This window comes from Centruroides sculpturatus, unplaced genomic scaffold (assembly GCF_000671375.1).
Source record: "Centruroides sculpturatus isolate CEXI.00-Female unplaced genomic scaffold, Cexi_2.0 scaffold1323, whole genome shotgun sequence".
Lineage (NCBI taxonomy): Eukaryota > Metazoa > Arthropoda > Arachnida > Scorpiones > Buthidae > Centruroides > Centruroides sculpturatus.
Window position 1 is genome coordinate 147,112 of NW_019385493.1, and position 72,089 is coordinate 219,200.

At 31.3% G+C, this 72,089-nt stretch overlaps 4 protein-coding genes across 6 annotated transcripts in view; 2 read left to right on the forward strand and 2 right to left on the reverse strand.

Annotated features, from left to right (window-relative positions):
* Positions 1-3,927: 3,927 nt before the first annotated feature.
* LOC111639494 (protein SSUH2 homolog) lies at positions 3,928-34,962 on the forward strand. Its single transcript, XM_023385384.1, has 12 exons — positions 3,928-4,084; positions 8,011-8,297; positions 10,942-11,019; positions 11,095-11,161; positions 18,503-18,632; positions 21,851-21,911; positions 25,952-26,139; positions 27,912-27,991; positions 30,449-30,541; positions 32,587-32,689; positions 34,057-34,158; positions 34,243-34,962. The coding sequence occupies exons 2-12, from the start codon at positions 8,012-8,014 to the stop codon at positions 34,387-34,389; spliced, it is 1,335 nt and encodes a 444-aa protein (XP_023241152.1). The 5' UTR covers positions 3,928-4,084; position 8,011; the 3' UTR covers positions 34,390-34,962.
* A 12,589-nt stretch (positions 34,963-47,551) lies between these two features.
* LOC111639497 lies at positions 47,552-48,763 on the reverse strand. The gene is made up of 2 exons (XM_023385388.1): positions 48,621-48,763; positions 47,552-48,478 (listed from the first exon to the last, which is right to left on the reverse strand). The coding sequence occupies exons 1-2, from the start codon at positions 48,730-48,732 to the stop codon at positions 47,688-47,690; spliced, it is 903 nt and encodes a 300-aa protein (XP_023241156.1). The 5' UTR covers positions 48,733-48,763; the 3' UTR covers positions 47,552-47,687.
* Positions 48,764-55,761: 6,998 nt separating this feature from the next.
* LOC111639498 lies at positions 55,762-56,906 on the reverse strand. The gene is made up of 2 exons (XM_023385389.1): positions 56,764-56,906; positions 55,762-56,620 (listed from the first exon to the last, which is right to left on the reverse strand). The coding sequence occupies exons 1-2, from the start codon at positions 56,873-56,875 to the stop codon at positions 55,830-55,832; spliced, it is 903 nt and encodes a 300-aa protein (XP_023241157.1). The 5' UTR covers positions 56,876-56,906; the 3' UTR covers positions 55,762-55,829.
* A 6,617-nt stretch (positions 56,907-63,523) lies between these two features.
* Positions 63,524-72,089, forward strand: part of LOC111639499 (tripartite motif-containing protein 3-like) — a 13,488-nt gene continuing 4,922 nt past the window's right edge. Inside the window, exon 1 of one of the 3 annotated variants that reach the window (XM_023385391.1) lies at positions 63,524-63,617. The gene's annotated coding sequence lies outside the window, so the exon portion shown is untranslated. Of the gene's footprint in view, positions 63,618-68,655; positions 68,750-72,089 lie in introns of those variants that run through there. The other 2 variants (XM_023385392.1, XM_023385390.1) reach the window with 2 other exon arrangements.

Sequence of the window (72,089 nt, forward strand, 5' to 3'; positions counted from 1 at the left end):
ACAGGGCAAATGCCAAGTCGTTGTTGCTAATAAGGTCTTGCATAAATGTTTGCGAGACGTGAACGCCTCTCACGCCTCGCAAACATTTAAGAGCCGCGGACTAAGAAATTAACATATTGAGTTGTCTGTAATATTTACCATTTATTTCAAAATAATTATTAACATAAGCAAATCTAATTAATTTAATAAACCATTTTTCTAATTGTAACTTCACTAAATTTAATTTTATTAGTGCCCAGTCTATACTCGGATATATACTTATTGCGTCTTTACTTTATACTTTGGTTATCTACAATAACTAACTGTTTAGCTTTATCCGCTTTAATTATTGACAACTGAGATTCCTCTCAAATAATAATTTTTTTTTTTATTTCCGTCTCTACACCCAAATTCTTGTTTTAAATTTTGAATTATATAACGGTAATATACAAACAGTAGATAAGCCAATTCGTATTGGCAATTTAAAAATATTTACATAGATAGAAATGTTAAAACAATTCATATTAGACTATATCAATGTGAAGTGTATGTACTGTACATCTTTATCAAGCTCTTATCTCGATATAATCATCTTCGAGAAGGTAGCGATTACCTTGACAATAGATCTGGTTTATCGAGTTAATAGAATAATCTGAAACGCATGAATTACAGTAGATCCCCCTATAAAACCGTTCCCTATAGTTATGATTCCTATAAAAATTGTGGCAGTATCCGTAAACAACTGTAAAAATAACTCCTAAAATACGTAAAACGTCATCGGGCAGCCGAACTACTTTCCCGCTGTCCGTAGCGCCACGCTATGGACGTTTAGGCGGATAAATTGAGTTTAGTATCGTCTGTTCATATAATTATATATAAATTAGGTACTGTACATATAATTATATATTAATTATATATAAATTAGGTACTGTATATATAATTATATATTAACTTAATTTATTGTAACTTTATTATAATTAAATATATATTTTTCGCCGTCTAGCGTCACGCTACGGCGAGTTAGGCGACCTATCGTCTGTTTAGTACTGTAATTTTATACATTTCTTGTGAAAGAAACATTTCTTATTTAACGGCCATAAAAATTATTTATATTAAGGATGTCTCCAAAGGTCAACGAAGTTTTCGCAGAAAAATAATATCAGAAATCGCGGCCGCNAACACGTCATTCAATTGAAAATTCTCAATAATCATTTCACGTACGATCCCATACAGGATATGGTAGATTTATTCTTTCAATATTTTGCACAGTCTGGATACTTTCTTCTTACTGAGGACACTGAGTCATCTTCTGGAAACATAAAATGTGTGAATCAGGAAATTAAGAGCAAATTAATTAACGCATTCATTTCTGCACGACTTAAGTTACAGAAAACTTTGTTTGAACCTCACAAGATTCAGTCATTTCTAGAAAGTTTGAGGGCACTCAAAGGAAATGATAAGAAGATGTATGTACGTTTTGCATTAAGTACATCTGCTTTGTATAATCTGCAGTCTCTTCCAGCCAATCATTTCATCTTAAAAAGTGATATTTATCACATTATTAAATCTGATGTAATAAACTTTCCTGATGTTAGGGCCGAATTGGCTGTTTGTATCGGGCGTGCACCTCGATTAGATATTCTTGCTATCACAAAAGAAAATATAGGATATATAATTGAAGTAAAACGCCACGAAAAGGATAATGCGGATGGTGCTCTTTTGCAGATATTATCACGTAATTACGTCACCGTTTTTAAGAAAGTGCCTTTGAAGCAAAAGATTCTCATTGGTTTGCATTTGTCAAATGATCTAGTGTGTACTGTCAGTTACCTAGTAGATGTTTCCGAGAAAGATACTGTAAATTCAGTTTTCAAGAATAGGATCACTGTAGATAGTAAACTAGTAGAAGAAACGTATTGACCACTTGTTTTTAGACTAGTTAAAAAAATTTGTTTTGAATTATACTAAATAAAATGTACTGGATAAATTTTCATACAAATTTGTATGTTTAAGGCATCCAAAGCCAGGTCCAGAAATAAAAAATGTTGCATCTTTAGAGTTTTTTATTTTATAAATACACTCAAAATTTTCATCACCTATTATTAATCCAGAAATAATATTTTAAACTAGCTGTTACCCACGACTTTGCCCGTGCAGATTTTGCAGCAAACACCATTTATATTCAGTATTTCAACAACCATAGTAATTGTTATATAACACCTACCGCTGAGAATCAAACTGTTAATTTGATCAATTTTCTGGAATGTTTACAATCGTTCTATAATTGAACCAATATGCAATAATAAATTCGAATTTAAAACGGTTTGAACATTTGGTTAAAAAATCGAAATATATAAAAATATTTATAACAATGTCTGAAAAAAAAACAAATCTTATTGCATATACTTTAGTTTCTTTTCTAGAGATAATTGCATTTGCAATAATTATAGATATCATAGACAAAGATGCTTATGATAATTATGCTTACTATATGATTAAAAAATTAAATAATTCTATAGCAATACAAATGAACGGGTTGAAACGCAATGTCCACAAAACCTTTGTATAGTTGTAAAGTATTTTTATTAGGAACTAATGTTTTCAATCTTAAACAGATCATCTTCAGGTCTGAATACGCACCCGAATTAGAATGTGAAATAGAACAGTATCTAAAGCTTGACAATATTTACGTGAAAAACAANAAATATATATTTGATGGGTTTCAGTTCTATTAAATTTTACACATTTGTACAGTACATATTTAATGTTAATTCTAGTCAATATTTAAACTGAATTACGTTCGTACAATAATTTTTATTGTGTAAATCTATTATACTCGGAGCAGTAGCACTGCATTGGCAACGGGACAAATGCCAAGTCGTTGTTGCTAATAAGGCCTTGCATAAATATTTGCAGACGTGAGGGGCGTTCACGCCTCGCAAACATGAGCCGTGGATTAAGAAACTAACGTATTGAATTGTCTATAATATTTACTATTTATTTCAAAATAATTATTAACATAAGCAAATCTAATAACGCCTCTCACGCCTCGCAAACATTTAAGAGCCGCGGACTAAGAAATTAACATATTGAGTTGTCTGTAATATTTACCATTTATTTCAAAATAATTATTAACATAAGCAAATCTAATTAATTTAATAAACCATTTTTCTAATTGTAACTTCACTAAATTTAATTTTATTAGTGCCCAGTCTATACTCGGATATATACTTATTGCGTCTTTACATTATACTTTGGTTATCTACAATAACTAACTGTCTAGCTTTATCCGCTTTAATTATTGACAACTGATTCCTTTCAAATAATAAATTTTCTACACCCAAATTCTTGTTTTAAATTTTGAATTATATAACGATAATATACAAACAGTAGATAAGCCAATTCGTATTGGCAATTTTAAAATATTTACATAGATAGAAACGTTAAAACAATTCTTATTATATCAATGTGAAGTGTATGTACGTCTTTATCAAGCTCTTATCTCGATATAATCATCTTCCATAAGGTAGCGATTACCTTGACAATAGATCTGGTTTATCGAGTTAATAGAATAATCTGAAACGCATGAATTATTTCACGTTTTATAATTCGATTTTATTAAAAGTCATCGAAGGTTGTACGTTCTCTGATTAGAGAGGTTGCGTTTGAGAGATGAAAACTTCGGCCGCAACCTCGATTAAAGGTGTTAATACGCGTATCCCCGACATTCCTCTCCCTCCGTTAAACTATACACGTAATTAATGTATCATCACCGATTTAAAAATCATTTAAATTAATGAAATTCAAGTAAAAAAATAATATTAAAAAATTAACTAAATATTATCATTTTTATTGAGTTTATTAAATAAAATATGTTCGTTTCTAATTAACCGCTAGATGGAGGATATTTTTTTTTTCTTTTTTCTAATTGGCCACTAGATGGAGGGAATCTTCATATTTGTTTTTCTAATTGACCGCTAGATGGAGGAAGAGCAGATTAGATGAAGTAGTCAGCTGTATCTTCAGTAGTGTTTAGACGACAGGAACGTTTAGTTCAATAATTATTTCGCAAATAGAAGCCATTTATACATTTATGGTGTTTCAGGTAACAGATATAGTTATAAATTCTTATTCTATTTAGTATATTTTGTGTACTAGCGAAGACATAAATAATTAATGGTAGCGATGGGCGTACACTATGCAGAGCATCTTCCTTATTACGTCTAGTCACGTGTCTATCGGGATTCTTTTCTCGGTTGCTTTTTATATTTATAACAATGTTTTTTTTTTAAATATCCTTTAATATTTACTTATATTACTATAAGTTTGTCTGTTACAGTGATAGAAGTTACTCTTAGATATTTTGTATAACATAGAAGCACAAATTACCTAAAGGTAACTTCTACTGGTTGTAGTTACTACAGGGAATAATATAAATTTTAGAAAGTAATTAATTACTACAGAATGAAGGAAGTTACTGTGCGTCTCATTGAAATGATTTTAAAGAATTTGGCTGCTCTTATATAAATTATCCATTAAATGACATTATGTCAAACAAAATAGTTTCTTCTTGATTGATACATTTAGTATTGCTGTAATGTAATTATTGAGTAATCAATATTTTGTGTAAATGATGATAGATATTTATCACTTATTTGGATATGCAATTCTATAACAAATACGGTAGTTGTATTGGGAAATAAATTTTTGTACATAATTTTTTGGAAATATAAATTTACTTTATAATAAAATTTAATTTGAATACTTGAATTTGAAAAAAAAAAAAATAGTTATGTAATAATTGCTATTTTAGTCCATTAATTGAAGATAGTTTTGCCGCATTATTTGCTAATTTCGCAGGTAAAATATTGCATTTTATCTGTGAAATTAGAAAAAATATTTGTATGCAATATTTTCTGCAATTCCAAATTTTCGCTTTGGAGTTGAATTGATTCGCTATTAGATTAGTTATTTTGGTAGAAGAGCCTGTTAGGTTAAAGTGCATTAAGCATTGATAAAAAGGTAAGTAAATAAAGGTAAGATTAAAAACAAGTGAATGAGTTGCTGATAAAATGTTCTTAAACAAATAATTTAAAACTGATCAGTAGAAACTTGTCATCAGATAATTTCCACGGATAAAATATATCTAACTTTTTTTTTTTAGGTTTCTAAATTTAATTATATTAATACTTTAATACTGTTTTCTAGAATTTTTTTTATCGGGCATGCAGTGCAAAGAATTAGAGTATTTATTTATATCAAGTATTTATTGATTTTTTTCTATTTAGTAAATATAGGAAAATCTCTTTTGGAATGCTTCATTGATCATGACTTTTATTATGAATTTTAAAACAAATAAATATACATATTGTAACATCTTAAAATGTGTGGTAAAATAACAAAACATCATGGTATGGAAGAAAAATACATGGGATATGCATGTATGAGGTTAACTCCTTTCAGGGAAAAACTTTTGAATTCAAATAATGTGAATTCCGGTAGTTAATTGGAGCCTCCTCTCCCTAAGTTTTTCATATCTTGTCTTTTGTCTCTCTAACCCCATTCTTGAGATTAACCCTTCTAACGCAATGTGGTTGATTGTACCCTTCAAAAACAGATCAAACTGCAGTCACTCAAGGTCACTCTAAGTATTTTATTTTAAAAATTAACCAAAAATTGAATATTTCTCATAGATACAAAAAAACATCGCATGTTTATCACTTGATGCAATTTTTGGCACAATAGTGTATAATCATTTGGACTGAAAATTACTCACAAAGAATGTTAAATTATGACAACTTTTTGATGTTATAAATTACTTTACTTTGACAAAAAATAAAGTTTTGTTTTTGGCACCAAACCAGCACAAAACAGAATATTGTTTTGTACATGACAATGTAAGATTTATGCATATTTATTTGTTTTTTGTGAACAATATCACTTTACATGAAACAGTCCATATGTATTAGTTTTCTGTCTCTCTTCGATAAACAGAATTTCTCTATTTTCCGCTTACTGCCTAAAATGAAACTATAGAACAATAAAAGGTAGAAGGGTTAAGAACAATACAAAAGGTTTAATATTTGCTTTTCTGTAGATTAAATTAAGTGTGGGCATTCTGTGGCCTTCTGTGACTTTTTCTACGGCTGCAAAATCCTTGACAAATTACAAATTATCTTGTAGTTAGCAATTGAACATAGAGTGCCATCTACAAGACCTTGTATATTGTTGCCAGAGAAGACTATTCCTATAATGAGAATGTATTATAACTGATTAGTAGGCATCAGGAATGAGAACGACACGTCGATTGGACATTATAGAACAAACTAAAGAAACTTAAAATGTGACGATAGTTTTCAGTTTTGATTGACAGATATGTTTTCATATCAAATATACTACCAAAGTAGCTAATCTGTGCTTGAAACACAAATGACAAATCAATTTAGTGTCACAAATAGAAACATTAAAAAATAAAATTTATTAATAATACCCAAATTAAACATACTGTATTTTTCGTCATAAGTAGAGATGTAGCCAATACCATATTTTCCCGAAAATAAAACTAGGTTGCAATAAACGTTAAATATGACCATCTGGCTGATAATCTTAACTGGGGCTTATTTTAGGAGTGGAGCTTATATTATGAGCATCCTGAAAAATTATGCTGAGGCTTATTTTCTGGTTAAGTCTTATTTTTGGAGAAATATAGTGTATTGGTATGTTTGTTTTACAAACCTATGATCACTTTTTTTGTGTGTATTCTCTGTTTTTCCATGGCAGTCACTTTAACATGGTAATGGACATATTGTGTTATAAAACTAACCCACAGTATACAGCCTCTGTGTACACAGTTTGCCACTAATGGTGACATGTATGGTTATTGATTTTTGTGAGCATCGATTTGATGTGACCACGAATTGCCTGCAAAGCAGTGGGGGGAAACCAAACAAACCAATTTCCTGGTTTTTTCCAACTTGAAAAGTTTTTCTATAATAATAATAAAATAAACTTCAAATTAATTTGTTTTCCTAAAATCATGGTTGGGGTTGGGCCTAGGCAAACTAAACACTTGGTTGCATAGAGCTCAAAATCAATTTATAAAATTTGTTTGATTTTAAATGGTTGGTGAATAAAGTGAATAAGCCAATAAAATTTTGGGCTTTCATTTATTACCAAACCTGTAGAGTATGGATAGAAGCAAATATTTATCAGATTGGTTGGAAAATTATTGTATTAGATTGTATTAGCAGAATTCAGTTTTGTATCATCTCTAATCATAAGTAACTTAAGAAAAAGGTCATAATATTAAGTGATTAATTTGACAATTATCTAAAGCATGTACAGTACATATTCTTTACAAATGTGGAATTTGGCTTGATCTGGATATAAAATAGAGTTATCTGGCTCTAGTACAGTGCTTGCTCATGCCTAGGTTTATTTCCAAAATATAAGTAACAGAAAAATGTGCATGATAAAATTTCAGAACAAAGTTTTTACATCAATAAGTCTTTAGCACAATTTCTGCACTTATAAACACAGAATTCATATCAAACTTAACAGCTATATTGATAGGACATATATATTCATTTTGAATTTTAAGAATTTGAATTATCCTGAATTATTCTTATAAAAAATTGCATTTTAAAAATTGATTAGTAGTTCTAATACTTTCAAGTTAAATAATTGTTAGTTGTCAGTATTTTGTCAAACTTTAGAATTAAAGATTGGAAGTATTAATGACTTTTGGTATTAATACTCTTTTTAATCATGATTAAATATTCTCAAAATTAAAAGTATAACTGTCTTTTGGTGTTATTGCACTTGAATTTCATTTCAGCATAAGTTCCTAAAAATTTAATTTCTCAAGTCATGATTTATTAGTTCATGTGGTTTTTTTTCTATGGGTAAATGATTTTTGATAAGTCAATAACTAAAAAATTCCAGAACTACAGTAGTAATCAGAAATCCAAGAATAATCTGAATATTTAAAAACATCTTGTTAATTAAATGAATAATTCTTTTTATTTACAGAATGTCAGAAAATCCAGGAAATCCTTACTCTGTAGGAGGGTTTTCTTATCCTCATTCACCTCAGACTAATAATCAATTTCAAAATTCTGGAAATGTGTATCCATTAAGCACTCCTAATCAACCGTATCCATCAAATAATCCTAATCAACCGTATCCATCAAGCACACCTAATCAACCGTATCCATCAAGCACGCCTAATCAACCGTATCCATCAAGCACGCCTAATCAACCATATCCATCAAGCAAGCCTAATCAACCGTATCCATCAGAAACAGTTAATAACTCTGGTAAGAGATTTTTGTTTCAAATATTTAAAAAATGGAATACAATTATGTATACAGAATGCTATTTGTATTAAATAATTGTAATATTGTAAATAAACTGCAAGTAAACAGCATGTCTGGTGAAAACTTCACAGGTTGCCAGATAAGTTTTATAAAAAATTAAAGCAGAATTTTCTGAAATGTAGCCCAAATTAATTTTAAAGTGGCCCAAAAGTAAGTTGCCCAAATTTACTGGCCTATAGCCCTACAAATATCCTTAATCTGCTACTTGTAGCCCAATCTTACAATCCCAAAACTAGCCGTATTTTATGAGATAGAGAAAGTGTAGTCCATGTGCAAGACAACACCTGAAAAATGTGTTAATGTAAAAGCAAAGCCATATTAACCAGATTAGAATTGTGTTGGTCTATTGTTTTCTTACAGTATGGAGTCACTTTGATCTAAATGAACAAGTTAATGTATGCGTATCACAGTTCGGACAGAATTTCACTTCAAATTTTGAAGTAGCCGTATTTTGAACTAATCGAATTCCTTAATGTGTAAATTTCTACATCCCCAGCTGGGACAAAAATATAGTTATGAACTAATGGAATTTCAAAGGATTTAAGTTTGAATTAACAAATTAAGTTTTCTGTATTAGTTTTACATATCACTTGGAATGTGCATAGAAGAAATGAGTATTGTTGACAATGCATAAAAATATTAGATTATAACTAAGTAGGACATATGAAGAGGATTTCCATCAGAATATTTATGGAAAATACTTGTTATAGTAAGTTTACCCAAATGTCTGCACGTAATGCTTAATTTAGTTATTTTGCTGATTGTCCCAAAGATCATAATTACCTTAAACCAAAACGAAATATTTTAGAATTTAATGAGACGTAATTACTGATGCTTCACCATTCTTTTAAATTAACAGATAATAAGCACAAATGATTGTTTTGACCCAAAGAAATGCTAATGATGAAAAATAAATTAATTCAAATCTATGTAACGAAATGCTTTATTAGAACTCAAATTTACACAAATATACTTTAGTTGGTTTTGAACATTTTATGGAAAAGCTTTATAACAGAAAAAAAAATTATCATACTTTAGCTATAAAGAAGGGATAAAATTATATATACAGTGGTGCCTTGCACTTCAAATTTAATTCATTCCAAGGGGCCATTTGAACTCCAATCAATTTTGTTTTTTCTATTAGAAATAATTGAAAGTGTGTTAATTCATTCCCCTACCCTAAACAATGCCTGTTCCAGCACATTTTTTCACTGTTTAATTACACAGTTCAAAGTTTGAAGTATTGTTCAAACTCCAAAGTGACTTTTCATTGAATTTAGTCATTTGAAGTATTACTGTACATATAATTTGTTTATTCTTCTATTTATAAGCATTTTATACAATTTAACTGTTATGATAAGTTAGTTCAAAATCTCAATGTGATATTAAATACTATTTATATAAGTCATACATATGTACTTAGTGATACAGTATTTAATGATAAATGGTTAATAAATTGCATAAATATTTATTCATTATAAATCACTTAAATGAAGTCAAAATCAGCATAGTTATTATCATTTTTGTAAATAGTTCTGTTAAACAATGAATCATAACAAAAATTTATTTATATTTAAAACAGAATTGTTTATATTTTTCAGACTTTCTTCTTTATACTAATGTAATTTTTTTAAAATTGTTTCAGGAGACAAATTTTATGTTTAAGCAAATGTGAATCTATATCAGGGGTCGCCAAAGTGATCGATATGGACCCCCAGTGGTCGATATGGACCCCCAGGGGTCGATGCAACATCATTGGGGGGTCGATGCGGCTAAGGGGTCACAACCTTTTTTTTAGAGACCACAACCCACAACGTTTTTTTTCGCTCGTACATATACACTTGTAATAAAACTTTACGGTGGGGGTCAATGTGAGGCTTTGGAAAGTGATTGGGGGTCGACGGTTAAAAAAGTTTGGCGACCCCTGATCTATATTTATAAGGTTTATTTAATAACAAGAATACCATATTTAATAGATAATACACAAATCATCATAGATTTAATTAACAGGTCACTCTGTTAATGACTGGAAAATGCACTAAACAATTGAGGGAGAGCAAGACAGTTTTTAACACTTCTGAACTAACATTTATTTCATAGGCGTCTGCTACAGTTTAGTGCCCTCTCAGTACAAAAACTAATAAGCATAAATTGATTTACACTTGACAACTTGGAGTTGTTTGCAGTTATCACTTGTGCTGTATACATAAAGATTTAACTCTCATCAGCACTTGATGCACCTTGACAAAGTCCAGCACAACTTCAGATGGGCCATATTCTTCTTTTCCTTCTTTCCCTCTCATATTCCCAGACATCAAGAGGCTTTTGCAGAAAACCAAATAAGAGAATTTTCCTATTTTTCTGTTTGTGGGTTAAATACACTTCTTATGACGACATGACAGATGGCTCAGTTTTTTGATAAAGCAGCAGGCAATTCAGATAATGCTGCCTACACTTGCATTGCTTTTAGTATAAATTTTTGAACATGTTTAAAATTGTCATGAATTCATTATAGACAATTTATATATTAATATGTAAAATAAGTAAAGCAGTTTTAGATTCATGTGATATTTAATTTTTGCAGAAAATTTTCAACCATCTGCACCACCTCTAGACAAAATAGAAAAGGTTCCTGGATATGAAGGAGTTACTTTTGTAACAAGTAAATTTTTAGATAGTAACTTAATTAAAAATAAATTATTATTAAACTTTAAATTTATGGGTTAATTTCTTTTAGCAACTTTACCGCCTCCAATTTATCCTGATCTTCCGACTGTTCCTCCAGAACGTCAAGAAATTCATAAGTAAGTAAACTAAAAATGAAGTAAAGTCAAATGTCTCTAGTGACACAAATGCAAAGTAACATACAAATTTAATTTTCATTTGAAATTGATGGAAAGAATAAGATGCTACAGTTATTATTTTGCGAATGATTTAAAATTCTTAATGAGTCACTTGGAACCAATTGTGATAAAAAACATTGAAAAAAACAAATGTTTTCGAACCCCTTCTGGGCTCTGCATGAGGTTCTTAACCATTTCGATGCTTTTTATCACACCATAATTGGTTCAGAATGCGTCATTATCATTAGTTTGGTGTGGTGAGTAGTTATTTCTTTAAAATTCTTATTTTTTACATATAAATACAACAAACAAAAAAACAAAATAAAAAAAATATTATATACAAACTACAATAAATATGCTAAAATATTTGTCAAAAAGCAATGTTTTTAGACATGAAATTATCACCCCCATTGTAACAAATTGAAATACTCATTCTTGGAATATTTTTCACTGAGGATAGCTACATAATAACTTAAACTGTTGTTCATTGATTTGTAATATTTGTTAAATGCAAGTCCAGAATGTTATGTAATATGTTAATAGCAATTGGCTTTTGTCCTATTAACTTTGGATTCATGTTTTTCTTGCTGATACATAAGAAATTCAAACTTTAATTTTCATGTTAATTTCTGAAACAAATTAGAATAATTTATGTAACATTTTTCCATATTTTAATGGTTGCTACATTTCTACTTTGTTACATTCATCATTTCTCCATATTTTTCATTATTTCTGGCATATCAAATTAGGTAGTAACTGATGGATAGTTATTAATTAGACAGATTTAAGAAGCTAAATTATTAATTAGTTTGAGATTAGACTAAGTATTCCTTCACATTTGACTTTTTTAACATTTTAATGACTTTTGTGCATCAGTTTATTCAAGCAAAGGTTTATATTTAATAAATTTAAGTTGTCATGCTTCCTGTATAACAATTTTATTTAGTTTTAAACTGTGTAACACAGTTTAGTTTTATTTGGTGCCCTGCTGATTTCAATATAATGATGAAAGGTTCCCTTTTGTGTTAAGTTGTGATTATGAACAAAACAATTCTCAGTTGGAACTTTTTACTACAGATGAATGAATAAATTTTCTTCTAGTTATGCAAAAGAATGTAAGTACATCAAATATACTTACTATTATGTATTAATTTAGCTATTGATGTATAATTTATTCAGAAAAACCAGATGTTAAAAGCTTACTATGGGACCCAGAGGTAGAGTAGGCTCATTTTTGCCTATAGAGAAGGTTTTCTTTAATGTGAGATCCACCAGTGAGGCAATTCACATCTTTTGCAGGATGGTTCAAATGTAAGATAGGAAAGATCGAGATCCTCCTTATGTTAGGGTCCTGACACCAGTTAGAATGTGATTCAAAACTTCTCTAATTTGATATAAAAGTTCATTGTGTGTCCAGGTATTATTTGAGGAGGGGCAAATTGTCTGACAATGGAGTTAGACCATTAAACAAACTAAGATATAACTAAACATATTTATTTAAACATCTATATGATATATTACAAACAGAATGATTGAAATGATAATAAATGAACTGATACAATTGATAAGAATATAATTCAATGGATACACACCATCCTGTTCGAGGTTTTCTTATTCTATCCTCTAACTTTCTACAATAATCGTTGCGAGAGGGGTTTACAAAGATTAATATTTTGTTACCTTATTGTTGACATATACTTGAACCTTTATCTTGAAATCAAGAGTGAAGTCGTCTCAGATCATTATTTCTCTATCCGGCGAGTGCACCAGAGTAAAAAGGAAACTTAATAGACTAAGGTTGACATAATTTAATGTGGCTAGTGACATGGTTAAACATGACAAAGCATTTGTTGGAGGTGAAGTCATTTTATATACAAAATTGATTGATCCAGTGGTGATATTCGAAATATTTAACAAAGGGTTTGCTAACAGAAAATTTTTCCTTAACAATTTTTTTCGCTCAAATGGTGCATTAGCAGCATTAGCGCAAAAACTGATCTTAAGATATTCATATAAATAAAAAAGATGAGTTTGCAAAATTAAGTCAGTTAAAATTTAACATTGTTTATGCCAGAACTATATATTTTTAATAAATAATAAAAAAGAGTGTTCAAAATGGTTTATTTTGTACATAATTTAATATTTTTCATTCAAAATATTTTATAAACATAAAAATTGGCTTTTTTTAATCAGAAAAAGTCATAGGGAAAGCAGTTAAACAAGAAAAACTTTTCTAAATCATTTATTTTATCGTTAGGTATTATTATAAAAATAGACAGATGTCATCGTCTCTCGAAATACAATATCTTTCTTACTTCGCTGTTGATAGCCCGACACGTGCTCCGCAGCCATCTTGTATTTTGTTGCGCGCGTGGGATTGTGGGATCTCTCTTATGACTGGATCTAGTTTCGAGAACTCTCTCGAGTCGATCGCGATTGAACCTCGTTTTAGTCGAGATTGAAACGGTCGATGGAGGTTGCACTAGGCTAGGGGTCCCCAAACTTTTTATCCCGTCGACCCCTTTATAGAATATTTGCCTTCTTATCGACCCCCAGATTAAGTATTTGACAAAAACATTAAATCTTTTTTGCATTTCTAATGTTAAGCGATAAGGAGACCCGCATAACAACCCAAATAAATAATTTGTAGTTCACATATTTTATAAAATCCACCCAATAACATTAACAGAAAAAGGAGATATTTATCACTGATTTATAATCTTAAAAAATAATAGCAAAATTATGGATAGATGGAAATTTGCCTATAGTTCTTAAACCGTACATGTCATAATATGTAAAATACACATTTATCTTTGAAAATATAACATTAGTTATATTGGATGAAAAAACCTTCTACTGTCATTTTGAGACTACTACTGAATGCCTTAAAAATATGTAGACATACCTTTTTATTAAAATAGTTGATATTAGTGATGGATGTCTCTGAAGAGAAGCAGCAAGATTATTGATGTTTGGTTCAAAATTGGTAAGTTTTAGTCGCAAATCACCACGGTTTTCCAAGTTCAATCTGTTCCTCTGTTTTGTCAAAATTGCGTTCGCGTGGCTAAAACCAGCTTCAACCACGTATGAAGTTGGAAATGCAAGTAAGAAAGGTTCGGCTTCTGCTCTGAGCTTGTGATATTTAGTGGCAATATTGTTATTGTCCAAAATTCACTGAGGTTTTTATTTTTAAACAACGCTTTAGCTTTGAGATCTACACATTTCACTCAATTCATCTTCTAAGCCAGTTTCACTACCTTCATTATCTATTTTCACATCAAATGGATTAGCAAACCATTTGGGAACATGCATATTCTCCAAGTCTTCGAAACGTGCTTTAAAGTCTTCTCTTGATTTATCAAGATGTTTATATATCTCCAAATTATGGTCGGAAATCTTTCCATTTTTCTTTTAGTACTCGCAAGTTTGAAAAATATTTAAAATCGGATCGTGCCAGTGAAGATTTAAATAGCTCCATCTTTACTTGAAAGGCCATTTTTTCTTGCAAACGCTTCTGCATTATATTAATGATTTTTGATATATTACGATATTTTCTCTGTGAAGGACAAAATATCTACATTTAGATATAAGATACGTAGAGTGACAACCCTACTAGAGTGTAAGAGTGCAACGTATGTCTGTGTATAATGAACTACCATCGTTCGTAACATGTTTGCAACACTAGTACAGTTGACAGATGCGCGAAAATAGAGTAACACATGCTTAAAGTGGTGTAGGCTAAGGCAAAACTCAAGTTATAACTAGGGTAGTCAATAATGTTGTTGATCATATCCATATTTCGAATTTTTATTGGAATATTCTATTTTTTTCCTAGACAATTTAATTGATCTTCTTTGGTATTAATTGACCCCCTTTCAACCCTCGTGTATTAATCGACCCCTGGAGAACTCTTATCGACCACTTTGGGGACCCCTACACTAGGCAAACAGGGTATAAGGCTCTAGTTTAGTAGTGTTACAGAGTATAATACGTATATTTTAATATATTTTTTAAAAGAAACAAAATCACTGAGAAATGTTAAGTGTGTTTAACAACGGGTTCGGAAAACTTTGAAAATGTTAACAACGGGTTCGGCCGAACCTGTGCGAACCCACTGAATATCACCACTGGATTGATCAATGAAAATGTCCACAATTCCCCGCCACATTCTGTTACTTTCACTTCCAAAGGAACGATGTCACTTTCCTAATGATTCACATGAAGTGGAAGATAAATTCTCTTATCTTTCTTTTACATCTTTTCAAAATGAAATAATATTTTAAATATTCTAGATGTATATAAATTCACTTTAATCCAAAAAAAATTGGTTGATTTTTCTCAACAAATTTTTTTGGATTAAAGTGAATTTATATACATCTAGAACAGTGTTTTTCAACCTGTGGGTCGCGACCCCATGGGGGTCACAAAGCCTTACTGGGGTTGCGGGTGAATGAAAAAGACAAATGTTTGTAGGCCCTACACTACAATAAAAAAAAAACTAGATTTTCAGTGAGAAGGCTGTGCCTGTTTATTTTACAGTACAATTTGTTTTTTGATCGATATTTAAAGAAAATTAAATACATAGTTTTTAAAATCACTGATATAATTTTAATATTTCCCTGGGGTTGCCAAAATTTTTTAACTTGTAAAGGGGTCGCGTATTTAAGAAGGTTGAAAAACACTGATCTAGAATATACAGCATCCATCTTACATAATTTTAAATATTAATTTAAAACATTAAAATCTTCCTTAATAAACTCCCAGTTCTCATGTCAATAAGTAGCAGTCTTAGATTTTTTTTCTAAGTAGTAAAAACAAATTCCTAGGTGTAGATTATAAGTTTTCTCTGATCCCAGGAGAAAACTTTAGCTCTCCCCTCTTGACAGTCCTGGTAAAACTAATAATTTAGTGATTTGTTGGCTTGTTTATATAATTCTTGTGTGTGTATTTAAATTTTAGTTCAGTAAATTTTCTCCAAAAATAGAGAAATTAGTGTAAGAACTAATTAGTGTTAGTGGCATTTGTTTTTATATGTATTATTTATTATTCTTGAAGTTTTCAATATTTTTGCATCAGAATTTTATTAATTTGTTTAAAATTTCTCTGAATCCAAATTTATTGTTTTGAAGTAATTGTATAGTTGTTAATCTAAACATATTGTTAAATTCAGTTCACATAGCTAGATGTTATATTAAGTAACTTCCATTAATTGCTCGTTAATGGTGTATATTTTGTGAAGTTTCTTATTATAATTCTCAAAGTACTAAAATCTTAAACTAAATGGACACAGTACAATGCATCAAAATGGAGTTTTTAAAAAATGAATCTCTGAATGGGCTTGTTTATTTACAGCCTTTAGATAAAACTTAGAACTGTCTATTGGATGAGATTTTTTTTCATTATTAATTTCTCATTTTTGTTTTTTTTTCCTTTATTTTAATGAATATATTTCAGTAGTTGATTGTTAACAAATTAACGTTTTTATAGATACCATGAACACAATTATTTTAAGGCTGTATGGCAGAACAACAGTTCGTAAAAAAAAATGTGACTTTTGCTTTGAACTTTTTCATATATAAATGTGTGATGATGATGGAAATGCAAAGATTTATTTGAAGAAAAGAATATAGTCAATTTATTCTTGTGAGAATCTTCTTCAAAAGTTTTTGTTCCCATTTTTAAGTTTTTAGATATTCCATAGCGCACACCATTAAATCAAAATGACAAGCAAGATATGGAATGTATTGCAATCCTAGTCCAAATATATGGATTACTGTCAACTATAAATTTAAAAACAAAAAAAAATATTTTGAAAAATATATTGTGCTTTTTTTCCTACATACATTACTATATTCATAACATACAAAAACCCATTAAATATGCATGCAAATACAGTCGACCCCCTATAACGTACGTTCCTATAACGACAATTCCTATAACGTAGCAAAAAAATTGTAGCAACTTTCGTATAACGTACCTCCTATAACGTCGTTTCGCGACAAGATTGATAGAGTCTGGACCAATAGTGGATGAGCAGCCGAACTACTTTCCTCCGATCCTGCGCCACGCTACGGAGCGGCTAAATTGAGTTTGCTATCGTCTGTTTAGTATTATATATAAATTATATATAAATTAGGTACTGTACATATAATTATATATTAATTATATATAAATTAGGTACTGTATATATAATTATATATTAACTTAATTTATTGTAACTTTATTATAATTATATATATGCTTTCTGCCGCCTGGCAACACACTACGGAGATTTTAGGCTAGTAAGTTGAGTTTATTATCGTCTGCACAGTATGTAAATTAGGTACCGTAAGTCTAATACAGCACTAATTTTATACATTTCTTGTGAAAGAAACACTTCTTATTCAACATCCATAAAAATTATTTATATTAATGATGTCTCCAAAGGTCAAGTTATTTTTCCGCCAAAAATTCGTTATCAGAAATTGCGGCCGTCGTTTCGCGTGCTGTTCCGCGATGAAAACCAGCTTTAAGCAACGGCGTAGTCGAACGGTGTAAGTAATCCTACAATTTTTTGTTTATAGCATAGTTTATACAGATTATTCCCAAAAAATTATACGTATTTTGGAAATGTTGAGTGGAATTAGTCTAGAATCGGTTAATTTTATAGAAGAAAACCTTTCGAACAGCCTTAGTCCGTAAAGTTCCCACCTATCGGGCTGCGATTGGCTCATTCCTACAACGTAATTTTCGGTTAGCGTGGAACGTATCTAAGCGTTATAGGGGGGTCTACTGTAACAGACAAATCTGAACCTTGCTTATTACTTTATACATTGTGAATTTGAAATTATGAATCTGCATAATACATACTTTTTTACAGAAAACATTTTAATTACATACACACAAAAAATGTGAATTAATTTATTTCACATGTATAATTTGTTTTTACATGTGTAGTTCTTTCCTAAGTTGCGTAATAAAATTTGTTTTGAATATTGAAAATATTGAAGCTATAAATTCATAAATTGAATGTTTCCATTAAAATTAATATATATACTTTAGGAAATAACATTCTCACAGTGGCATTAACCTTTTACTTGTAGGCTTCTGATCTGACTAAGCATGAAAATGTTCATTTCCATTTAGGAATGGCACTATTAAAAATTATTTGTAAAATTGGCAAGACAAAGTCTTAATAGAAAAAATATTGTAAAAACTTTTTATGTTAGCAGTTATACGGTTTTTGTTTAAATAATATAAAAATCTTTAAATAGAGGAATGATTGTTAAAACAATGTAATTTAATTTTGTTTTTTAATTGTAGAGGAGCAGGACTATCAGTCGAAGAAGTCAGAGAAGCAGCTATTGATTACGTTTCACAACATTGTTGTTATGGAAAAGATACAGTTGAAAATATGGCTATTACAAATATTTCAATGTCTAGTGCATTTCATGTGAGTAGTTTCTTCAACAATTCATCTTGTCTTTATTTATTAATTATATGTAGTTATGGTCTTGTAAAACTGAATATTTTATTATAAAAAGTGCAATTTTTCTCCTTTTTTAACCAGAAAACTTAAAATGATTGCTTTACTAGATTACTTTGGTACCACTCTTTTTAAAAAATGTATTTTGGATTATTTTAGCCTCATCAGTTAATTGCAAAATGGAACTTGTTAGCTTTTTTTAAATATTAAAAATATTGTAACAGTTTTATACAATAAGTTTGTATATTTAGGTAAAACTGCCATTTCCACCACAAAATACAAACATAACTGCATGAAAAATCTAACAGGGTTATTACAACAACCAGGAAAGAAAGGAAAACAAGTATCTAAACATTTAATATGAACTTAAATTTCTTTCAAATTGTTTAAATTAAAAAACCTATTATAGAATTTTTTAAAAAGCCTTTCCCTCATTCAAAAACTTTTTCTTTATTATCACTTTCAGGACAGGTTTTTAATGAGTTAAGTTAAAAATACACTTCTCTACAGGTTTACAAAAGTTTTTCAAATGTGTAATATACTGTGTTTATGCAAAACAAAAAATATCTAAATTTCTGACAGCTATAATCTCTTTCATAATTTAATACTTTAACATTTTCCTCATTTCTCTTACTATTATTGACTGTATAATGTTTGAAAAACACAACTTGACTTACATCAGATTTAATATATAATAGAATTGTTCTTTCAACCTAATTCCAAATTTTCTGTTTCACTAATATAATAACGAGGATAGGATTTTATGGTGCTTGAAAGTTTAAAAATGGGGTGAACAGTGCTAAATGATGCAAAAGTGATGCAAAGAAGTTTGAAATATTTTTTGGTTCTACGTTAGGCTTGCATAACCTGATGTCTATTCGAGATGGACAAATGTTTATTTTAGGTAATATAAAACTTTTTCAACTGATTTTGGTGTGTTAAAGTGTAAGAAGTGGTGCTAAAATCACATTATGCATATGTCTTGAGTATTTTTACAGGTTCATTTTTATACTATATTTATATAGCATTGTTGCTTGAATTGCAATCACTTATCAAAAGGAATGAATAACTCTGTTAATGGTAATTTGTGCTCCTATATTTGTGCTACTTTACTCATACTTAAGGTTTCTTCTGGTCACTCCTACGTACGAGTAAAGGAGCACAAATATAGTATAAATAAGACTCAATAGCACAATATTAGCAAGTATGGCACAGTCAGACAGAGCCATAGTCAAATGGGATGAAGCCAAGATTGTTAGGACGGGGCACTCACCTTCCATTACAATGGAAATGGAAAAAATAGAGATTTACAAAAGTAAGATGAGGGACAGATGCCTAGATGCAAAAGCATTACCAATGGCTTGGAAATATAAAATTGAAAAAAGAATGGGTTTTAATAATCCATAAACATTTTTATGATCTGGAGTTTTTTAAGAATTAGTAGTTCAGACTCAGTTAAAGTTGATATAATTTTTTTTGTTTTTTCATTGTTAAATTGCAATGCAATTTTAGATTACATTTTATCATATATTTATTTTTAATTTACGTTTTTCATGTTATTGTTAAGTTGCAACACGTTTTTGATATTATTGTTGACTATTTATTTATACACATAAGTTGTTAAAAGTTCAAATTCAAATGAATTTCGAACTATTGGTTCCATTGGAACGAACAACGTTAAAGCCTGAATAGGCTTTAACGTTGTTCGTTCCAATACAAATAGGCCTATACAAATAGGCCGAATATCGTTCGAATAAAGAAAATAACTCGGCAAATACAAATCAGGTGTGTTTGGTTTATTAATATAAATTTATTGGATCTGTTGGTAATTGATTGTAATTATTATTTTTCTAGATTTATCTGCTTTAATTACCTCAATAATTTTTTTTCTAAAAATTGCTCTAGAATATATAAATATTATGAGGATAAATTTTCGTATTAAAATTTTTGATGATATTCAAGTTAATTCTAACCTTTTTAATCATACACTTAATGTTTCTACAGCAACAAACTTGAAAAATGAGTTAAATTTTATTCAGACTTGTAATTAAATCTACTGACTTCCACTTGTTACGGTTACTATATTCTAAACCTTTATTAATGAAGTTTTAATTTCTTTTGAAATATATATGTTTGTTTTAATATATCTCATAATTCTTTTGTTGTTCTATTATATTATAGTTGAACCATCTTGAAGATATAAAAGAATTTAAAAATATGTTATGAGCAATGTTCCCTCTAAGCTGCGCGGCCGCGCACTGCTCAAATTGTTGCTACGCACGAGAATTTGTGTGCCGCTCAGGCGAGCATGCACACCGATTTGAATTGTTGTTTACTTACTTCTCACTCTGTCTGCAAAATGATTATTGCTGCATATATTTCGATTAAATACATTAAATTAGTGACAAAAGATAACATTTTGTATAAAAGTATGTTTTAAAATGAATTTTAATCTTTTTTAAATAATTTAAAAGACATTAAAATTCTATTAAAATAATTTTTATAGTAAAAAATAAGATTTTTATATATATATAATTAGAGGGTACATTGGTTCTGAGTAGTGTCTTGATGAAAGTGGTATGAACTTATTCGCTTTCATCTACTCCTTATCATATCCACATTTGGTCTAGAGTATTAATAGTTCATTGTGTTTTGGGAATGACATGCATGCCAAGTCATCTTGCATGTCAGCATATATGATTATTAGAAATTTAAAGTTTTTAAAGAGTTTGGAAAATCTTTTTAAAAAATTTTAATTCTGATAAATAATGACATTTGAAAATGCACATACAACAGACTTTTCCTTGTAGATCAAAACTGAAGTTGCTTTTCTTGTTAATGAACTTCTCTTAGAACTGCCACAACAACAATTATATATCAGTAAAACGAAAGTGGTGCATATAACAGTTTACTCAAAATATATATTTTACTAAACATAATTGTACTCACAAATAGCCTAAGAAATTAAATTGATATTAAAGTGTAAAAGATTTTGAGAGTTCAAATTTATTATTTTATGCAATGTGTTTAAAATTCTATGAAATATTGTGAAAATTCATTAAATTTTATTTTATAATACTTCAATCTATTGATTTAATATGTAATTGCTGTTTTAAAGTTTAAAAATTGTTTCAATAATATCATTATTTTATACTTACAGCTTTTTTTTTTCTTTTAATCTTTAGTATAAATTGGAAACATTTGCAGAAAAACGTGAAACAAAATGGGCATTTGATCCATATAATGGTAATTTCAAATATTTTTATAAAGGATTATATACATTATCTGATTGGACAAAAAATCCATGTAATCAAATGCTTTTAAAAATGAATTATATAAAGCATCAACTATAAATTAAGAATGTACGATTAAGAAAAACTATATCTACTCAGAGTCACACTTAAAAACTTCATAACGTCAGTTAAATTTACAAACTTACAACGTTGAAGATATTTACAATGTAGGTTTCACACCCCCCCCACACACACAATAAATTAGAGTTCAAATAGTCCATTAATCCTGAAGAGGTCCGTCGGAAAGACACCTTGCAATGCAATCCCTGAGACTTAGCTAGATGTAAGCTCCTTCCGGCATTTGTCGAAGAAACAGCAAGACGAATGCAACCTTGCCTTGAGCTTAACATTAACCAACTTTCTTAAATGAGTTCTGTTGACCAACTCCCTTCCAATGTGAAGTCCTAAGCTAAGCTTAAACTGAACTTAACTTTCCTGCCTAAACTTCAACCTTTTTATATGGATTGATGGCAGGATTGATTGACCAATCAGCTCTTTGTAGCTCTGTCAGAGGGCTGCAGGTGGTCCGATGATCAGCAGCCAATTAACAACTATGCATTCAAAACCAAAGATCACATCTCCATCCAACTTTCGCAGCATTGACCATTACTAGTTTGAAATAACAGAAAAGAGCAGGAATTGTGCTTCCAAACGATTCTAATCCCAACACTCAGTATTAAAAAAGACCTGTTTTTTTAGGTATGATGTTTCTGCATTGTCCTATGGGAAAGAAAATAATTCTCACACACTGATTATCACTTCATTAGAGTTGTGTGTGTGTTCTGTGTTGTTCATTTAGCACAATATGCCAACTAAGCATAGTTTACAATTTATGCTGCATAGTAGATTGAATTATTCTAATTACTCTTACTAGATAAAAACAGTTCCATCATCATCATGTGAAAAGATGCCAATAACACAGCTATTTTTTTACAGGATGCAGATTATTATTATTAGACATTTTGATTATTTGGTGCCAGCTTAACAAATTTTTATATGTATAATAATTTTAAGTCCTTATAACTAGAATTTTTAGTGCAGTTTTCTTAATGCATAGATTTTTTAAGTTCTATTATAACTTATAGATTTAACAAAAATTGTTTAAAAGATCATCTTAATAATTCATCATATTAATGTTACTGGAGGGTCGGCACCTTTGATGCCTAGTCAGGACTGACATGGAAGCCATGACAAATTGGTGATAAATTTAGTACATTTATACTACTTATGCACCCAGTTTTTATAAAAAAATTTTTATCTAAAAAAATAGTGAGATACATAAATGATATAATCAGCAATAATTTTTCCATTCTAATGTTTTTGGCCAAAAGATGGAGGCCTAGTCAATTGACTTTATTAAAATATTAGCCTAAATATAACCCAAAAATCCAGCAAATAAGTTTTTTTAATTCTTTTATGAATTTTAAATGTAGCTATTTTTAGTGAAGTCAGAAATATACATGAAACATAGAGAATAATAATAAACCATCAAATACCATGTTGGTACACCAAAAAGAAAAGGACCTGTTGTAATTTGACTCGTTGTGAATATCATCTTTGTACTCTAAAACCAATTTTAAATGAGCAGCATCTGACAAATAGGATATACATTTCAGGAAAAAACAAACTCTGTATGTAGCAAACATGTTAAATTATTCAAGTCAATTAGCATATTGAAAACGTGTCCTGCAGTGCCTATACTTAGACATCAACTTCTAAGGTTGAGACATGGATCTGTTATAATACATGCTATTTTCCAGGTGATCAGTTTTTGATATTTAAAAGCATTTGGAGAATGGCTTGATGATGTTTTTATATCTTATAATTACAATAAACCATCTTTGTTAGCAGGGGTGCACAACCTGCGGCCCGCGGGCCACATACGGCCCCCTATCAATGTTTATGCGGCCCGCGGACGGTACAGGCCAAATCCCTTCTTTCGAAGTTTCTAAGTGTAGAACTTTTTCCCTTTCACAAAGTCATTAGCACCCAACTGTTTTATGACTTTCCCTGAGGTGAGAAATGGGGATTGTTCTATAAATAAGTCTATTTTTAGCTAACACTTTCTGCTTTAGATATCGAATATTTTAAAATGATATTAGAACGTCATTTCCGATGTTATCGGGAAGTTTCTATTTTGGCGGGAAATCTTCAATTTTATGCTTCGGAAAACTTGCCTATTCGTCTAAATAGCGTCAAATAACAAAAATAAGTGAAAATAGTGCTGAAAAACCATGAAAATAAAGATTTTTTTAGCATTTGTTTACATTCTAGATTCTGATTGGTATAGTCGAATTTGAATCAATCTTTTCTGAAAAGACGCTTATTCGTCAACCTAATGTCATTCAAACTAGAAAAAAACTAACCAGAGTTCAAAAAGGAATGTACAAAAAGCTATAAAACCAATAATTTACAACAATATCTCTCCATAGACAAAGAATAGAAAAAAAATTTTTCACATCAAATTTATTATTATTAAGTTGGACCAAGAAAATTAATACTGTAGTTGGAATAGAGTCATTACGACTAAAAGGAAGCCATTTGCATTAAAATATTTTGGATTTAATAATTATTACAAACCGCGTCAAGCCATAAACTTGTCAACAAAGAGGGTTGTAAAATGATTCCGTGTAGCTAGAAAGCTGCGGTTTTTTTTGTTTGAAAGAAAACAGATATATTTAGGTTATTTAAGTAGTAAATTAATTGGAACTTTTTATTTACTTTTATTTTTACATTCTTTTTTTCGTAAATTTAAAATTAAATTATTATTTTTAATTTTTATTTTATTTGAAATTTAACAGTCGTAAACTGTGATATATTTAGGACAGGAAAAAAAAAAAAAACAGATTGATTCTAGTGCCAATTTGAAACGAGATATCGCAATTTTAATAATTATATTTAAAATATTCAGATTTTCCACTGCACTGTGTTAATCACTTTTGATTCATTTCTGAACACGGGGGTAAAACTGACGGGCCATAAATATAATTTAGGTAAGAATGGTAACCACATTTATGATGGATTAGTGTCCTGCACCTGGCATGTTGACGATCTGACTCACAAATTCTGAGAAATGGTGGAGACGCCCGGACAGGGGTCGAACGAATTAAGACCTGCCTGGCCACGTGTGCGTAATAGTCTTCTGTCCCCGCCTCTTTAGTCTTTGGTCAGAGTGGATACAGAACAAAGCACGTGGTAGTCTAGCTTGCCTTATCTCAAACATGATTTGTTGCGGGCCTCAGAATTTTCGGCACAATGAGACATTGTTTTGCAGAGTGAACAGTATGGCGCCGGGCATTAAACGCAAGGTCAATCGCGAGAATCATCAGTTTCAAGAAGTGGAAGTGTGGACTAACAAGTACTGTTTTGTGCAACAGAACAACAGCATTATTTGCCTTTTGTGCAATGGAACAATAGCAGTGCCAAAAGAATTCAACCTGAAGCGACATCATGAAAGCCAACACAAGGATTTCCTTCTGCAAGGTACGGAACGCAAACGGAAAATCGAATCGTTACGACGATCACTAATCAGCCAACAAAATGTGTTCAAGAAACAATCTGGAGAATTGGATGCGGCTGTTGAAGCCAGCCTAGAAATATCTGCTTTAATAGCCAAGAATGGGAAACCTTTCACAGATGGCGATATGATAAAAAAGTGTCTTATCTTCGCAAGTGAGATGTGTCCTGAGAAGACAGTGTTTTCAAACAATCAGTCTTAACCACATGACGATACAACAAAGAATCTCGCAAATTGCATCAGACATCGCATTAATCACTTGGAGGTCCGGCCTCCAGTCAATAAACTTAATCCTAATTTGGCCCTTCTTCAAAAAAGGTTGTGCATCCCTGTTGTTAGTTTTGCTAATTTATAATTATTGAACTAGAAATTTTGTAACTAAAAAATAATATTTTTTATTAACTAATTATACATTCCTAACTAAATACGAAATTGGTATTTTTTTTTATTAATAAAATTTGGCAAAATTTTTATAGGTGAAATATTAGATACACCTATGAATGGAATTGCACCTGGTCCTTGGGATATACCATTGGCACCAACAAGGGAATTTAGTGATTCAGTACAAACAATGGAAGTTCCTCATACAGCTTCTGCCATGTCTTGTCATGTTTGTGTGGGAGCATGCAGGGAAAGATGTCCTAAATGTCATGGTGGTTGTACGGTAATTTTTTTAATATTGAATTAAACTTTAAATCATTAAACTAGTATAAAATTTATTCTTATGTATTTATAACTTAAAATAATTGAAAAATTTTTTAAAATGTAATAACTTTTTCAATAACAGCAGCCAAGAACAATATGAATGTTTATTACCGGCCAATATACACGGTGGTGGTCCGTTTTAATCAGACCACTGGAATAACTCAAAATACACAGCCTACAAAAAATGTTAGTGTCATCTTATGGCCTAAGTTTATCAGGTTCGTCATAGATGGCCTGCATTTACGTAAATTATTGCACTAACTATATTTTCTTAAATGAGAACCTTTGTATTTTTATTGCATATTAAGCTTGTTTTTAATTTAGAATCATATAATAGTAACAAATAACATTATGAATATTTTACGTTATTGATTTTACAAATTTAAAAACTAAAAGGTTAAAAAACATACTATATTACTGGTCACAATATAAAATACATTTACATGTTCTTTTATATTGCAAAAAGTCATAATGCAAAATATGTTCCACTGGACTAGAATTCAATGCATTACAGTAGAAATACAATCTATGGAATATGGCTGATTAGTGAAAAGGAGTGTATAAGCATGTTGTAATATGCATTCTCCTATTGTGTATTTGCAGATTGACTAGTAATTGTATCATTTCATTAAATTATTTAAAGCATAAGCCAGATCAAAAATTTTATTCTTTCCTTTATCCAAGTAATTCTAGTCTAACAAGAGCTACATCTGGATTAGAAGTATATGACAAATTACTAAATTTATTTAACAGTAAATATACTTAATAAAATTACCAAGGACATTCATAAAGTAGTGATAAAGCAGTCATTGACCATATCGAAGGCTATAGACCTGAAAAGTTATAAAAATGGTGATGTCTTTGAACATCATTTGCCATAGGAGAAATCTGTGATGGTCACTCATGTTAATTAAATATTCTGCTAAAAATTTAATTAAAATAAAAAATTATTGAGTAAATTTAAGATGAACTTGAGCTGTGGCTTGAGTTTTAGTTCATTATTTGAAGGAAAGAATGATTCCACCAAATAATAATATAGTAATGATTTTTCACCCTAATAAGCTTTGTAGATATCCAAAGATGCATGCATAGTTTGAGAGCCACATAAAAGGTCAAAGGTTCATAACTTCTGATAAGTGCATTTTTAAACAGTTTTATCTAAAAGTTTGAGGTAGAATAATATGTAATAAAAAAAATGGAGATTTCCATTTAAGAAAATGAAGTTGATTTTATTTTCACTGATTATAGCATCTATGATGAAACTGATAGCTTCATCTTGTGACTCGATTTGAAGTGTAATATTTTTGGTTCAATTCCAGAGGATTGATTTAAATAACCACCTTGTTTAATTAATAAATATATGATACTTTTAGCTGACTTATTTTTCTTAAGGTTATCTTGCATTCTTTTCTTTTTAATACACTTAAATACCACAATTGCAGGAAAACTGATGGTTATATTTCAAATGTATTCTTTTTAATGTATTTTAAAGCTTAAAGTAACATCTTTTGAAACTTTGGTTTATTAAATTGATACATAAAAAATCAAATAAAATTTATTTTTTTTATATATACTGTGTATAATTTTCATGTTTTTCATTATTTCTTTGCTGAAAAGTTATAAAATTACTTTAAACTCATTAAAATAACAGTGGAAAACCTGATTTTTTTTCCATAAAAATTGAAATTTTGAATATTTTTTAAAATTTATAAAATTCTGTATATTAAGTAGGAATTATGTACTTGGTGTAATGGCGATGGTAAAAGATTTGATGAAACTTGTAATCATTGCAATGGAATTGGAAGACACAGGTTTGTTTACTTTTAATCTTTCCTTTAAGAAATCATTAAACAAACCTTCCTATTTCTTCATTCTATTTCAAAATTTAAAAATTTTAATGTTAGCAAAGCATCTCAGAAACCACCTTTCTATTAGAATTATTCTAAAGAGTTTAGAATATCATTCAAAAATAGTTCCCTGTACTACTATCTCTGTACATGAATTTATGCTTTGTATCCTTAACTTGTATTACATAGCATATCAATAAAATTATTTCAAAATAAACCAATAAATTAAGTTACAAAATAATTTACATGTATTGTATTAATAAATAATTAGGTAATTATACATTTATCTACTAATTATCTAAAGTATAGTGCATGTTTAGTATATTTTTTCCAAAAGTGTTGTGGCATATTTGAGTATACAGCTTAGGTGGAACAATTTGCACAAGGTTAAGAATGTTCTAGATGGAACTACATGTATTTACATTACATTAAATTCATTATTGCTACATTTGTCATTCTGTATGTTGGTAGCAATATGTGCGTTCAGGTTACATTTATTGGGATGTGGGTTGCATTTATATCAAAGTGCATTGATTTTAAAATATTTAATGTATGTCTATCCGAGAAAGTCTAAATTCGTGTTTAAAAAAGGCTGAAACGTTTGTAAGTGTTTCAGATACCATTTTAAGAAACTTATCATGATGTGGCAGTGCTTTATTATAGAGTACTGTGTGTGTTAATGTTACAGTGGCATCTTTGACTCTTAATATCTACACGATCAAGGGATAGTTTGGATGAAATTTAAAATTGTTAGTATCCATGATGACTACTATGGAATCTTAAATTTTGAATAAATTTGTTGAATTGTTTTGGACATACGTGATCAGAATTTTGTTGCCTAGATTTACAAGAGAATAGTGACACCAAGCTACCAAGCAATCTAGTTTACTAGCTCATTCAAGAGCTAACCATTTCCTATTTGCACTTCTGAAGGTTTTATTTTAAAATATTGAGTATAAAATAATACTTCATTTTTTAAAATTTTGGCATATTATTCAATTATCACACAGCATGACTTACTGCAAGCTATCACATGACTATCAGGTGCATATAGAATTATCACAAACCATTCTATTCTGAAATTGACTGAAAAATGCTTGAAATACAAAAAACTGGGGAATCGACCGGGTTGAAACATAAAGCTCAGCAAAGACATCTAAATGCAGGAAACTTTTGAATGTTTTGAATAGTGGAAGCAGATTTGACAGTAAGACTCAACATGTGAGTAAAGTACACATTACACAGAGTACAACAACATGATGTTTTGGATGAAATAATGTCACCATGATGATAAATCAAGAAAACAAGCATCACTGCACAAAAAGGCTTCAAGCTTTACTTTGTGCCTTAACATTTCTTCACTAATATTGCTCAAAGGTGCTCTAATGTTCAGCCAAATTGGTAGATGCAATGACTTTAGGTCAGTAAATACGTGGTACATTTATAGTTTCCAACATTATTGGAAATCTAAAAATCTTTGATAGTTTTATTCTAGATAATCTAGAAGTATCTTGATATCTGCAGCTATTTGTACATTATGTACAAAAACACATTAATGCATTCATTACTTATTAGCAAAAACAAAAAATCCCCCGTACTAAACAAAAGGGAAAAATACATTTGCCATTGCATGCAATGACTATGGTGAAGGACTTCTGGATCACCCATTATATCTGACAGTTATCAAATCATACTAGTTGACTACTTGACATACTAACATGGAATTACTGAAAACTCTGGACAAATTAAGATTTTGATGTTTCTTAAGTAAAATTATCTGCTACAATATTTGTATAGTATATAAATACAGTAGAGCATCGATTATCTGACTCAATTGGGAACTCGTTGGTCGGATAACTGAAAAAATCAGATAATTGAAAAGAAGGAAAAAATACATTATTAGTATAGTGTATTAGGATATTAGTATATCCCATGTAATTAGTATATTAGTATATCGCTATTAACCAACTTTGCGTTGAATTTTCATCGATGTTTAGCCTAACAAATTTTTTAAAAATAATAATCGTTGCTATTGTATCGTTAAAAATTATTTTAAAATTTTTTTATTGCTCACAAAACAAACAATCACTCATAATTAGAAAATTAAGTCTTGTTTAAATACTGGCTTCCCTTCAATGGTCGAACTGTTGATGCCAGCTAAAACACGCAAAAATTTAACAAAAATAATATTAAAGTAGCCAAGACATAGCCAAATATTGTAGTGCCACATCACTAGCAGACATTTGAAATTTGCCAACTAGAACAGTCTGTTAACCGGGGTCAGATAATCGATGCTCTACTGTAATACAATAAATTTTTAAAATTTTTAATTGTTAATGTTTTTCACACAATTAGCATAATTTCATGTTTTATTTCATATAAATATTTCAGAATTCTATTAAATTCATCTTTCCTCTGTAGGTGTAATAAATGTAATGGTACTGGACTAGTCAAATGTAGGACTTGTTCTGGAAAAGGAAGTTTAAAATGCTATGTAAAACTGACTGCTACTTGGTAAGATTTTTAAATTTAAAAGTATAGACAAGTAAAAAAATTGATGTTTTTATCCTTAAAAAAAAAATTTCTTTTTGTAAATTATCTTGATATAATTTTAAATGAATAGTATCAGTTTTTATAAGAAATCTCTTCAAATTTGAACTTAATTCTTATAGTTTATAACTTTAAAACAAATACACATTTTGACAAAATGATATATAATTTATAAGAAATAATGCTGTGTTTATTATGAATAATGATTTTCTGATTAGTTTATGGATGTAGTCTTTGAATTCAGTAATAGATATCTATTATTAGCTGTACCAAATAAATTCACACGCTAATCAATGCTGAATGTTGCATTGTTTAAAATACATAAATTTTAAATTTTGCCAAGTAAAAAGTTAAAACGTTTAAATGTCATGAAATAGGTAATGTTTGGCAGTTATTTCCATGTGCTTTCTCATGTGCTATAATTTTTTTTTAATGGCTTGGACTAGAATTACTGAACATAAATGATATATCTAGCAATAAAACAATCAAGTTAATTAAAAAACACTTTTCTATGATGTAAGATCTTTTATAAATTTTCAATGCTTAAAGTGTTCTAAGCCTTTTGTTATCAAATGTATAAATGGCAAAGATGCTGAATTAATTTCTATGGCCTGGAAATTTCTCATTACAATAATACACCAATACACAATAATACAGAAATGATTTTGTTGGATGTTCTTAGAAAAAGTTCATTTTATTTTATTAATTTATATTGTAATCTATGTTTACATTCTTAAATATTTGGGTGTTAATGTGATAAGAAATGTTTAGTTTTAAATATGATGATGATGATTGGAACTGGTGACAATTTGAAAAACAATTTGAAAAACATTCCAGAAAGTTTAAAATATTTGGCTTGCAACAGAAATTTTCTGTAGAATCCTGAAGCTGGCCACTAAATGGAACCAAAACAATCTACAGTGTGTTTTTTTTTTCTTTTTGCAGCTGGAAACATGTGTAAGGTTGTAAGTTACTGTTAATATTTCATGATGGTGTATAAATACAAGATTTAAAATTAGAGTATGCCAACTCAACATTATTTTGCATAGACAATAAACAGGTGAAATACCATTATTTGGTCTATACCAATTCCAGTTCATAGAAAAGTGTTTTTGGCAATAACGAAAAATAATTTTAAATTTTTAAAAATAGTTAAACTGTTTAATATTATTTTATATTTAAATAGAAATAATAAAATAAACAAAATGCATCAAAATATAAGAACAGATGCTGACTAAAGATTTTTATATTTTAATTTTTATTTTTTGCAGAATTTCTATGCAGAAGGTAGTTCTTCTGCATCGCTGGCATTTATGTATCCATCCTTTTAATTTGCTTTTTATAAATTTCAATTTTTTTTCTTTGTTCATTGCTAATGATGAGGAACACAGCTCTGAGGATATTCTCTTCATTCCATTTAACTATGGAGTCCTCTGCTTGTGCCATACTGGACAAAACTGTGTTGCAATGCTCCATTTTTTTTTTTTTTAAATTCATACTTGTGCTCCTTAAGTCTATGAATGAAGAAAAAATTGAAATTTATAAAAGCAAATTAAAGGATAGATGCACAAATGCCAGAGATGCAGATGGACTATCTTTTGCATGGAAATTCTGCATAAAATATAATTCTTAGTCAGCACCTACCCTTAAATAAAAAACAAAATGCATCAAAATTTAATTGTTTTGTTTAATTGTTAATTTGTCTAATATTTCGTTTTAAATTTAAACTTAAGAGTTCGGATGTACGTTTATTAAAATCTTCCATTTTTGAAAAGGCATTCAAATTCAATTACACCTGAAGATGGCCTATTGTATTAGGTTGAAAACATTTGTTTAATAAAAATTTCTCAGCAACAGAAGGTGGTATTGATAATTCATTAAGATTGTTTTTAATAAAAACAATTTAGTTAGATGTAGACAAATGCTAGTCCAAATGATTTGTTTATTTTCTTGAAAAATTCAGTTGACTTATTTAATAACGTTTTGTCTTGATTTTTAATTTTTTTTAGGAAAAATCATGTTGATGATTTTATCGTCGAGCAAACAAATTTGCCAGATGAGTTAATCCGAGATGTAACCGGCCACATTGCCTTTGAAGAACAACAGCTTAGGGTAAGTTCTTGTTTTTAATAAAATATATACAGGATTCCTATGCACCTGGAAAGTCAGGAATTTTTATTAGTGTTTAGAAAGTCAGGAAATTTGTCAAAAATTGTCAATCAGGAAGAGTTAGGGAATTTGCCAACTTGTCTGCCTTGTTTTTTTTGCTGACAATATGCTTGACTAAGTGTAGCCATTAATATATACTTTTGTACATGGATTATACAGGATTTGTTAATGAATAATAATAAATGGCTTTTTTTCTTTTGTTGAGGATTAATAACAGGATAAACTACTTTAGTAAAACATTTTATTTTTAGTTTCAATAATTTGGCAATTATAAAAAACATAAGTGTTAAATAGAAAAAATAACTAACTAAAAAGTTGGTGAAGCAATAACGTATGTACATACATAGTAAGTCAAATGCTGTTTTATTTTGTCAGTGTGCCATACTTGTAAGGGATGTGAGGGTTGGGGAATTTGTACAAAGTCGATCGGAGAAAGTCATGGAATTAAAAAGAAAAATTTGAGTAAGAACCCTGTATATAATTAGTTGCCTATAAATACAAAGTTATTTCAGTTAAGTATGAACTTCTATATCTCACTGACCGGAAGCAATACTTCTATTCACTATATGCAAAATTACGAGACGTAATAAAAATTGCCAGGACAAATAAGTTTAAATTTACAAAATGTATTTATTAATTTTTAATTTTGCCATTGTCAGAGGGATGACTTTAACATTTTACATATCGAGTAGTCTCAAATGAAAGGTCAACTCCACAGTGGAACTGTTAATTTCCTCACGTACTTGCAAAGGGACAAAGTTAGAAGACATTTTTTTATGTATCGTCTGTTTTTAAGAAATTTCTTAAATTTTGTAAATTTAAACTTCAGCACTCGTGTCTAAAGATATTGCACAATAATAGTGTTAAATATTCGAAGAGGAATCTCTACGAATACTGCACACTTCCCATGCTTAAAACATCAATACTGTGTGCTCAATGAACTGTTGAGGGAGAAGCCAGTTAAAGTAAGACCTCGAATAATTTTGGACATATGGTAGAATGCTATCTTTCTGAAAAACCATATTTGGAATGTCGTCATCTAGATATGGAATTAACCATTCACACAACACATCCAGATAAATGATTACAATCAATGCACCAACCAACAAATACAGCATTGCCTGTGGCAAAATCGTAGTGTCGAATAGGAGTTTTGAGAGTTCTTTTCATATTTCGTCAAAGCAACTACTTAAATCAACTTCAAGATGATAAAATATCAGTTGGAAAAAATAAATCTAGATACTGTAGTATATTATTTAAATTAATACTTTTCAAGTTCAAGCTCTTGTTTTAAATTATTGTATTTTTAGGTATGGCCCATCAATCATTTTCAACCTAGTATTAATGATGCATCTAATCAACTGGTACAAAAACATAACCAAGCATTTCAAATGGAACGAATTCTACAACAAGTACGAAAACATTACTCTGACTTTTTTCTTTTTTTGTAAATGTTTAAATCAAATACTAAAATCTAATGTTTTTTAATTTGACAGAGACACAAAGTAAGAATTGTTCCGGTGGCCGAAGTAAAATACAATTGGAAAGACAGAAGCGGACAGTTCTTCGTATACGGATTTGAGAATAAAGTCTACTTTCCAGATTATCCGCAGTCCTGTTGCTGGGGATGTAGTATTTTATAAACCTGCTATAATGTAAAGATAGGTATAAATTTTAATCAAAGTGTTCCTAATTTTTGCTTTGCCATATTTGTAATTTGAAGAATTGATTTTTTTGAAGATATTTTTTATAAATTTATATAATATACTGCTTTTAAATAGCACATTTTGATCATTTTTACCTTAAAATTGTACCATCCAATGGTCTTACTGACCCTTTTTCTATCACCATTGTAGATTTTAGTGTTGCGGCTTTTTAAAATTTTATAATTTATTAAACAATTAAAATTATAAAAATTATGCCATATTGAAATCAATCAATCCAATTAAGTGCATTCGAAAACTTTCTTAATTGCTGAAGAGTGTGTATATTTTTTCATTATAAATGCCAAATCAGAATTAGAAATATATTGTAAGCATTGTAGATTGAATATACACAGCAATTGTATATTGATGTAAAGTGATGTAAATACATTAAAACTTCAAAACAAATGCTTATTTTAATGCATTATTTGAAGTCTTTTTGAATGTTTAAAATTATAAACTGGATTTTTATTTTTACGAAACTGTAATATTGAAAATATTTTGTTAAATTGTGGCAGCAATAAAAAATTTTTGAAGATCATTGTTGTCGTTTATACAGGTCTTTTCCAACAATTCATTTTACATAGAAAGTCCTTCCGGAAGTTGGCCCATATTTAAATGTTAGAAGCGTGAAGAAACCCTGTACACTGGTAGTTTAGTCACTGATCGATGGGCTCCATGTCGTCCCATTGATCAGGTGCGAACCCACGACCAAACTAACAGTGTTCCGTGATTCAGAAACGGGTGGAGAGATCCCAAACACAAGCGTTGAGGTCAGCGAAAAATATATATTGTAAAAGTCGCTTTAGATCTATCTACGAATTAAGGATAAAGAACCCAATTAAAGAGGATATTAATGAATGTAATAACAATGTTTTGAATGTAATTACACGATTTTAATTCATTTCTAGTAATTAGAATTCTCCGAAGAAGGTTGTTAATTTATAAAAATTCTTTTAACACATTTCTTTCAGAAGTAAATAAAATTCGGGGGATTTTTAACTTCGAAAAATTCAATCATACGTAATATTTTTAACAGAAATATCCCCCAAATTAAAGGGAATTTTCCCTTTAACATTGATTCATACTGTAAATACGACGAATACATGGAGCGTGCTGAAAAAATAATTATATTTATTGTAAAAAAAAAACCTATTGTGATTTCCCATATTTTAGTATTAATACAAAATAAAATTGTGTTTAATGTATTCATATTATTAAATGAGGTACTTTGATATCGATTAACATTAACACGTATTGGTATACCTCAACGTTTCTATGGCAGAACTGTTATTTCTGCATGTGTATACACGTACACATATGTACAGTATCCTGCTTAATAATTATCATTTCTGATTCACACTCCTGCAAATTGCATTAGTAAGCGAAATAAAATTATCCCATCTGTTTAACTTACGGAACACTTTAGAAAAAGTTTCTAATATGTACAGTAAGGCGAGAGCAGCGCCAATTTCGCCCTACCGGCTGAATTTTTAAGTGAAATTTTTCCTGTAAATGCTGTTTCCATACTCTTAGAGTCTAGACATTATATCATTAATTAAAATTAAACTTTTAAAAATTATAAAGTTTTTATACGTCATTATTGAGTAAAAATGAATTTTATGTCATTATTATTATTGATTTAAATATCAATTAATTCAGTTCATTCAAACATGACTTAAGTTGAGACACCTGGCTGACCCGAATGAAGTTTAATTTAATATTTGAAATGGTTTAATTAAGTGTGAAAATTAATAAAAATTTTAAAATATAATAATTAAATTGATTAATTCAGTTAAATAATTATAAAATCTGCTAATTCTGTTTAATTACTCTAAGGGAACATTCATCTTTCTCATCCCCTCCTATCTATAAACCTAGATATACTCTCGAGTAGGCTGATATATAATTAACACAGGCCTCCTGCCCCTAATCTTTCTATATGTGGTCTCGATCTTCGTATATTAACTCCGTTCTCGATTAATAATTTGACCACTTTAACACGAAACCGTATCAAAGTTAGTTGTAATGTAGAGAAATCATGCATTAAATTATAATAATTTATTAACAAAACTTAATTTCATAATAATTTTATTCTATAATTAAATTAAATTAACATAGGAAAACCCTTAATAATCCTTATATAATTTTTTTTTAAATTAGAAAGAGAAATATCTATTTTTATAATATGTAATATTTGTTCGTGTCTATTGACGATTTACAAAAAAAAGGAAATGACCTCATCGTGTTTAATTAATGGGCCTACTGCTGTACAAGAGTTTTGTTCGGTGGTGTAATCATTTGCATGTTATTGGGGGAAAATCCTGTTTAGAGTTGTGAAATGTTCTACACTTAATTGCTTTCGAAACTAAAGAATTTCTCTTTAACACCGTACGAACCCGTGATTTTTTTACTGTTTTCTCCCCATTAAAATGATCATTTTTAAATTAAATTTCGTTAGCATACATCATAATCGAATTTGTTCCTTTTTCGTTATAGTCCACCAGTGGCCAAGTGGATAAAACCACCGAACACTGGTAGCAGGTTCGCACCTGACTGCTAGCTTTTTGGGGCCAAATTCCCATAGAAATCCCACTAGAGTCATTATCCCATTGATAGATCGTTTACATGTTACGTTTCCTCATCCCATTAATCCAACCAATTTTCTTATTGGGCTGCAATTTGAAAAAAAACTATAGACCTAATAAGTTCCCATTGTCTCTGTCCTTCCTTAATCTGGAGAACAGAGTTAGATGGATAAAATCTGAAATCAGATATAGAAACCTTAGGGGCAGGAGGCTCAGATTAACTATGTAAACTTTCGATACAAACTGGGAGTCGTGTTATTTCAATTCAAACATTTTCTCCCCGAAAGGAGTTAGATGACTGGCACGACTCAATTGCTAGCAGGAAAGTATGATGTACAGGGGCAAGCCACTACTAAATTGAATATATTTTAAAAGTATGATTAAAAATTGAGTGACATTCGTTTAAAAAAAATCAATTGTTATTTATTTTAGGCAGGCATGCCTCCATTGGAGGGATTTTCTATAGAAAACTGGCCCCTATTTAGGTGTTACTAATGAAAAAAACTCCACGTGTCCAGCCAGTTTTCTAGGAGAGAACCTACGACTATTTTAAGAGTTATACCTAAGAAAATAGGTTATTTATTCTTTAAAAATTGTTCCTTCTGTTGAATTTTTGTGATTAAATTCTAAGATTTTATGTGGAATTTATTTTTGTCGTTAAGTCTTTTCTTAATGTCAACACTTAAAAGATATTATCGATTTTTGTTACGGATATAGTTTCGTAATTTCATTAAATTGGTACAATTCTCCGAAGTTAATAACGGGAATGATTCATTCTTACATTCTTTATTATCTGATTTGAAACTTACGAAATGTCGATTCTTGTGTTCACTATCCATAACTTAGCTATAAAAATATTTTAAATATATAATGCATTAATTAATAGCGTTATTGACTTTCCTTATATTTGTAGTGAATAAAGAATATTTTCCCCAAAATATTATTGTTAGTATAGATAAATGTTTCCTGTTTGTAGTTCTAATAGTGATTACAAAATTCTATATATAGCCTATATATAATTTATTATTATTTAAGTTTAAATAAGTGGTACTAAAAATTCGTTAGAAAAAAGTGTTTATAAATAATTATATAGTCATATATATATATATATTGTATTTTAAGTGTACTTATACATATATATAAATTTATTATATACAAGATAACTAATACATTAAATAAGCATTAAATTAGAACTGAAACTACTGCATAAAACTACTGAACTTTGGTGGTTAGTCGTGGGTTCGCACCTCAGCAACTGGCTGTAAAGTTTTCTAGGCTATTTTTGCCTGTTTGACATCTGAACAGGACCTAGTTTAGCGTAGAAAGTCCTCCCAAAAGACACACCTTTTGGTAGATCGTATTACCAAATTACACTAATAGTCTATAGTATTAAGAGAAGGATAGCCGAGCGGTCAAGAGGGCAGTCTACCGCTCTGGGGGACCCTGAATCGAATTCGAACGGGCCAAAAAATCCCAGGAAATTTTCGGGGTTGGTCCGTTTGGAATATGTGGAATATTTGGAATTAATGGAATATGACAACGCAACACGTGGGTAATATATCAAGGGGTACCCCTTGGCATATTACCCACGTGTTGCGTTAGCTCCTGGAGACTTTCTATGATAAACTGACCCTATTTAGATGTTAGATACGCGAAGAAAACCCGAAAAACTTCAGGTCCCAGTCTCGATCCAAACGAGTTATGAAAAATTCAGATAGAATTTGATGGATCCTTCATGATGGCATTACTTAATGATCGGAATTTCATATATTAACGTAAGTTTCAACAGTTTTTATTAATTTTAATTAACTTTTATTTAAACATAAGTAGAGCCAAATTATTATTATTGGCATTCAAATAACTATACGGTGTTTTGACTTTAATAGGATCTCATAAATTAACGAGTTTAATTGTTTATCGGTATTGAAAATTCCCAAATTTCTGTATAGAAATTCGAGCGGGAATTTTCGTTACTAGTGTTTATCAGATCTTATTCGAAGAAAAATTACGTGGCTTAACACCTAAACAGGGGAGATATTCTATCTTTAGGTGATATTTTTCTCTTAACAGATTGCCTCTTGTGTTGCCTTATCTTATTCCGTAAATCATAAAAATCCTCATAATTCAAGAGGTTAAGACGTCGATCTGTCAATGTGGAAGACCCGGAATCGAATCCAATAGGATCAAAACTCCCAGGGATTTTTTGTGGACGATTCCTCTCGGATGTGTCCGTTTGCTTGTTTGTTTTTTTGTTTATAGAAACGCAACACACGGGCAATTTACCGAGAAAGATGCCTCCCGAGAGATCTTTCTAAGGGGAAACTGATCCCTATTTAGATGTTAGACACGTGAAGAAAACCCACAAAAAGTATGTGGCAAGTCCGTTGGCGAGGCGCGAATCCACGACTAAATATTTCGTGGTTATGCCCGCTCGGACACTGTAGACTCGGGTTTCTTCCCTCGCTATCCGGCCTCCTCCTATTGTAGACCTGGCCGAACCCACGACGAAGAAAAATAAAATTAATTCGTTTCACCCTGTTGTATTTGGGTCGTGGGTTCGCATCTCGCCAACGGTTTTCTCACGTGTGTAATACCCATTTAGGTAAGAAAACCCGGCTTCATCCCTCCATTTATTAAGCGAAAAAACAAATAATAATTAATATTAATAAATTATTAGCGTCGTGCAATTCTGTTTCAAAAGACAATTTGCATACATCCCTGATGTGTTTTTAATAGTCTCAATGGATTGTGACATCATTGAGAGTAGAAGTCTATGAAAGTGTGGTTAAGTTACTAATTGTTGATTTTAAAAATAGAAAATTATAGAAAGAAAAAAGAATAATTGAATAGCTCTTATGTACGTTAATGTCTGGATTGTTGAATTATAATGTTACCTCCTCGTCCATCAAAAGATGAATAACAATTTAAATGGGAAATTCGAGTGCATTGCACAACTCCAATTATTTTTAAAAATGGGCAATTTTCTAAAATAAACATTATTTTCTAATACACAAAACATCATTACTTACCGTTTTATTTCATTTCCGATTGTAAGAAATGATTATTCTTATTATATTTGTTTACGTCGAGGAGACACGTGGCAAAGACCGAACCCACGACCGATGTTCAGTGGTTTTTATGGTGATAATTTCATAGTGTTAAACCACTAAACATTGGTAGTTTTTCGGGATTTCTTCACGCTAAATAGGGGCCAATTTTCACACAAAAGACAATGGAGGATTCGGAAATTTTTAGAGGAGTGTTCAGAAAGAAAGGTGCCTCCCGGATCCAGGGTGGCACCCCTCCTAGACAGATTTTATTCTGTCTAAGGAGCAGATTTCTGTAGATTTTTCTTTAAATTCCTGTAAATTATTAGACTTAGCACGTTTCTTGTCTTTATAACCTCTATTAAATTCTAATCAATTTACCTGTTAAAGTAATAACGTAAATTCTTTGTTGGAAATTTGGCAAGAACGAGATTTTTTTTTATTATATAAGTAGTGACAATTATAAATATACCACTCTATTTATACTGAATAAATTTACTGTCTTGTAAATATTTTAACCTTCAACTTACATCCTTTAAGACTTCTTTCGGCCTTGAGTTACGTTTCGCAAGTTATTTTCACTATCAAATGATTACCTGTAAATTTTTTTTAAAGAATTTCGCATATATTTTAAATATTTATCGATATCTAAGTGATTATTTAAAATATTTATTTAACTACCATTCTTTGGGCTGAAATTCGACTTGTGATTTCAAACTATAAAGTGTAAGATGCTTCCCCCTCCTACCAAATATTTCGGGCCCTAAACTATAACATACTGGATACATTTTCTTCTTATTTTGTATGGAGAAGAGCCGTGTTCTCAGCTTAGAACCTGGCACTATGAGGAACCCCTGGGCCTGTACTTTTTATTTAAAATTCTATAAGAATCTTCGCTATCCTTGACCTTGTTTGAGATAAAAATACTATCAATGTTTTTAGGGTCGACCTTCTTCATTTTTCTTTCATTTTATTAAAAGATAATATTTATTACGTTTAAATTTGTATATCCAATCTCCATTAACGGCCACCTTTCAACAATGGTCGCTCCTAAACAGCGGCCATTTTCTTTCGTTTAAATTTGTATATCCAATCTCCATTAACGGCCACCTTTCAACAATGGTCGCTCCTAAACAGCGGCCATTTTCTTTCGTTTAAATTTGTATATCCAATCTCCATTAACGGCCACCTTTCAACAATGGTCGCTCCTAAACAGCGGCCATTTTCTTTCGTTTAAATTTGTATATCCAATCTCCATTAACGGCCACCTTTCAACAATGGTCGCTCCTAAACAGCGGCCATTTTCTTTCGTTTAAAGAAAAGGAACCTCCAAAACACGGCCATTTTTTACGTTCTAGTCAGTGGCCGTTGTATACAGGTTTTATCTGTATATATAATTTCTTCGTACCTTTTGAAACGATTGAAAATTCTTCTCGTGATAAATATAATGCCATAAGAATGGTCGTGCCATACAGAAAAATTACAGAAGTAATTAGATTTTCATAATTTCCATAAAACAAATAGAAAATATAATATAGATAGTACATAGTCCTTAATTTATCTTCTATGACACGTTATTTAAATAATAATTTTTTTTTATTTTTTGCAACGGAATTTACTATTTTAGCAATGGTAAATAAGAAAATGTACTTCTAATATGCATGATTTATAGCAGCCATTTACGGACCAAGTACCGGATAAATGGTTTCAATATTTAATATATAAATTAAATATATTTTAAAGGAATTTTTCGGGGATGATGTTACATCCTTCACCACCCGGTCGCTGCCATTGTGTGCTTGGCCGAGCCGCGGTGAGCACGGAAAATGCCCTTAAGGTGAAAGTAATACAAATTTTTTTAAAGAAGAATCACCGTACACCCGTCCGAGCGAGGCGCGAACCCACGACCGAACTCCCAGTGTTCAGGATACGGAGACCTCTTGGCCCGCAATGCTTCGTACTGTACATAAATATAAAAAAACCATTTTAATCCCATTCTTGTGTTTGTAAATAGGTTAAAATCGTGATACGAGTCACAAGAATTATATTTATAAAGAAGCGGGAGGACTTTCTGTGGGAAACTTGCTCCCGTTTGGATGTTATTCACGTGAAAAAAACCTAGAAATTCCACGTTGCCAGTCGTTGGTGAGGTGAGAACCCTCGACTAATTACCAGTGTTCGGCTTTATCCGCTCTGCCAGTGGTGTGTCGTTTAAAGTACAAATGTACTTTAAATAAAATAGTTTTAATTGCCAGCATTCCGAACTATTTCCTCCTTCGAACGAAAGTCTGAAGCTTTAAAATTAAAATAATAATAAGTTATTTAGTGAATAAAACTGTCAAAAAAACTTATTATTTTCCTTAGTTTTTTATAAATTTATATTCCCGCAATTTTAAAGTAAACATTACATCTTTTAAGCAGAAGATGAAGCAATTTGAAAGGAAAGAAATTCATAATGATTACTAATAATAATATAGAATTCTGTATAAAATGGTTGCCTCCATTGTAGAGAATTAGTGATAAATCAGCTATTTTATTCTAACGTTATATAATAATCTAGTCGACCTCTAGAGTTTTCTATGTCCTAGAGAAGTTTTTAAACTTGGAGCATTGCATAACGTGAGCAACAGGATACATGGATTATAAAATCTGGGATTTTACCACCGAAATATCCTAGAAAATTATAGTTTAGAAAAAAAAAAATATAAAAAAAAATTCGGTTTCACCTTGCCATAATGTTCGACCGTGTTGAAATCGAAGAAAATAATTATGGTAATCAGATGCAAATGTTTTACAACTCTAGTTTTATTTGAAAATCGTGTCAAATTCCTTAACTCTTGCATAACAAATATAGATATAGTCTTTATTACGGTACTATTATTAAAGTTAAATAAGAATAATTAACTCTTTCCATCCCGTGATCACTAAGAGAGGGTCTTTTATTCGTATCCATGGTGGTTTCTGTCAGGCCCACGGTGGGATTATTCGCTAGACCTTCAGCCACGGGTCGAGCACACGAGGTTTTTCTGGTTTACTTCGCGTACCAAAATAAAGGGCCAATTTCCCGTAAAATTCCTCCCGAGTGGCACCCCTCTCGGAAGATTAACCATGTTTGTGGCGTTGCCGTAAATAAATAGACCAAACCTTAAACGTTATTAGTTTATGGTGTAAAATCATTTGGGGGGGTCTCGTCTTCTTCATCTACGGGCCTCAAAATAAATCTTAATTGGCTGCTGGATGGACCTCTTATTAAAAACTCGGATCCCTCGCAGAGTGACAGGCCTTAGAAAGTTTAAAAGTGATATATATATTAGAAAATATCAACGTAGACTCAGTAAAACTACTTTAGTTAACTGTAAATAAATATAATAATTGAGTTTATTACTCTGTTTCTAATTTAGTCGTTTAATGAAGCTCTTATATAAGTAAAAATCATTTATTTTTTCTTTCGTGTAGAAAAGGAAAATACTTGAAGGCAGTGATTATTAAAAAAGATGGTAAACTATCTCTTTCATAATTCCAATTACTTTAATAATGTTAGAATCATCTACTAATGAATATCTTAATTAAATCTACCTTCAATTTTCAATGTTTTCCTTCTTCTTTTTCTTCTTCTTCTTTAAATTGGTAAAAATAAAAATGTAATATACAACAAACCGAATGAGTAGAATCTCCTTATACAATGACCCCAAGTATAAAACACAAATAAAAGAAAATTTAAATTTTATTCTTATTTTTAACTGTTTCTGCTCTGTGAGTATCGAGAGGGCCTTTTTTCGGTTGTGAGGGGCCTAACGAAAAATTCCTGGGATTATTTTGACTGCCCCGATTTGATTCCGGATCCCCTAAGAATTAGGTAGGCCGGTCGAGGCTTTTTGATGGAATAAGGCGAGGTAACACGTGGGCCATCAAAGGAGTGATCCCTCCTGAAGGCTATTCGATAGAAAATTGTCCCCTAAATAGGCGAAGATAACTTGAAAAAAAATTCACATGGTCAGCTTGTCGGTGGTGCACGAACCCGCGACTAATTACCAGTATACAGTGGTTTTGTTTATTTAATTTTTTATTTATTTAAATATTCTTATCTTAATCATTAAACAAAACACTATTTCGACATTTCAATTGTATTAAGACTGTATCAATTTTGTCTAAATGAGATATCATTAAAATCTTTATCTCTGAGAAAGTGATTAAAACATATAAGAGTCGTGAAGCCAACGACGTAATTATACATTTCCTGCAATACACGAAAAGAAAAAGAACCGAAAGGGAATGTCCCCTCTTCTCTAGAAGATTCAGTGGCCAGGGAATCGGAGTTATTATATTCAGTCAACGAACTAAAAATTGTAGTTTGTGACCTCACGCTTTAGACGGGTTTTTTTCAAGGTCTTTACGAATAAATATAAAGATGCGAACGATTCAAGTCTCGATATAACACATCCGACAGCTGAACATTCGAACTGTTCCAATAATACTGTAAGTTTTTCCAGCAGTTTGTATTATCTTTCTATAGTTATATCGTACGATAAGATTGTCATTCATTGTTTCTTCTAGTTTAAGATGGACAAAAGAATCCTTGCAGTCTTCTTGGTGGTTCTTGTAGTGCTAGTAGCTGTAGAGGCGCAATACGGAGGCTGGGGAGGATATGGAAGAGGAAGAGGATGGGGATACGGTAGAGGATGGGGAGGATATGGAAGAGGTTGGGGAGGATACGGAAGAGGTTGGGGAGGATACGGAAGAGGCTGGGGAGGATACGGAAGAGGCTGGGGAGGATATGGAAGAGGTTGGGGATGGCGTGGATAGAGGTAAGTAACAAATATAATTTTAACCTTATCCAATTCTTGAGATCATTTTGCTGATATCTTACGCTTTCTCTTAAAAAATCGAGAATAAAACGAACTTATTTTAATTTTAAAATGAATATAAATCAGTATCAAATAGATGTTTTTCATTATTAACAGGATCATTGGAAGAGCATCGTTAAAGACAACGATTATACGGAAGAAGTATTTAAGATCTGTATATCGAATAGTGCCTATTGATGGAAGAACCCCCGAAGACAAATTTCAATAATTCTGTATAATTTCTTCATTAAAACAATGTAAAAGAGATATATTTTAATCGGTACATTAAAAAAATATAAAACAGAAATAATGAATTGTTTCTTTATTATATGACGTAAATCGGCCTGCAAAAAATAGTTACTTTTCGAGAAATCAGGTGGCGCTAGATAGAAGAGGCATAAACCCAGTTCTATCTTGTAAGATTTAATGGATCTTACAACGTTAATGAATTACGTTCAAGGTTGTGATCCGGGGGGCCTCATACAGTGACAATCGAACCAAAACTAAATCCGGTTATTAAATAATTTTTGCCATCAGTACACCATGTCACGAATATTAAATTAACTACTAAATTCAAATTGCAATGGTTAAAAGAAGTCATCTTCCTTCAACCGTGTAGATGTCATTGGCTCCACTAAATCTATTTAAAGGTATAATTTCACTTATCTGTTATCTATAAATAACATTTGTTAGATTTTAAAGATCGCCCAGATAAATACCGAAACGTTATTTCCGACAAATTCTCTCTTCACGATAAGCTACGAAACGATAAATCGCTGTGGCACCCCCCACCATTCTCGTCCGAAAAACTTAAATTCCAACGCAATAAAAGACGAAAATAAAGAATTTAATTACTTTTTCCAATAATAAATAAAAATATTAATCATACCTTACAAAATTTTGCATTTAATATACATCCTAATAATTATTTTGTGTGTACGACATACGCAATAACACCTCAGAGAACCATCCTATCGATCTCTAACTATTAACGAATGATGGGAGGATAAATTATAAAAATTCTCTTAATAAAAATATTATATATTGGTTTATATATATATAATAAATTTAGATAAATTCGTAGTTAAAAAAAGATAGAAAAAAAATATATATATAAAGATGCGGTGGTTGAAAATATGATGATACCGTTTTACATTAATTTCCCCAAAGACGTGTGGAAATAAATAATATAACTATAATAAATAATTAACAAGTTGTTGAAAGCTGTCTGCGAAATAACCGAGAAAAATTTTATAAATCAATTAAATTTAATTAATTCTACATTTAGGGTCGTATTTAGGTATTTATTTATGTAGAGGGTGGATAATTTTGTCCACTGATAAAAAACCAATAAGAGGGTTGGTTTTTCTCTTCTTCTCTCTCTCTATACTTTTATATTTTTTCGGAATTCGTTAAATTGAGGGAAGAAGAGGAAGAAGAAGGCTCCACAACCCCCTTTTCTGTTTTAACGTAATAGCTTGGAAAGTCGGGGGGGAGGATGTGTTTCTCCATTGTAAATTGTTAACTGTTGAAGAAGCCATATTTCTTCGATCGATTTTTTAATATCTATTCAATCTGGCTTCTAATGTACATATTTCTCCTCTAACCCCTGTCAACATTTATTCAATACTAAAGAATACACGAGGATAATACATTTTTGCGCGTACATTCAATATACACTCGTGTGTTTGAACTTGTCTACGTATATAATAAACGTTTATATTGATAAAACAAAAAAAAAGAAACATATGTATACATAAGTTTTAATTTATTTATAAGGTTAACGTGTAAAGATTAATACTTATAAATTACTTATACGTGTATATTACGCTTCTATTTTTAGTAAATTAATAAATGTTATACAGTAATATGTATGCAAATGATCATAACCTAAAAATCGAAATTAATTATATAATTAAGCTCGATATATTTGGTGCTTAATGTAGTTTTATTAATACAATCGAACCTCCGAACAACGGACACTGACTGACGTTATTCGGAGGTTATTTCGTACGCATTTTTCTTAAATAATAATAATAAAAAAGGCAATTCATTCCCGAAAAAATGGCCTAAATTTTAGTTATTACGGATTTAATAGCAAATCTTACTTTTATGAGAAAATAATTCTATTAAATAGGGTCATAATTCCCCCGAAATCTACGCGAAAATGATCTTATCTTTCTATTTTATTTTTCAATCTTCTATAAAAATGAAAGAAATTAAATTATGTAAACCAGAATTTTTTTCCTCCCCTCTGCTGAAGTATTTTTTATCGATTTTTAAATTATTTTTGACTTATTTCTGAAAATAAAATTTCTAGAAAGGGAGAAAAAAGACGAGTAAAGGTATTTCGAATGCTTGCTTTAACGTCTCGTAACTCGACAAATATTTACAAATAATTGTTTTAAATTAATTTAAAACCTCAAATAAGTAACGCGGTAAAGGTTTTCGTGTCATTGTTTTATTAAGATTTTAATTAATAATTGAATGATGCCACTATCACGTGATAAAATAGAGAGTTGAGACACGTCTCATCTATGGAAAAAGGGGAGAAAGCAACGGAGATAGGAGACTCGTATTCTTTCTTAATAAATTGAATTCGTTTATTATTCAATAGAATAAAATTTTATACAAATGTCGTTTCTTTATTTATTTATTATTATTTATTTATTTTTTTTTTTGAATTTAACAAATAGAAAAAAAGGATATACTTTAATTGACACGTAGATTTATTATATTCGAGAGATTTTAATATTTAATTAAATAATATTAATTGGACCGGTATCTTCCTCTTCACCCATCTTCTCTGGAGGATTCTCTTGAACTTCTTCGACGATGTCATCGGCAATGGGCAGTGGATCATCGTTAATATCGAGTAATGCATCGTCGGGGATGATGGAAGGTGGATTCAAATCCATTTCTTCTTCCTCTTCTTCTTCTTCTACCATAGAAGTTTCTTGAGGTTCTATGGGTTCGTCGGGTAACGTTTCGGGAATGTATTCGGGAAAAACTCCAGTACCTATCATATCTGCTGTGACAATTTCTGATTCTGGCATGGCACCACCAATGATATCATCGGTTTGAGTATCGGGCATAAAATCGGATACCACGGGATCTGGGGAAATATTTCCTTCGTCTTCTGTTATGTCTTTTCTAATTGGATCGGGAGGAGTAGAGTTATCTTCGGTGGTACCGGTTATCGAATACTCTTTATTATCCGTAACCGATTCTTTCGATTTCTCGTTTTTTATATCAGTTTCTTTGTCATTTATGGATTTAACGCTCACCGTTTCTAATATAAGTTTATCGTCGTTTAACTTCTCTGTGGCACTCTCGAATAGTTCGGAGATTGCAGTGGGTTCTTTTACGGGTACCGTGGACTTTTCTGAATTACTTTTTGCACGTTCTTCAATGGTGATTGTCGTCTTCAATGAAGATTCTGTGTTAGGTGATAATTTGCTTTCGATTTGGTACGTTTTTTCCACCGGATTCGATAGAGATTCTTCCGAATTTTTAATACTTTCTTCGATTTTACTCGACGTTTCCACATCTAAAAATACGAAATCTTAACCGATTAATAATAATTTTTAAAACTATATATATACTCACACATGGTTAAATCGTCAAATTAAAAAAAAAATAGATGAAATTTTAATAATTATGTTAATTGAATCTCGAAAAGTATAACTCACCGATGGTACTTGAGTATTGTTTGTCACCTGGAGCGACAGTCGGGGTGATTGTAGGAGCGGTATACACTTGACACACTAATAAGGCAGAGAGGAGAAGTTGTAAAGCAGCCATCTCGACTGTGTAAAGCGGTTGACTGTTTAATCATCAACTTACCTGTCCGATCGACCAGGTATGAGCGGTGGCGACATCTGCCTCTTTGGCCTTGAACTCCGAATAGAAGAAAGGAATTTCCCCGAATGTGTAGGTCATTGGCATTCCTCCTCCTCTCTATACTAAACTGCTTCGTGTTTTGTTTCGGCTGAGAAATTCTCGGAAGGTATCTTAACCCCCCCACAAAAAAAAAAGAAAAATTTCCCAGAGATCCCGGTGCGGTGTCGCATCATTTGCTAAAGAAAGGTATAACTTTATCACCGTTGTTATCGTTATTATTGTAATTTCTTTTTTTTTTTTTTTCAAAATGGCAACCGTTATTATCATACCGGGGATCACTCGAGACGAATTGTCCCCAGCATCTTTAATTTATCATCCTTTCTAAAGTAAAGAAAAGCATCTTTAGTTTTGTTATAAATAACTTGAATTGCTCGGAATTTTCTTCTTTAACCATTCGACAATGGACACATCTATGAATCATTAATCCCTTCCCAACATCTTTTACACTAATTTCTATTGATTTTAAAACGAATAACAGAAAAACCTCCGAACTACAGTTAATTTTTAATGGTTTTTGACTGTTACTAACGTAAATTTGAATTAAATACTGTATATATATACAGGCCTATATAAATTGTTTCAAGGAATTACATTACATTTCCCAATAATTTAATTTTTANTTACGTTTAAATTTGTATATCCAATCTCCATTAACGGCCACCTTTCAACAATGGTCGCTCCTAAACAGCGGCCATTTTCTTTCGTTTAAAGAAAAGGAACCTCCAAAACACGGCCATTTTTTACGTTCTAGTCAGTGGCCGTTGTATACAGGTTTTATCTGTATATATAATTTCTTCGTACCTTTTGAAACGATTGAAAATTCTTCTCGTGATAAATATAATGCCATAAGAATGGTCGTGCCATACAGAAAAATTACAGAAGTAATTAGATTTTCATAATTTCCATAAAACAAATAGAAAATATAATATAGATAGTACATAGTCCTTAATTTATCTTCTATGACACGTTATTTAAATAATAATTTTTTTTTATTTTTTGCAACGGAATTTACTATTTTAGCAATGGTAAATAAGAAAATGTACTTCTAATATGCATGATTTATAGCAGCCATTTACGGACCAAGTACCGGATAAATGGTTTCAATATTTAATATATAAATTAAATATATTTTAAAGGAATTTTTCGGGGATGATGTTACATCCTTCACCACCCGGTCGCTGCCATTGTGTGCTTGGCCGAGCCGCGGTGAGCACGGAAAATGCCCTTAAGGTGAAAGTAATACAAATTTTTTTAAAGAAGAATCACCGTACACCCGTCCGAGCGAGGCGCGAACCCACGACCGAACTCCCAGTGTTCAGGATACGGAGACCTCTTGGCCCGCAATGCTTCGTACTGTACATAAATATAAAAAAACCATTTTAATCCCATTCTTGTGTTTGTAAATAGGTTAAAATCGTGATACGAGTCACAAGAATTATATTTATAAAGAAGCGGGAGGACTTTCTGTGGGAAACTTGCTCCCGTTTGGATGTTATTCACGTGAAAAAAACCTAGAAATTCCACGTTGCCAGTCGTTGGTGAGGTGAGAACCCGCGACTAATTACCAGTGTTCGGCTTTATCCGCTCTGCCAGTGGTGTGTCGTTTAAAGTACAAATGTACTTTAAATAAAATAGTTTTAATTGCCAGCATTCCGAACTATTTCCTCCTTCGAACGAAAGTCTGAAGCTTTAAAATTAAAATAATAATAAGTTATTTAGTGAATAAAACTGTCAAAAAAACTTATTATTTTCCTTAGTTTTTTATAAATTTATATTCCCGCAATTTTAAAGTAAACATTACATCTTTTAAGCAGAAGATGAAGCAATTTGAAAGGAAAGAAATTCATAATGATTACTAATAATAATATAGAATTCTGTATAAAATGGTTGCCTCCATTGTAGAGAATTAGTGATAAATCAGCTATTTTATTCTAACGTTATATAATAATCTAGTCGACCTCTAGAGTTTTCTATGTCCTAGAGAAGTTTTTAAACTTGGAGCATTGCATAACGTGAGCAACAGGATACATGGATTATAAAATCTGGGATTTTACCACCGAAATATCCTAGAAAATTATAGTTTAGAAAAAAAAAAATATAAAAAAAAATTCGGTTTCACCTTGCCATAATGTTCGACCGTGTTGAAATCGAAGAAAATAATTATGGTAATCAGATGCAAATGTTTTACAACTCTAGTTTTATTTGAAAATCGTGTCAAATTCCTTAACTCTTGCATAACAAATATAGATATAGTCTTTATTACGGTACTATTATTAAAGTTAAATAAGAATAATTAACTCTTTCCATCCCGTGATCACTAAGAGAGGGTCTTTTATTCGTATCCATGGTGGTTTCTGTCAGGCCCACGGTGGGATTATTCGCTAGACCTTCAGCCACGGGTCGAGCACACGAGGTTTTTCTGGTTTACTTCGCGTACCAAAATAAAGGGCCAATTTCCCGTAAAATTCCTCCCGAGTGGCACCCCTCTCGGAAGATTAACCATGTTTGTGGCGTTGCCGTAAATAAATAGACCAAACCTTAAACGTTATTAGTTTATGGTGTAAAATCATTTGGGGGGGTCTCGTCTTCTTCATCTACGGGCCTCAAAATAAATCTTAATTGGCTGCTGGATGGACCTCTTATTAAAAACTCGGATCCCTCGCAGAGTGACAGGCCTTAGAAAGTTTAAAAGTGATATATATATTAGAAAATATCAACGTAGACTCAGTAAAACTACTTTAGTTAACTGTAAATAAATATAATAATTGAGTTTATTACTCTGTTTCTAATTTAGTCGTTTAATGAAGCTCTTATATAAGTAAAAATCATTTATTTTTTCTTTCGTGTAGAAAAGGAAAATACTTGAAGGCAGTGATTATTAAAAAAGATGGTAAACTATCTCTTTCATAATTCCAATTACTTTAATAATGTTAGAATCATCTACTAATGAATATCTTAATTAAATCTACCTTCAATTTTCAATGTTTTCCTTCTTCTTTTTCTTCTTCTTCTTTAAATTGGTAAAAATAAAAATGTAATATACAACAAACCGAATGAGTAGAATCTCCTTATACAATGACCCCAAGTATAAAACACAAATAAAAGAAAATTTAAATTTTATTCTTATTTTTAACTGTTTCTGCTCTGTGAGTATCGAGAGGGCCTTTTTTCGGTTGTGAGGGGCCTAACGAAAAATTCCTGGGATTATTTTGACTGCCCCGATTTGATTCCGGATCCCCTAAGAATTAGGTAGGCCGGTCGAGGCTTTTTGATGGAATAAGGCGAGGTAACACGTGGGCCATCAAAGGAGTGATCCCTCCTGAAGGCTATTCGATAGAAAATTGTCCCCTAAATAGGCGAAGATAACTTGAAAAAAAATTCACATGGTCAGCTTGTCGGTGGTGCACGAACCCGCGACTAATTACCAGTATACAGTGGTTTTGTTTATTTAATTTTTTATTTATTTAAATATTCTTATCTTAATCGTTAAACAAAACACTATTTCGACATTTCAATTGTATTAAGACTGTATCAATTTTGTCTAAATGAGATATCATTAAAATCTTTATCTCTGAGAAAGTGATTAAAACATATAAGAGTCGTGAAGCCAACGACGTAATTATACATTTCCTGCAATACACGAAAAGAAAAAGAACCGAAAGGGAATGTCCCCTCTTCTCTAGAAGATTCAGTGGCCAGGGAATCGGAGTTATTATATTCAGTCAACGAACTAAAAATTGTAGTTTGTGACCTCACGCTTTAGACGGGTTTTTTTCAAGGTCTTTACGAATAAATATAAAGATGCGAACGATTCAAGTCTCGATATAACACATCCGACAGCTGAACATTCGAACTGTTCCAATAATACTGTAAGTTTTTCCAGCAGTTTGTATTATCTTTCTATAGTTATATCGTACGATAAGATTGTCATTCATTGTTTCTTCTAGTTTAAGATGGACAAAAGAATCCTTGCAGTCTTCTTGGTGGTTCTTGTAGTGCTAGTAGCTGTAGAGGCGCAATACGGAGGCTGGGGAGGATATGGAAGAGGAAGAGGATGGGGAGGATATGGAAGAGGTTGGGGAGGATATGGAAGAGGTTGGGGAGGATATGGAAGAGGTTGGGGAGGATACGGAAGAGGTTGGGGAGGATACGGAAGAGGCTGGGGAGGATACGGAAGAGGCTGGGGAGGATATGGAAGAGGTTGGGGATGGCGTGGATAGAGGTAAGTAACAAATATAATTTTAACCTTATCCAATTCTTGAGATCATTTTGCTGATATCTTACGCTTTCTCTTAAAAAATCGAGAATAAAACGAACTTATTTTAATTTTAAAATGAATATAAATCAGTATCAAATAGATGTTTTTCATTATTAACAGGATCATTGGAAGAGCATCGTTAAAGACAACGATTATACGGAAGAAGTATTTAAGATCTGTATATCGAATAGTGCCTATTGATGGAAGAACCCCCGAAGACAAATTTCAATAATTCTGTATAATTTCTTCATTAAAACAATGTAAAAGAGATATATTTTAATCGGTACATTAAAAAAATATAAAACAGAAATAATGAATTGTTTCTTTATTATATGACGTAAATCGGCCTGCAAAAAATAGTTACTTTTCGAGAAATCAGGTGGCGCTAGATAGAAGAGGCATAAACCCAGTTCTATCTTGTAAGATTTAATGGATCTTACAACGTTAATGAATTACGTTCAAGGTTGTGATCCGGGGGGCCTCATACAGTGACAATCGAACCAAAACTAAATCCGGTTATTAAATAATTTTTGCCATCAGTACACCATGTCACGAATATTAAATTAACTACTAAATTCAAATTGCAATGGTTAAAAGAAGTCATCTTCCTTCAACCGTGTAGATGTCATTGGCTCCACTAAATCTATTTAAAGGTATAATTTCACTTATCTGTTATCTATAAATAACATTTGTTAGATTTTAAAGATCGCCCAGATAAATACCGAAACGTTATTTCCGACAAATTCTCTCTTCACGATAAGCTACGAAACGATAAATCGCTGTGGCACCCCCCACCATTCTCGTCCGAAAAACTTAAATTCCAACGCAATAAAACACGAAAATAAAGAATTTAATTACTTTTTCCAATAATAAATAAAAATATTAATCATACCTTACAAAATTTTGCATTTAATATACATCCTAATAATTATTTTGTGTGTACGACATACGCAATAACACCTCAGAGAACCATCCTATCGATCTCTAACTATTAACGAATGATGGGAGGATAAATTATAAAAATTCTCTTAATAAAAATATTATATATTGGTTTATATATATATAATAAATTTAGATAAATTCGTAGTTAAAAAAAGATAGAAAAAAAATATATATATAAAGATGCGGTGGTTGAAAATATGATGATACCGTTTTACATTAATTTCCCCAAAGACGTGTGGAAATAAATAATATAACTATAATAAATAATTAACAAGTTGTTGAAAGCTGTCTGCGAAATAACCGAGAAAAATTTTATAAATCAATTAAATTTAATTAATTCTACATTTAGGGTCGTATTTAGGTATTTATTTATGTAGAGGGTGGATAATTTTGTCCACTGATAAAAAACCAATAAGAGGGTTGGTTTTTCTCTTCTTCTCTCTCTCTATACTTTTATATTTTTTCGGAATTCGTTAAATTGAGGGAAGAAGAGGAAGAAGAAGGCTCCACAACCCCCTTTTCTGTTTTAACGTAATAGCTTGGAAAGTCGGGGGGGAGGATGTGTTTCTCCATTGTAAATTGTTAACTGTTGAAGAAGCCATATTTCTTCGATCGATTTTTTAATATCTATTCAATCTGGCTTCTAATGTACATATTTCTCCTCTAACCCCTGTCAACATTTATTCAATACTAAAGAATACACGAGGATAATACATTTTTGCGCGTACATTCAATATACACTCGTGTGTTTGAACTTGTCTACGTATATAATAAACGTTTATATTGATAAAACAAAAAAAAAAAGAAACATATGTATACATAAGTTTTAATTTATTTATAAGGTTAACGTGTAAAGATTAATACTTATAAATTACTTATACGTGTATATTACGCTTCTATTTTTAGTAAATTAATAAATGTTATACAGTAATATGTATGCAAATGATCATAACCTAAAAATCGAAATTAATTATATAATTAAGCTCGATATATTTGGTGCTTAATGTAGTTTTATTAATACAATCGAACCTCCGAACAACGGACACTGACTGACGTTATTCGGAGGTTATTTCGTACGCATTTTTGTTAAATAATAATAAAAATGGCCAATCTTTTAGTTATTACGGATTTAATAGCAAATCTTACTTTTATGAGAAAATAATTCTATTAAATAGGGTCATAATTCCCCCGAAATCTACGCGAAAATGATCTTATCTTTCTATTTTATTTTTCAATCTTCTATAAAAATGAAAGAAATTAAATTATGTAAACCAGAATTTTTTTCCTCCCCTCTGCTGAAGTATTTTTTATCGATTTTTAAATTATTTTTGACTTATTTCTGAAAATAAAATTTCTAGAAAGGGAGAAAAAAGACGAGTAAAGGTATTTCGAATGCTTGCTTTAACGTCTCGTAACTCGACAAATATTTACAAATAATTGTTTTAAATTAATTTAAAACCTCAAATAAGTAACGCGGTAAAGGTTTTCGTGTCATTGTTTTATTAAGATTTTAATTAATAATTGAATGATGCCACTATCACGTGATAAAATAGAGAGTTGAGACACGTCTCATCTATGGAAAAAGGGGAGAAAGCAACGGAGATAGGAGACTCGTATTCTTTCTTAATAAATTGAATTCGTTTATTATTCAATAGAATAAAATTTTATACAAATGTCGTTTCTTTATTTATTTATTATTATTTATTTATTTTTTTTTTTTGAATTTAACAAATAGAAAAAAAGGATATACTTTAATTGACACGTAGATTTATTATATTCGAGAGATTTTAATATTTAATTAAATAATATTAATTGGACCGGTATCTTCCTCTTCACCCATCTTCTCTGGAGGATTCTCTTGAACTTCTTCGACGATGTCATCGGCAATGGGCAGTGGATCATCGTTAATATCGAGTAATGCATCGTCGGGGATGATGGAAGGTGGATTCAAATCCATTTCTTCTTCCTCTTCTTCTTCTTCTACCATAGAAGTTTCTTGAGGTTCTATGGGTTCGTCGGGTAACGTTTCGGGAATGTATTCGGGAAAAACTCCAGTACCTATCATATCTGCTGTGACAATTTCTGATTCTGGCATGGCACCACCAATGATATCATCGGTTTGAGTATCGGGCATAAAATCGGATACCACGGGATCTGGGGAAATATTTCCTTCGTCTTCTGTTATGTCTTTTCTAATTGGATCGGGAGGAGTAGAGTTATCTTCGGTGGTACCGGTTATCGAATACTCTTTATTATCCGTAACCGATTCTTTCGATTTCTCGTTTTTTATATCAGTTTCTTTGTCATTTATGGATTTAACGCTCACCGTTTCTAATATAAGTTTATCGTCGTTTAACTTCTCTGTGGCACTCTCGAATAGTTCGGAGATTGCAGTGGGTTCTTTTACGGGTACCGTGGACTTTTCTGAATTACTTTTTGCACGTTCTTCAATGGTGATTGTCGTCTTCAATGAAGATTCTGTGTTAGGTGATAATTTGCTTTCGATTTGGTACGTTTTTTCCACCGGATTCGATAGAGATTCTTCCGAATTTTTAATACTTTCTTCGATTTTACTCGACGTTTCCACATCTAAAAATACGAAATCTTAACCGATTAATAATAATTTTTAAAACTATATATATACTCACACATGGTTAAATCGTCAAATTAAAAAAAAAAATAGATGAAATTTTAATAATTATGTTAATTGAATCTCGAAAAGTATAACTCACCGATGGTACTTGAGTATTGTTTGTCACCTGGAGCGACAGTCGGGGTGATTGTAGGAGCGGTATACACTTGACACACTAATAAGGCAGAGAGGAGAAGTTGTAAAGCAGCCATCTCGACTGTGTAAAGCGGTTGACTGTTTAATCATCAACTTACCTGTCCGATCGACCAGGTATGAGCGGTGGCGACATCTGCCTCTTTGGCCTTGAACTCCGAATAGAAGAAAGGAATTTCCCCGAATGTGTAGGTCATTGGCATTCCTCCTCCTCTCTATACTAAACTGCTTCGTGTTTTGTTTCGGCTGAGAAATTCTCGGAAGGTATCTTAACCCCCCCACAAAAAAAAAAGAAAAATTTCCCAGAGATCCCGGTGCGGTGTCGCATCATTTGCTAAAGAAAGGTATAACTTTATCACCGTTGTTATCGTTATTATTGTAATTTCTTTTTTTTTTTTTTTCAAAATGGCAACCGTTATTATCATACCGGGGATCACTCGAGACGAATTGTCCCCAGCATCTTTAATTTATCATCCTTTCTAAAGTAAAGAAAAGCATCTTTAGTTTTGTTATAAATAACTTGAATTGCTCGGAATTTTCTTCTTTAACCATTCGACAATGGACACATCTATGAATCATTAATCCCTTCCCAACATCTTTTACACTAATTTCTATTGATTTTAAAACGAATAACAGAAAAACCTCCGAACTACAGTTAATTTTTAATGGTTTTTGACTGTTACTAACGTAAATTTGAATTAAATACTGTATATATATACAGGCCTATATAAATTGTTTCAAGGAATTACATTACATTTCCCAATAATTTAATTTTTATTTAATATTAAAAAATAAAATAAAATAAAATAAAATAAAATAAAATAAATATTCATTACGATTATATTGAGTAATTTCTATAATTTAACGATCTTTTGAGAAAATAAAAACAAGAATTTCATAATTACTTTTCCGACGACCATTAATCGGTGGCGCCATCTACTAGAAATATCATCAACTAATCTCGTATTTAATTAATTATCAATATATTAATTTAATAACACCCGTAAAAATACGTAACTATTAATATATAATTATTTTAACATTACAAATATACGATTCGGTTAACAGATTCGCGAGATTTACCGAAATCGAGCAATATTTAAAACAAACACGGTTAACTGACTTTTAGGCCACCCTTTATATTATATATATTCTACCCTTTTGATTTTAAACTATATAAATATCTAGTAACTCGTTAATTTAAAACATAATTAACAATACTATTGTAAAAAAGTGTTCGTATACAATGGAATTTATTAGCGTATTATCCGGTGTAACGAACAATACGGAATTTCTTGACAAAATTAGATAATTCGGTAGTAGTGGATTAATGGTGTGGCTGTTGTAAAACCGAGACGAACGACTCAAAGTCAAAAGGTCTATCTAGCCATTTGTCTTAAACGCTACCATTCTACTAATGCAGTTGTCTCGGTGCCATTTAAACACATACTCGTATATCCTTCCGGAAATATACGATCCTGGGAAAATCTTTACTTTCTTAATGCATTCCTGAAACTCTAAAAGTATTTTCTAAATAATCACATACTTTATAAAGACGACAGAAGGACGACAGTAGAAATGTATAGATCTATAATTTCAAATAAGATTTATGTGTTTTCTTACAACCCGTAAATTTGACTTCAATTTAAAAAAAAAAATTGTTTTATTTAATACGGTAAAACCTGTCTAAAACGGAACCGTAATAAAACGAAAACCTGTTTAAACGGTGTGAAGTCGGCGATTTTCCGTGTTAAAAAAAAAAACACCTGCCAAATCTGAAAAGATATTTAATACCGTGCCATTCCGGTTTATACAGGTTTCACTGTATAATTTTTAAATTTTTTACAATAAAATTTACGTTTTATTAATTATAACTTCTATGTGATCGGATAAATATTATAGTATTTATATATTAGGTATACAGGTATTATGGTATTAAAGTATTATATACTTGTTCTAAGTTTTACGCTTATTAAATACATTTAATGGTTTTTAAATTGAGTTAACGTTAATTATTATACAGTACTGTACCAGATTATGATGTTTCTATTTAATTTATGATATTTTAATTGAACATTGTTATTTTTTAATTTTTAAATGTATTAGATTCTGTTTTAGAAATAATATAAATTAATGCGAAATGTTCCCCTCCATGTCTACAAACTAAGTGCTACAGTTAAACAGTTAATAGATGATTTATTATACTGATGTTCCTTACTGAAAATTTCTAATGTGAATTTATATATTTATATAATTTTTTTAATAAATTCGTCAGTGTATGAGGACTTGACTACTTATATGATTTAGAATGTTTTCATATAATTTCTCTTCGCAGATTGTTTGGGGTATAGAAAAAAACATTGCCTGGTTACGCGCTTCGGTGCGAGACAAATAGATATTAAACTTTTTCTTTCTGTTTAAAAGAGATTAATTAAATTTTATCACTGACTGAAATATAATATTGACAAAAATATCGAGTTTCTCCATAAGACCGTGCTGAAACAATGCGTTAAATTGACAAGAGATAAAAGTCATTGGCATTAAAAATTTAGTAAAATTTTGCAATCTTTTGGCATTTCGTATACGTTATTTGAAAATTTGGAGGATGACTGAGAGTAACTTACGGATGTACACAACTGGTAAACTGCATTTTTTAAAATAAACCATCAAAATCTTTTAGCTCAATCAGTTTTCACCCGTATGGTATCAACGTGTCTTAAAAATTCATTTAAGATTTCAACTATATGTCATTGAGTATTGGAATAAATATGAAAAGACTATAATTAAATAATTTTTCACTATTTATATTGCTTTTTCAATAGGTCATTGCCATTTATGCAATTCAAAAGAATTTTTGTTACTCGTCTCTTATGATACTATATATAATTACATTAAATCTACCTTAAGATGTAGTGTATCGAGTAATGGTATACGTCACGGCCAGGGGGGCTTAAGTAAGGTAAAAGTAAGTTCAGTAAGGGAACTCCAGATCATCCTCGACAAAGAACGTATGATCAATTATTCAATCTTCTCAAGAATTATTTCTGTCCCAAGTCACCAACATTTCCAGTTTCGAAAAGAGTTCAGAAGGAAGGTGAGTCTTTAAGCTCTTATGTTGCCGATCTGCGCTGCCTTGTAGATGATTGCAGTTTCGGAGAGACGATACCCGAGTGTCTTCGCGATTAATTTGGATGAAGCTTTACAAAAAAGATTATTGGCTGAGTCAGACCCAAAATTTGACGACTGTGTCAATTTTTTTCTTGCAGCAGAGGATGCCACTGACAGGAGCAGAGAAATTCGCACTAATGGAGTTCACTCTTCTACTGTTGCTGCAATACACGCAAGCCGGAAGCAGAAACAGGGTGTCAAGAATTTCTCAAAATTAAGCTGTCAACCTTGTGGTGGTTGTGGTGGTGTACGCCCGAGAAGTAAGTGTCCATACCTAAATGCCAAATGTCACTACTGCAAGTAAAACTAAACGTTTAGAGTCTAAAGGGTTAGTCTGTAGGGCTAAAAGGGCATCTGAACCATCATTATCGCTACCATATAAAAGAAAAAAATCGATCACTAAGGACATCTGCCTTCACAAATGATGTTGGTGTTGCATTATCATATACTGTTAATAACCTTGGCCCAATTACAATCCTGAAGTGTAAGATCACTGTTCAACTCGATGGCCGTCCATGTCAGTTAGAAGTAGACTCTAGTTCTGGGTATACAATCAACAGCGATATAAGTTCATAAGTTTGTGGCCTACCAAGACACCCAAGTTACAGTCAGTTCCTTTGTGCTCCATGATCAACCTTAAAGAGGACAGTGTACCGTTCCAGCTCATACAATGGACATGCATGTCAACTCCAACTACTTGTTGCAACTGATTGTCGCTCTTACTTTCTCGGTATGAACCGTTATGAATTAAACTGTGTGGTGTAAATTCTGTTTCTTGTGATAGTGTTACAAGAGTCATTGAGGATTTCCCATAAGTATTCGATGGGAAACTGGACAAATACAGAGGTCTTCCTGTATCGTTACCTGTGGACTCAACGCATCTACTAATCCGAATGAAAGCACGCCCAGTTCTACTCGCTCTCCGTCCAAAAATTGAAGAAACATTTGATGCTCTATTGAGAGAAGGTGTCCTCGAACCTATTGAAGATCCAACGTGGGCTACACCATTTTGTGTCTGTTATGAAACCATCTGGTGAAATAATACTTTGTGGAGATTATAAAGTAACCTTAAACAAAGCTCTTAGAGAACATCCGTATCCAATTCCACCTGTATTTGTTCCACCTGTATTCCACCGGTATTCCACCTGTCCATCTGTTGGCAATCTCCCCCCACCTGCAACAATATTTGCAAAGTTGGACTTAGCCCAGGCATATCTATAACTACCTGTGGATGGTGCCTCGGCACGGCTACAATCAATCATCACTCACCGAGGAGTATACAAGGTAAATCATCTTCAGTTTAGAGTAAGTGTAGCAACATGAGTATTTCAGAGTTTAGTAGACAGACTCCTCTCCACCCTCCCGGTGGTGATACCATATTTCGATGACATCCTTACTGTGCGCTAACAGGGACGAACTTGCATCAAGACTTCTTAATGTCTTCCAGAAATTATCAGATTATGGGTTACATGTAAACAAGAACAAGTGTCTATTTGATGTCTCAAATGTTGAGTTTTTGGGCTATCAAATCGATAGTAATGTGCTTCATCCGATACCGTCAAAGGTGACTGCAATCCAGAAGGTTCTCATTCCAACAAATTGTAAAAAACTCAAGGCTTTTGTTGGGTTAGTGAACTTATGGTGCAGAAAATTACCATAAAAGGTAATTTTCTGCACCATAGGGTAACTATTGAAGAATCATTATACCGACTACTGACAAAGGACGCATCCCGGAAATGGATAGAAATACATCACAGAGCTTTCGATGAATTAAAAACCCTCCTTTCATCAGAAAACATACTTGTTCCCTTTGATGGGACCAAGGAGATCACATTCACACGCGATACTTCGCTTGTAGGCGTAGATGTAGTTCTGAGTTTGCGTTCACAGAATGGAAAAGAATCTCCTATGGCTTTTGCATCCCGCATACTTACAAAGACCGAACGTGGTTATGCACACAACGATAAGGGAACTCTTGCTGTTGTGTATGGAGTAAAACGTTTCTATCATTTCCTTTTTGGAACAAAATTTTCTATTTACACAGACTACAGACCACTTTTGGGACTATTTACAACCTAAGCCGACACCATTAATTCTTTCACTCCGCATGCTGCGGTGGATACATTCTCAGTGCATATGATTATAAGCTCAAGTACTGTACAAACCAGGCAAAGAGAGCAAATGCAGGCAGACACACTGATTCTTGTCGCTCCCAATTCCACATGAGGATATACAATCAGCCAGTGAAGTTCTATTTCTAGAGCAACTTGACACTTCACCAGTCATCGCTTCAGATATTGCATCATTATGGTACTTCGAGAACTAATGACACTCACGGTATACCTGACAGTATTGTATCAGACAATGGTCCACAGATTGCTTCAGAGAAGTTTTCCATTTTCTTAAGGTCCAGCAGCATTTGTCAGATACGTATTGCACCCTACCATCCACAAGGAAATGGTTGAACCGAGAGTATGGTTTGTTCTACAAAGGAATCGCTAAAGAAAATGATGCCCAGGGATTGGTCCAAAAATACTATGTCAATTTCTATTACAACAGCACATCACTCCTTGCGCAAGTACGGGGGTGAGCCCAGCAGAAATGCTATAAAGCGACGTCTGCGAACATGTCTTGACTTTGTGCACCCAGACCCGGTCCCATCCTCTACAAAACACTCTGGACTTAGGAAACAGGTACGCACCCCTAAAAACTTGCACCTGTCTACATCCGTAGAGCAGGAAGGAACTCAAAATGGATTCCAGCTGTCGTGACCCGTCGTATAGACCATAGACACATAGACATATAGACACATAGACCAAACGAGATACCGCTTTCTCACAACTCACGATACAACAGAGAATGGGCTACCAAACACGAAACAGGAATCAGGTATTGTCCCACCAGACCATGTCGAGCTGGATCGCAGCTACGCGGGTCCGCACTCACCACGACCACATCGCGCAGTTCGCCCTTCAGCATACCTGCAAGACTTTGAAGGTATGCTGGAAGTATGTAAGACTGAAAACGTAGGAAAAAGGGGTGTAGTTTATCGACTAAAAGTATATGTCGCGGCCAGCGGGCGTAAGTGTGGTAAACGTGATTGGGTAATATTTTGTAGTCTAACCAATTGTATGCTGGCTTTATCAAAGGAAATAAAGGCTACTTGGACTCGTTCCTGTGTGTTTTATTGTCTTCTAACGCCGGATCTGACACAAGCCTCGACTGAAGTTATATTATTTTAAAATGTTATCGTGTAATTTAATTATATAATTTCATACTGTTTTTGATAGTAAAAATATCTCGTTAAAATATTATAAAACAATTTACGTAACAGGAATTTCATCTTAATAACTAACAATTTAAATTTGAATAAAAGTAAAAGTTAAAAATTGAGAACTTCGAAATAACTAATTATTAATATTTATAAAAACTTTAAAATATTTATAATTTAATTATTTAACGCGACATTAATATAAAATTCCAATTTATTTTATTTCATTTACTATTAATTTATTTTTAAATCAAAATGTAAAAACAGACGACGAATGGAGAGAACGCCATCTATCGTCGTACTTTGAAAAGAAGCTTGGAAAGTTGTGGATAACACGAGGTGAGGTAATTTATTTTGTAAAGGTGAGGATGAATTAACTTTCCAATTCGTTTTATATCTAGTTTTTACGTCTTTTAGGTGAAAATTAAACATTCGTTAATACATTGTGCGGCGACAAATCACGTTCGGGTCACCACTGAGGTAATGGATGGCCGCCGTCAGTTAGACGAAACCTGGCCGTCTTTCTCCATCCATTTACATCTCCACGAAGACTATCTTTATCAGAAGGTTATAAACGTGAATTAGTTAAGTCCACGACCACGTTTATAACCTTCTGATAAAGATAGTCTTTGTGGAGATGTAAATGGATGGAGAAAGACGGCCAGGGGCCATATTCTGGTCATCGTCTCTCGTCTATCGCAAGCCGGTCGCTGATTGGCTAATCCAAATGATTAGCCAATCAACGACCGGCTTGCGAAAGACGAGAGACCAGAGACGGTGACCAGAATACGGCCCCAGGTTTCGTCTAACTGACGGCGGCCATCCATTACCTCAGTGGTGACCCGAACGTGATTTGTCGCCGCAATTGAAACCTCGATTTTCGAGCTTAATTCGTTCCTAAAAGTTGTTCGATAATCGATTCGTTCGTAAACCGAAACAAATTTTCCCGTAAGAAGCACTATAAAATGGATTAATCCGTTCCTTTCCCCCAAAACAAAGCCTTTTTTTACATTTTTAATTGTATTTCATGCATAAAAATCTCTATAAATGCAATCTGTATCTGTTCTATATATACAGTATAATAAATTGTACTAAGGAACAATACACGTCATAGAATACCGAATGTTAAGCAGGGTATACACATTCAGGTACACCGGCTTTACATTATTTATTACGTGCATAAAGCTGTGGCATAAACGACACTTCGGAAACAAAACTGAATGGTTATGTTACTTGGATTGAGATCCCAGTGTTACGTAACGTTTTTGTAAACACCCGTAACACCATTACCCGTATAGCTACCAGTCATATCTGCGTTACGTAATTTATGCACGGCCCCGTACTTAAATTCATTTTTGCACGAAGGAACATGTGTTTGCCACGAGCTTGAAGATGCATTTTTATGTACGGTACTGTACATTCTATTAACAATACAATACAAACTATCCAAGTTTTTTGGTTAAAGCAAGTAATCTATATATATATAAAAATGAATGTGTGTGTGTGTGTCTGTCTGTCCTTCATGCATTACGGCACCGTTTATCCGATTGCCGTGAAACTTTGGGAAGTTGTTTAATATACTCCTGCGAAGGTTTGTGGCATAGTACGATTGCCATAAAACTTCGGAAAGTTTTTTAATTCACTCCCGCGAAGAATTTTGGCATAGTACATTTATCCTACGATAGATGGCGCGCGTTTACACGAGCATTCGAGCACAGTGTGTTCGATCGATTTCAAATTGTGAAGACCATTTCCCCCTTCAAAAAATATTTCTATATATGCATTTGTGAACTGTTATTTACGATATTTGTAATAATTTTTGTTTAATCACTTTATTTCAACTTTTTTTTGCTAATTATGTATTCGCTCGAACTTCGTTAAAACCTTAACTGTACCCCGAACAACAACCGAAGTTGTAGGAAGAAATTCGCGTATTTTACCGATCTAGGTATCCCCCCTTTTCCAAATTTTAATATCGACTCAAAATAATTTAAAAAGACAAATTACAATAAAACGGTTTATTATCCAACTATCAGAAATTTCACAACATGCCAAGGAAGAGAGGAAGGAGCAATTAAATAATTAAAATTATAAAGGATTAAAAAATATATATATAAAAATGGGGAATATCGCACTTCTGACAATCGCTGCGAGTGTGTGGGCTAAATTTGGAGAATCCGTGCTTCTCGCATGGACAACTGTATGTGGCCAACTCACGCGTCGAAAAACCTTCCGATTTATTCGTGTACGCACCAGACGGAAAAACAAAAAATATCGTGTATCCACAAACACTGTAATAAATAAATAGAATTGAAACGACACTTTGAAATGTTTTCCCGATGAAAATGAATAATAATAATGTTTCAATAAAAATAATAAAATGTAAATTGAATTTTATCATAACGAGTTTGCTTGAATATCTTTTCTTCTGAGATCGCAGCAATGCGCGACGGGTAAGCTAGTAATCTATAAATATCAATCTTTATCCGTGTAAAGACAAACTGATTTACCATCGTAAATGTCGTTAAAAGCAACATTTTCAAGTTCGAACAAATAACTTTTAATTGCTTTTGTGTCAGTGAGGAGGACTTAAGCTTCTTGTATCAGCCCCTATATTTTATTGTTCTCTCGAGTAATCAGTAAATACAATATATTTACCAGTCAGATTACTTTCACCTTTTCCTAGAATCATAGTAGGTGGTCTAGCTAGAAAGATGTGAACGTCATGACAAAATGTCTCTAATGGGACGTATAAGTACAGTTTAAAAACTAAGTATCCGTACGACTTAAGGTCACCTGACCCCCCGAAATCTGGTCGCTAATCATTTCTTCGTCCACACCAGACTAAAAAGTACAGATGGGTCTACGTGTGATCTGCGCTATTTGTTTACACTGTATGTATTTTACGATAACTTTTTAGTTGTTTGTCATATGTTCGCCCAATAAAATCTGTTTATTATGATTCTGTAACAAATCTTTTGGCTGTCCGTGTATTAGAAAACTGACCAATGGAAGCTTCCACCAAATCTCCACATAACATATATCGGGTGTAGAGAGCGTACCCTGGGTGATGACGTACTGTAAGATACTTGTATATCTTCTTTAGAATAGTGTTATAAGGCCCTCCATTTCCTCCAAAATTTGGTTGTATTATATACCTATTATTATCATCATCATCTTTATAATTTTAATCAACTTATTTTAACTTCTAAGCTAATAATGTATTCTCTTTAAATAGTAAGTTGGAAATTATTATATCATTGTCTATGCTGGACTTTTTGTATATTAATAGGACTTATTATACTGGTGTTGTTTTCGTTTGTGCAAATAGAGGAGAACTTATTCAGAAAAGTTAATTCTAAAGGAAACTTGCCTATATAATAAAGGGATAAAACTTGTTTAAAAATTAAAGTTTACTAAAAGTATTTTAAAATTTGTTCTACTCACTTATCCAGCACTTCTGTTTTATCTTAATAAACTTATTACTTTCCTTTCTTGTCCTCTTTAAATACCTTTTTAGACTAAAAGACGATGAGCACTAATTTTTGGCTACTAAGGTAGACTTATCACACAATGTTGACAACATAGTCGAAAAAATTACACAGGAGCCAGAGATAACAGGTTTACAACATAACCCAAAACATTAGTTCATCAACCAAATCACATAAAGTTCCGTATGTCGAAAACGTTTTCGAAAAGATCAATCATAATTTCAAATAATTTAATATATGTATTGTTCCGGCACACATCAACATTACCCAGAAAAGATTAAGCAACAACAAAACTATTATTAACATTTCCAAAAAAACAATATAGTTTATAGTTTTTCCTGTAGATGTAATCACACTTTTGTTGATGAAATCAAAAGAAAAGTTAAAAATCCGTTTTAAAGAACACATCAATGGTATTAAATACAACCTTGAAAACTCCTCTGTAGCTAAACACGGTGTTTTCCATAATTGCAGTATTAAAATTCGTTAAAATTATTAAAAATCGAAAGAAATACTATCAAACGCGAACATGTAGAAATTATCAAAAATCCATGATAAAAGAGAATAAACGAAAACACGAAAACAACTACAGTAGATCCCATCTTGACACCCTTACTTAAACATCTGATACCCATTACCCAGCATGTGTTACAAGTTACCTTTATAACACCATCTCTGGATACCATCCTATAGTTGCAACACTTGTAATGGTAAACACTGCTTGTACGAGTTGACTATCTCCCAAAATGTAAGTAACCTTCCTTAATACAGCTCCTAATATAATTTTTTTTATTTAAACTGTTATCTTGTATTTTACTATTTTGTATTTCGTCCACTTATTGTATTTACTCCACAATATGTTCCTTTTATGTATTTATTGCTCGTATAATGTACTATTTTAAACCATAATTGTAACAAAAAACCAATTGTATTTTTGTAGACGTCTGTATATCAACCAACCAACAATTTGATACTGATAAGAAAGTTTTGTGCAGAGCATTATAATAAAGAAGGATGTTAGATTGATATAAATACGATAAAAGTGAAGAAAAAAGAGATAGATAGATTAAAAAGACAATTATTTGAGCACGTTTATCTAAAAGGGAAAAATAATAAGGAAGAGAAATCCATCAATTATTGAATAGCATTGTCTATAGAGGGAGTAACGTATAGAAAGGTATTTAATGATAGACAATAAGGATTCTGTAAGTCATTTTATACGTCTTAAATACAATTGTTTTTCTGAATAAGATCTCCTATATTTGCACAAACCGACAAACTCCAACGTAGACAATGATATAATAAAGAATTTAATAAAGTAAGGACATAGAGGAAAAAAGAATTAATAATAAGTTGGAAATTTTATTGTTTTTTATAACCCCCCTTTTTTTGGTTGTTCATCAAACAATTGTTAGCTATCAGACAAGATGCCGTTTCCACCCACATCTCGAAGACGTGTGTGTGAATGCGACACCTGGATTGTTTGTTTATCAAACAATGTGTTTTGTCTTTCCATGATAAATTTTATTTTTATTCTTAAATTAATCTAATCGATTTTGCATTCATCCTCATTATTATTATTATTATTAGTCGTGAATCGTAATTTAATAATAAAATACAATTATCGCGAAAATAATATATTTAGTTTTTTTCCTTCTAAAAAAACATAGCGAAGGCTAAAAATTTTCGGAACAGACGATCATTTTTGTCCCTCTGGTGGCCGAAGATGTCAAAATACAAAAACAAAAAAAAACTTCTGACGAAACGAGAAAAGTAAAGTTAACAAAGATTGTTATAAAGTATATAAAAGATTATTCTTAATTTAGTTTTAATTTTAGTGTTTTTTTATATGCTTTACTATTAAATAACCGGTTAAAGTGATTTGTAATTTTACATTTTTATAAAATAACGTCTTTGGCCACCAGGAGTCCAGCGACGATCGTCTGCCCAAAAGAACATAACAGCGTTTTACGAATGTTTTGAATTTTTCTCGATATATAGAGGTATTGATTCTTTAATAATTCAATAAATGAATATTGATTTAAAATATATAAACAATTCTAAATTTCGAATCAAAATTTTTTAAAAAATTTGTTCAAATTTTTAAAACAAGATAATCAGCCAGAATTGATAATGTTAGAAGTGCGAATAACAATATAAAGCCTGGGTTATAAACTTCGTAACGTATTCCATACGAAACTCTGCATTCATCAAACTTTTATGGAATGAATACAAAGTACGCATGCGCCAAGACGCCGTTAAATCGGAGACCGGAAGTAGCAGACGAGACCGAGATTTTAATGCGTTATTTCATTTTATTGGGTTGCAATTTGAAAAAATGTAGATGTATATAAATTCCCACTGTCGTCCGTCCGTCTGTCTGTCTTTTTTTCCTTAATTTCGAGAAAGGAGTTAGATAAAAGCCGAGACCAAATATGAAAAGCTTGGGTTAGGAGACTCCGATTAACTATATACGAATTTCCGGTACACACAGGAAGTCACGTTATTTCAATTTAAAACACTACAGTACTAATTTGAGGTGGAGAGCATATATTTTTTATGAAATAAATTAAAAATACAATTTAAAATTGCAACTCGGCGTTGTGAAGACGTCACAATAAATACTTACTCGCTTTATTTTATTTTTTCGGAACGTCTTTAAAGTCTGTGAGGATTTTGTCATGCAAGAAAGGAAACTCTGGTATGACTTGCTTTAGTAGCTCTTCACCTGAATATTCGCCAGTGTCCACCGTTTTACTACGATGCTGGTGATACACTCTTGCCAGATTGAGCAAAAGTAACTGATTGAGTCAAACCTAACGATTCGTGCTACTTCTGAGCGACATAAAATTTTAAGATAAATTTTCTTTCTGATCAAAGTAAATAAAAAAATAAATAAATAAACGTAGTGTTAGATTTGGCAACCAGTTCGTGTGGCATGCCCTTCTTTTTATATTAAGAATTTACCAGGCGATTTCAGAGAAGCTAAACTTTTTTACGGTTTACCAGGCGGACTGCCTGGTAAAACGTAAAAAAGTTTAGCTTCTCTGAAATCGGACACGGAAATGGTAACTATTTCCGGATACGATACATAAAACTTCCTTATTACGATGCGGAGTTTATAACCCAGGCCTAAATGAAAACTTATTTTGCTACAGTAGCCACTCGTTATATATCTATACTAGCTGCAAGGTCCCGCTTCGCTGGGTTTTTATTTGTATGTAATATAGTTTTTTTATATATATATAAAAGACTGTTTTTCTAAGTAATCTAGAATCTAGCTGCAAGGACCCGCTTCGCTGGGCAAAAAGTAACGATAGTGAAGATTAAGATAATTACATTATAGCTAATCTTACCCGTTTTCACAAAATGCAAGAATTAGGTCCCTCGTTTCCAGACTAATTAGAGAATTTTTACGTTTAGTCAAACGAACTATTTTCAACGTTTCTGGAACGTTTACAATCGTTCTATAATCGAACCAATATTCGAATTTTATGTTCGAATTTAATTCGAACAAATTCGAACAAAACATTCGAAATAGAAAGCCACTTTCAACCACTTTCAGCCTCATATCTCCCGCACCCTTATAGCTATCGAGACGCAACCACCCCTATGCACGAATGGAGACTTGGGGCTACCACCACATACAAACATTATTCACGTGCGATGTGTAGTTTTTGCGTAAAAGTGAAATATAGGGACATACATGTCCATTTTTATATCTATATATAGATATAGATATAGATATCGCATTCAAATATATTGTTCCCTTTTTATCTTTCAAATATAAAAGCGCTTTATTCTATAATTTTTAAAAAACCAGTAGCCATTAATTTAAAATTTAAATTTCTACTGGAAATAATATATTACTCGGTACTTTATTTCAATCTTGACCATTTTAAAAATCCACATAAAACAAGTCGGTATGGAGATTGAAAATAGACAAAACGCGTGAACGACATAACGGATGAATCAATTCATTTGTTTTGTCTGCCCACGTGCGCTATATAACGAGGGTTACTGCGTATTTATTTACATGAACACAATATGTAATTTTTGAAATTTCAAATATGTGTAATATTTATATAATATGTAATATTAGAGGAGTTGCGGCCGACGTTTTCATCGGCCGCAACCCCTCTATTATATATTGTACATTATATATTAAATTCATAGTAACTATAGATTGTTTGCATTGAATAGATACGAATATGTCCTTATGTTAATCCATAACAAAGATAACTTAGGAATGGGGAAACTTTTTAAATTTGTTTTTTAGAATCTGACCTTTTCAAAATCGTGTTTATGACAGAAATTATCATACTTCAGTCAATCACAACCCTATAATATAAGCGCGAAATAAGAATTTTTCATAAAAATATCCCTAAAATTAATCGTTCTCTATAGCATATAGCAATGCCATCTATTTTTCCTTTGTTTATATAATTTTAGCTTTTACACACACACACTGTCTTTCACGTTTATTAACGAAAACATGGGAGTTGTTCTTGCAAATCATTTATTTTTCCCGGAGCAATGTCAGTCGTCGAATATGTCATAGTTATTCGCGTTCAATGTCGTCTTTATTGTGTGAATTATTTAAATTTATTTTTTATTAACTATTTCATATTTTAATCAAAAACATTGCATCAGCATTATAATAAAATGATAAGGTCAAGATGCTGCTGGCTCGGCTCCATATAGATCTGTACAAATGTTTATGAATACTTTCTGTTGTTACTGATAATTTCAAATTCATTTTGTTAAAAAATATTTTCAACCTCTGTTTATAAACTGTAGATTTCAGAGTAAAATAAGTATTCTAAGGATTTATTCTGTGAAAATACTTTAAAGTTCACGGTGATTGTCGGGATTCATTTCACTTTTGTGACTTGCATAATAAGTGATTGTTGTATAAAATATTGTTTTATTTCAGAATTTTTCTAGAGAAATTTTACTACGTATGTATTCGCTACATAACAAATATTATATATATATAGGCCTATAATTGTAGAAATATATAGCTAAAAATCAAATATATAATTATATTTTAAACATTTTTCATGAAGTTATTAATATTTTAAACTTTAAAAATTTTTAATCTTTTAAAATGTTTCAGTTTATTATAAGATTTTATTAAGCAACTAGCTGCAAGATCCCGCTTCGCTGGGTTTTTATTTGTATGTAATAGTATAGTTTTTTTTATATATATATAAAAGACTGTTTTTCTAAGTAATCTAGAATCTAGCTGCGAGGACCCGCTTCGCTGGGCAAAAAGTAACGATAGTGAAGATTAAGATAATTACATTATAGCTAATCTTACCCGTTTTCACAGAATGCAAG

What these genes read in the sequence shown, in the direction of transcription:
- LOC111639494 (XM_023385384.1), top strand. Translation starts at nt 8,012, where the DNA reads ATGTCAGAAAATCCAGGAAATCCTTACTCTGTAGGAGGGTTTTCTTAT. An exon ending in AATGTCATGGTGGTTGTACG is followed by an intron (nt 26,140 to 27,911) that starts GTAATTTTTTTA and finishes TATATTAAGTAG; the next exon opens with GAATTATGTACTTGGTGTAA. An exon ending in TGGAACGAATTCTACAACAA is followed by an intron (nt 34,159 to 34,242) that starts GTACGAAAACAT and finishes TTAATTTGACAG; the next exon opens with AGACACAAAGTAAGAATTGT.
- LOC111639497 (XM_023385388.1), bottom strand. Translation starts at nt 48,732, where the DNA reads ATGGCTGCTTTACAACTTCTCCTCTCTGCCTTATTAGTGTGTCAAGTG. An exon ending in ACAATACTCAAGTACCATCG is followed by an intron (nt 48,479 to 48,620) that starts GTGAGTTATACT and finishes TCGTATTTTTAG; the next exon opens with ATGTGGAAACGTCGAGTAAA.
- LOC111639498 (XM_023385389.1), bottom strand. Translation starts at nt 56,875, where the DNA reads ATGGCTGCTTTACAACTTCTCCTCTCTGCCTTATTAGTGTGTCAAGTG. An exon ending in ACAATACTCAAGTACCATCG is followed by an intron (nt 56,621 to 56,763) that starts GTGAGTTATACT and finishes TCGTATTTTTAG; the next exon opens with ATGTGGAAACGTCGAGTAAA.